Source organism: Podarcis cretensis (assembly GCF_951804945.1).
Source record: "Podarcis cretensis genome assembly, chromosome: 15".
NCBI lineage: Eukaryota > Metazoa > Chordata > Lepidosauria > Squamata > Lacertidae > Podarcis > Podarcis cretensis.
The window spans coordinates 38,641,661-38,713,218 of record NC_137185.1 but is presented as its reverse complement, the minus strand read 5'-3'; the positions used below and the strand labels follow the sequence as shown (position 1 = coordinate 38,713,218).

Sequence of the window (71,558 nt, the reverse complement as noted above, 5' to 3'; positions counted from 1 at the left end):
GGTTGGCAGGCGCTGGGACCGAGCAGCGGGAGCGCACCCCGCCGCAGGGATTCGAACCGCCGACCTTTCGATCGGCAAGCCCTAGGCGCTGAGGCTTTAACCCACAGCGCCACCTGTGTCCCGGTTTCCCAAGTAGACATGGGTAAAACATGTAAGGGGTTTTGCTGCTCACAGTGAGCATGCTGCATGAACCAGGGAGTGTACCTGAGATTACTGTTGCATTTGTCTCTGACCCTTCCTCTAAGTTGCTCAAGACATAGGACATAGAATTACCGAGTTAGAAGGGACCTTGGGGATCATTCATTGTGGCTGATGGTCTTATGAACTGTGTTGGCAGCATAGATTATGGTAGGATAGCAAGCTTTCGAGAATTCTTTGTCAGGAAGGGAGACCATGCTGCCCTACCTTTTTACAAAAATACATTTTTATTATTGTTATTGTTATTATTATTAGTTTATTTTATATGCCACTTAATTATTATCAGCATTATTTATTCAGTTTATTAGTGGCTTGACATATAAGGAGTCTCCAAGAAACTTACAAAATTTTAAGAGCAGAAAGCATACCTTAAAACCAGGGGAAAAAGAATGCTACAATAAAAGCCATGCAATAATCTATAAAACAGACCCAATAAATCAGTAATATATGCCAAAACAGGCTTCTAAGCAGTTTACAAAATATAAAAACCAGTTACATAAATGTTAAATTGTAAGCATCAATCCCATTGAGATTTAAAAACATGCATATATAAAATACAAAATTAAAACAATCCCATTTACAGTGGTACCTTGGGTTGCAGACGCTTCAGGTTACAGACTCCGCTAACCCAGAAATAGTACCTGGGTTAAGAACTTTGCTTCAGGAGGAGAACAGAAATCGTGCGGCGGCAGCGGGAGGCCCCATTAGCTGAAGTGGTGCCTCAGGTTAAGAACAGTTTCAGGTTAAGAATGGACCTCCAGAACGAATTAAGTTCTTAACCCGAGGTACCACTGTAAAAGAATTAAAACAGGCGACTCTGCAAGGGAAGCCAGACTGCTCTCCTGTAGGCAGGCTCCCTCTGGTTTGAGGTTGCAGCTGTTGGCCACTGATCTTAAGTATCCTTAACCATAAGGAACTATCCTCTCTCCCATTGGAGCTGGGGGGAGGGGCGTAGCTCAGTGGCAGAGCATCTGTTTTGCAGGTAGAAGATCCCTGGTTCAGAATTCAGGGGTTCCAGGTAGGAGTGGGAAAGACCCATGCCCCAAACCCTGGATAGTCACTGCCAGTCAGAGTAGACAGTACAGAACTAGATGGACCAATGAACTGACTCAGGATAAGGCAGTTTCATTCATATACAGTCATACCTCGGGTTACAGACCGCTGACACCCAGAAGTACTGGAATGGGTTACTTCCGGGTTTCGGCAGAAGCGCTAAATCGCTATACTCCAACTCCCATCCTCCCTGTCCTTTGGCTGTGCTTGGCTGAGGTTGATGGGAGTCCAATGATATCCTGAGGCTTTCGTAAGAGAAAGCAGCAGGAGGGATGTCAGTGTCTTTCCTCTCATCTCTTCCTTAGGTACTACACCACCGTGCACCTCCTTAAGAAGCGCATTTCCTTTACTACCTGCGTGTACATCATTGGTGGGATCTGGCTGCTCTCCGGTGCCTTGGTGGCCCCCGCTATTGCCCACACCTACCATGTGGAGTTCCGGAAGGAAGGCTTTGCCATCTGCGAGGAGTTCTGGATGGAAGAGGGGAAAGAGCGCCTGGTCTATGCCTACAGCACCTTGATCATCACCTACATCCTCCCCCTCTCGGCCGTCTCCCTCTCATACATCTGCATCACCATTAAGCTGAAGAACCGCGTTGTGCCTGGCCACCCGACGCAGAACCAGGCGGAGTTCGACCGCTTGCGGAAGAGGAAGATCTTCCGCCTGCTTGTGCTGGTGGTGGCTGCCTTTGCCATCTGCTGGCTCCCCATCCACGTCTTCAACGTCCTCCGTGACATTGACATCAACCTCATCAACAAGGACTACTTCCTTCTGATCCAGCTGCTCTGCCACTGGTTTGCCATGAGCTCTTCCTGCTGCAACCCCTTCCTCTATGCCTGGCTGCACGATCGTTTCCGAAGCGGATTGAAAGAGGTCTTCACCTTCAAGCAGAAGATCATGCCCACCAATAACTGTGTAGCGGTCAGTGTAATGCTCTGACATGTTGGACTTGGAGCAGGATCCATGGCAGTTAGTTGGTGGGGGGATTAGTTGTTCTCAGCTCATAAGATTTGCACTCTCTAGCCCACCAAAGCTCAGTCTTACGAACTGGAAGAGCGAAGCCTCTTGAGCAAAAAGTTCACCGCCTCTGTAGGAGAAAAGTTCTCCCAGAGAAAACCTTAAAAGCACCCAATTGTTTTTCCATCTCTCCCTCTTTCATACACGTGTGCATGCACACACACAAACATACACACAGACAGAATCTGCAATGAGATGTTGCAATATGGAGTGGTTCTGTTCAGGCTGCCAGCCAGCCAGGCATACCATTTTCCAGAATATTCCATTTCATCCCTGCTTCTTCATTTTTGAGCATGTTCAGTCCTCATTGGACTGTTGTGAAGGAGGGGGAGACCTTTTTTTGGGAGGAGATAATTATTTAGGTGCTGTTTTGAGTCCATTATTAGTATACACAATGATCTGTTAGTATATACACACATGATGGTGATGGCAGGTGGAACTCTGCAATGTGAAGTGCTCCCGTTTAGAGTCAGCCAGGCCCTCTTCCACCCAATTCCCTCTCCCCCATTTCCTTACCCTTCCCAAGCAGTCACACAGCATTCTGTGGCAACTGAGAATGCTGAATTCTCCTCAGGCTATTGGACTAGGTGACCCCTGGGGTCTCTTCCAACCCTACAAATCTGTGATTCTATTTTCTATAGGCCCTTGAAATAAAAAAAAAATAAAATAAATAAAAAATTATTTTTTATTAAAAAAATAAAAAAAAATTACTTCCAGTAGCACCTTAGAGACCAACTAAGTTTGTTATTGGTATGAGCTTTCATGTGCATGCACACTTTTTCAGATACCAATGCACACGAAAGCTCATACCAATAACAAACTTAGTTGGTCTCTAAGGTGCTACTGGAAGGAATTCTTTTTTTATTTTGTTTCAGACCAACACGGCTACCTACCTGTAACCTTATATTTCCAGTTCATTGCATGCTGTGCCGTTTGCACAAAAATGCTTTGGCTCATGTTTTAAGTAGAGTTTCTCTTGACAATTCCTAATATACTACCTGCTATAATTACAAAATAATCCCATCTTCCTTTAGGCTTCAGCAGCCGTGTGCCGCCTTTAATATTTCCAGCTCTTTCCCACATCCTGCAGATGCAACATAACTTGATTTTCTTCCTCTCTGGGAATGTGTGATTGCTCTTACTACATTCTAATCAGATTACAGCCAGCATAAACACCTCACTTCTGAAGCAGTCCAGCCGTAATGACGTATGTTCCACTGCTTTTGACTCATCCCTCCCTTTCTACTGAACACAATTTACAAAAGTGTTGATATCTTTGCTAGAGCAGGTATGGATGTCAGAAAGACAAAGGCATGAAAGGATGGCTCTCTTTCAGCCCTCCTACAGGGCAACCGTTAAAACATGCTGGATGAATTCTGATTGCTTCAGGGGCATTCACAGAAAAGATAATTGTATATGTTGCTGCTTAGATCCTTGCAAACGTTAAGTAGAGCCCTGCTGGGTCAGAGCAAAGAGCCATCTAGTGCAGTATCCTGTTCCCAAAGTGGCCAAACCACATGCCCATGAGCAAGACATAAGCATATTCTGCTCATGTTCCCCAGCCACTGGTTTTCAGAGGCATGCTGCGTCATATGCTGGAGATGGTAAACAAGAGGGGGTAGGTATTGAGAGCCTTATCCTTCATAAATTTGTCTAAGTGTTTCTTGTTGTTAAATTAGGGTAGAAACATGGAACTGCAGGAGAACCCATGAACTGGAAGACAAGAAGGGGCCTTACACCGAGCCAGACCACGGCTCGATCCAGCTCAGTACTGTTTACACCAGGAACAGGGAAGCTGTGACCCTCCAGATATGGCTGGAGTGCCACTCCTATGCTCCTTAATCAATGGGCATCCTGGCTGGAGCTGATGGGAGTTAGACTCCAATAACATCTGGAGGGGCACTACTAATTGGTAGTGGCTCTCCAGGCTTTCAGACAGGAAGTCTCTCCTAGCCCCTATCTCGAGATGCTGAAGACTGAACCATGGGTTCTACTATTGGGCTATCATAGGCACCAACTCGATGGAGCTAAGGATAGCTCAGCCGCCCCCAGTGGCGTAGCGTGGGGGGTGCAGGGGGGCCCGGCTGCACCGGGCGCAACATCTGGGGGTTAGGGTTAGGGGGCGCAAATCCACGGGTTAGGGGGCGCAAATCCATGGGTTAGGTGGCACAAATTACTTGCCTTGCCCCGGGTGCTGACAACCCACGCTACGCCACTGGCCGCCCCCACTCCCAGTATGCGGGGATAGGGCTGAGCCCCCCCAATTTTGAGGGGCTGGGCCCTGCTGGGTCTCCCTGCAGCAGCAGGGGGCCTTGTTGGGTCTCACAGGCTCATCCTGGCGTGTGTGATGTCACACGTCTGTGTCACACACGTGATGTCATGTGTATGCCCGGTGTGGTGGAGGAGCAGCCTGTGGGATTGGGTGGGTTCCTAGCCACTCTGAGCCAGAGGTGCGATTTTTTTACCTGCCTGGGCCTGTGATTCTTGGCAGGGGCCAAACCCCTAGGTACACTCCTGGTAACTAGAATCAAGCCAAGCATTGTTTTCTGTGCTTCTGTGTGCCAGCTAGAAGGTAGATTTATTAAATGAGGGAGTACAATAGTACACACCAATCATTTGATGCATCCCCAAAAAAATCTTGGGAAGTGTAGTTTGTTAAGAGTTCTGGGAACTGAAGTTCTGTAAGGAGTAAGCTGCCATTCCCAGGATTCTTGGGGAGGAATGTGCTTTAAATGTATGGTGTGTACACAGTGAAAGCTTTGACCTCTATGAGGTTAGCCCACCCAAATCTAAGATCTAATCCAGGAGGTATTTAGCTCTCTCTGCAGAGATACTATATAGGCTCTGAGCAATTTTAACAGAAAGGGGGTTAATAAAAACATAACCGTATTTATTTTTTAAAAGATATTTATTGGTCACCTTTCCAGGTAATGGGCATTGGAAGTGACTTACAGCATATATATTACCCTCAATAAAACAACTAAAAAGCTATCAGTTCCCTCCCAAAGCAGCTACCAAATTTCTGCTAACCAACTCATTCTTTCTGTGTCTCATTTGTGATCCACAGTTCTTTGCATATTCAATACATAAAGACTACGCAGAGAAGAGGTTCTTATATATTAACCAAAGGTCTATTTTAAGCTAGTTGAAAAGAACTGCCAGTAGGTCTGGATTTTGTCACTTCATATTGCTGCATGTGTTTCCGCTGTATGTCGCTAAGGTCTCCCACTCCAAGCAGCTTTCAGGCAGGGTCAGTGCATTATAAAGGAGCCACATGGAGGCTAATTGCTTTGCGGTTTCTGATGATAATGAGATGGATGCCCTGAGCATGAAGCAGAAGGCATAAACATAGAGGATCTGCTAATTGCTTTGTTTTTGCAGTGTTTTTTTTCTTTTAAGCACCTTGAGCAATCAAGCTACATTCTACTCTTGAGTATCCTGCTCCAAGCATCACAGGAACGGTGGCTTATATTTGCACATTTCAGAGATGAAAATGGAGACACTCTTATACACCTGTCTTCACAGCTTGAGGGCGCCTCTCTATTACATGTTGCTGAAGACTCTCTCTATTCTGCAAGAACCTGCCCTGTACTGGCTTCAGAAGAATTGTGGGTTAGCGGAGTGAACCGTACTTTAAGAATGTTTAATAGAACTTAATTTTTAACTGTTATCTGAATTTGGGTTGTTTGGCCAGAAAGTGAATGGCTCAGTCAGTAAGGTAAAGGTAAAGGTAAAGGTAAAGGTAAAGGTAAAGGTAAAGGTACCCCTGCCCGTACGGGCCAGTCTTGACAGACTCTGGGGTTGTGCGCCCATCTCACTCAAGAGGCCGGGGGCCAGCGCTGTCCGGAGATACTTCCGGGTCACGTGGCCAGCGTGACAAAGCTGCATCTGGTGAGCCAGAGCCGCACACGGAAACGCCGTTTACCTTCCCGCTGGTAAGCGGTCCCTATTTATCTACTTGCACCCGGAGGTGCTTTCGAACTGCTAGGTTGGCAGGCGCTGGGACCGAGCAGCGGGAGCGCACCCCGCCGCAGGGATTCAAACTGCCGAGCTTTCGATCAGCAAGCCCTAGGTGCTGAGGCTTTAACCCACAGCGCCACCTGCGTCCCTTATCATGAAATAACAAGGACGCAAATGGCATGAAATTTGCATGTGCTAATTTGTATCTATTGATGCTAATGCATATCTAATGATTTAGATCTACCGTATTTTTCACTCTATAAGATGCACCAGACCATAAGACACACCTAGTTTTTGGAGAAGGAAAACAAGAAAAAAAAAATATTCTGAATCCCAGAAGCCAGAACAACAAGAGGGATCGCTGTGCAGCGAAAGCAGCGATCCCTCTTGCTGTTCTGGCTTCTGGGATAGCTGCGCAGCCTGCATTCGCTCCATAAGACGCACACACATTTCCCCTTACTTTTTTAGGAGGGAAAAAGTAGTCTTACAGAGCAAAAAATACGGTATTTATGGTTCACAAATGATGACTGTAATTTAGAGAGAAATATAATGCATCTCATCATAGTGGGGAAGACTGACTAGGGTGGGCAGCTTTGAGGCCCCCATTCTCCCTTCTTGTGGTTTATCTCAAAACTGAGCTTAGACTGCACAGCTCATCAAATAGGTTTAGGGCAGCTTCCTATGTCCCTATAATGGGCATTTCACTGCATATACACAGTGAAACTTTTACTGAATCAGACAATTTGCCCACCTATCCCATTATTGCAGAATCCAGAGGTAGTCAATGGGGTGTTCTCCAGGTGTTGCCTCCTCAGCCCCAGCCAACAAGGCCAATGGTCAGGGATGATGAGAGTTGTAGTTGCACAAAATCTGGAAGGCACCAGATCTCAGGGACAGTGAGGTCCTTCCCAGTACTGTTTCCTGGGTTCTTCTTAAGTGGAAATGCCAGGAACCGAAGACCCCAGGGCTACCTGCACACAAAGCATGTACTCTACCACTGAGCTATAAACTGTAACTCGGACTTGTTCTCAATAAACCACTGGTTTCCTGGGTTAAAAGTCCAATTGAGATGGGTGTTAGGGAGGAGTGTTCTATTTTGACTGCTACATCACTTCCACAATGGAAGGCATCAAGGAGTATCATTACATGGCTTTTCAGAGATGAAACAGACAGAATGACTGAAGAAAAAATGAAGACTCCATATTGCAGCACTTAAAATCTGGAGAAAACCTTGCAAATATAACCAAGCCTTATTAAAGTTTCTGGCAAGTAAGGGAATTTGTCTGTGTTCATAGGAGAGGAAATGGAGGCAAGGAGAATAATGTGGATTTAAATGGCCTATGAGAAAAGCATGGTCTGTAGCACAAAGGATGAGATGTGTGTGTGTGGGGGGGGGGGGACATTCTGAGAAAGAAGGTCACCATTTCCTCTGAGTCATGAAATGATCTTGCCCAGTTCCCTTAACAATAGCATTTGATTACAAAAGATTAGTGTCCCTGAAAGCTTATTACCAGGCCCAGGATTTTTGGATGGTGGCTTTGAACACTGCATCTGGACATTGCAAGCTAAGGCAAGCCACCTGATTGCAAAAGGTGGTGATTGCTCAGTGAATTACAGTAGGATCAGGATGGGGGGGGGGAGATTTTGGGAAGAGTTTCATTTGGGGGCCAGTATCTCTGGTTTTCTCCAGATGTTGAATTCTGCGTGCTATTTCCATGATTCCCTTTCAACAGTGCAATATGTTGGTGGTGGTGTGTCAAAGATTTTCAGACATTGAAGTGAGATTAGGGACTGATGAGCTGCGTGACCTCAAACTCGGAGCCCCTTTTAGCCCCGTGATTCTTGGCTGTTAATGACTGTTAACAGTCTGCCAAACTGGATTAACTGGTAGAACTGCCAGAAACTATCCTAGTGGCTCTGGTTGGGCAGTCAGGTTTTTTTCCTTGCAATGGAGAATGCTGGCTGGCTGGTCTTTTCTGGAAGAAGACAGCATTTTAGAAAGCCTATGACTTTGTTGAACTGTATCGATTGTTTTGATGAATTTGGTGTTGTTGTTTGCTTTATATGCTATTGCATTTGGTATTACAGTCTTTGCAGTGTTTTGTTTTTTAATGCTATTGTGAGCAGCTCTGAGTGCATCATTTCTTGCTAAAAAAGTGGGATACAAATACATCATATAGATACATCATACAGATACATCATCTCAACTCATTTCCCTGCCCTGCCCCTACTGTGGAATTAATAAATTTGGTCTGTGTAAGGCAGGGGTGAGAAGGAATTTGGCCCCAAGGGTTGGTGATCAGGTACCATGTTCCAGCTGGTGGTGGGTGGGGCCTGGGCTCATTCAGACCCACACACTCCATCTGTTTTCTCTTGTGGATCAAGGTATGCTGGTGATGGCAAACACCACAGCATTTCCAGCAACTGTTGTTAAAATAAGGGCCACAATATGCGCCTTGAGTTTTTAAATGTATAATTTTTAACTTAGTTTGACAATTTCATCTGCTTTATTGTCTTACATATGTATGTACTTTGCACACAAATTGCAATGGCTTGTTGCTGGTGCAAATAAATATCTATCAGTGATCTCCCTCATCCTTTCCTCCACGGTTAGATCTGGCTAATAGTGCATGGTGCCCATTGTGGAAGGCAGGAAAGCCAACATTATGCAGAGGTAAAGACAACCAAGACTTATCACTTGCAAAGTGCTTTTCTCTCCTTGTAATTTTGCAAGAATGAATTTGGCAGCAGCGCTGGCATGGGCACTGCATGGACCACACTGAAGACCTGTAGGGAGGGCCATGTGAAGATCACCAGTAAGCTGCAGATGTGGTAAGTGTGAACAAAGAAAGCAGGTGGGCTGGTTGTAACTGGGGTAGATTGGGGCACAAAGGGCAAATCTACTTTCTCTAAAAAATCATGATAGGTCTGGTGGTTTCCCTAGAAATCTCTTGGGGAACAGTGAACTCATAAGGCATCTGTTGCAATGTTTAGTGCTGTGATGCTCCACCTATGCTCCCCCTGTATATATGTGCAAATAAACCTTATTATCATATAATACCAATATGTCTCACATGCTCTCATTTCCAAAGGAAACTTAGGTTCTCACCACCTGGAGAAAAGCAACATGAACAACAATATGTTACTGATGGGTCCCAAGCAAAAGACTAACCCACCCAGCCCTATATTCATTAAAAGGTAAAGGTAAAGGGACCCCTGACAATTAAGACCAGTCGCAAATGACTCAGGTTGCGGCACACATCTCGCTTTACAGGCTGAGGGAGCTGGCGTTTGTCTGCTCTGCAGACAGTTTTTTTTGGGTCATGTGGCCAGCATGACTAAGCCGCTTCTGGCACAACCGAACACTGAAACCAGAGCAGCGCATGGAAACGCTGTTTACCTTCCCGCCGGACCGGTACCTATTTATCCACTTGCACTTTTTGGGGTGCTTTCAAACTGCTAGGTTGGCAGGAGCTGGGACCGAGCAATGGGAGCTCATCCTGTCATGGGGATTCGAACCGCCCACCTCCTGATTGGCAAGCCCAAGAGGCTCAGTGGTTTAGACCACAGCACCACCCGTGTCCCCTTCATTACCATTCCTTACCATTCCTTAGTTCAGAGCTTTCCAAACTTTTCATGTTGGTGAAACACTTTTTAGACATGCATCATTTAGTGACACAGTAATCCAGTTTTACTAGCAAACCGGAGGTTATACTAACCCCTTTCCAGCCCTGGGAGGAGTGCAGGGAGTGTTCACGTGACATACCTACACACTGCAGCCGACACACTACTAATGTGTCCTGACACACAGTTTGGAAAGCTCTGCCTTAGTTACTTGCTCTGTCCTACTATGGCAAACAATTTTCCATTATTTTAAAGATATGATGATGATTTATATTTATTAATCACTTTACTCAAAGTGGTTTACATTACAGATTTGTTCAATCCATTGTCTGTATAAGGGAAGGCTGAATCAAACTTTGATGGTGCACAAAGAAAAACGAAGAATTGATCAAACCACTCTCAGTGCAGAAGTCAAGTCTGAGCACAATAGCCCCCAAAAGCTGAAAAAATAGATGAGAAGAATTTTTTGTCCCTTTTTTGTTGATGTGTTTGACATAGCAGAAATGTGCAGAACTGTGATTAGGTTTATCTGGAGTATTTCAGACAAATACTATTATCAAAGAGCTACTGGGCAAAACGTGTGATATGGCTGCTGCAAATGACAAGTGCATTTTAGGGTGCATTAACAAAACCACAGGCAATAGCTCTGCTTTCTCCTGAATTGGCCAGATCTCATCTGGAGTACTGCATTCAGCTCTGGGCAAATCTTGAACAAATCTGCTCAAGGATATGGACAAATTGTAATATGGAAGTCTCTACTGCATACTGGCACATCCAAACGCATGATCCATGCCCTCCATTTTCTTTGAGTATGGATTGCACATGCAGTGCATGCACTCATTAGCATGTGTACGTGCTGCCTCCTATAGTGGCAGGACCTCTGATTCATGGAAACTGGAAGCCATGACCTAGACATCTCCAACCCACTGCCCAACTTTACATTGTACCCTCTGTATCAGGACTTAAGATACTTGCATTCTTGAAACAAGTTCCCAAAACAGGTCAACAGTCAGAAATCAGGCAATCCATTCAAGTCTGTGAAAGATTTCCTTTGTTGACACTCAGCCATGCCATTTAGCACATGCTTAGGTAACAGGACACATCACACCAAAGGTAACACTACGTATCTCCAATGACCTATACCTACCTAAGGGGAACACAAGAACCTAAGAACCCTGCTGCATCCCGCCCAATATTCTGCTTCTCTCAGTGGCCAAGCAGGACATCAAGGCAATAGTTTTCCCCAGTGTGGTGTAGTGGTTAAGAGCAGTAGTCTCCTAATCTGGTGAACCGGGTTCGCTTCCCTGCTCCTCCACATGCAGCTGCTGGGTGACCTTGGACCAGTCACACTTCTTTGAAGTCTCTCAGCCTCACTCACCTCACAGAGTGCTTGTTGTGGGGGAGGAAGGGAAAGGAGAATGTTAGCCGCTTTGAGACTCCTTCGGGTAGTGATAAAGCGGGATATCAAATCCAAACTCCTCTTCTTCTTTTTCTGGCAAATGGTTATCAGAGGTATACTGCCTCTGATGCTGGGGGTGTCCTTACTTCTTACACCTGCTGAACACCTTTAATTGCTTTTGTTAAGTGAGGTGGATGCTGTGGCCCTTGGGTCCTGCTAATGGGTTTGCCCTGGGCATCTCACTGGCCTCTGTGAGAACAGGATGGCTAGATTAATTGGGCCTTTGGTCTGATCCATCAGGGCTCCCCTTATGCTAACATAGAGTGACTTCCCAAATCCTACACCCGGGGGCCATAAGTACCATAGTAGAGCCCTGTTGAATCAGACGAAAGACCTATATATATTTCTGCATTGTGTTCTCTTCATGACCAGTTAGGTGCCAGTAAGGAGCTCCCAAGCAAGATCTGAGTGCAACAGCAGAAGCCACCAGCAAGCTAACAGGATTACTTCTTCCTCCCTCCCCTTTATATTTTTTAAATAGCTTTGCACCATCGCCACACCTGCTGAGCATCAGACGCCTGACTTGTACACCCTGACAGGCTTTCTTCATGGTTCAGATGACTCTTTCTCGAAAGGCCACAGGCCCTCAAGGGAAGGCAAAATGACAAGGGACGCTTATTGATGTGGGCTGGGATTCTGAGTGATGCACAAGAGAAAATATGTGTAAGGGCAATGCCTCAGGTGTTCAGCTAAATGCAATGATCAAGATAAAATAAATGAAAGGTGAATGGAAATTGCCAAGTAGACACCATGAAGCGAGAATTTATTCATAAATTTATTATATTTACAGGCCACCTTTCCTGTAAGGAGTCCCAAGTGGGATGCATGGTTCTCACCCTCCCCATACTATCCTCACAAGAACCCTGTGTGGTGGAAGGAGAAAGAACTTGCCCATGTGAAGACCACCTGGTGGAAGCCCTTACACGTATGTTTCTCAATTGTAAATTATATGCTGATCTCCGCCAGCAATTTCTCGATCAACTCTGTATCCCTAAATGCAGTGGCGTAGCGTGGGGGGGTGCAGGGGGGGCCGGCCGCACCGAGCGCAACATCTGGGGGTTAGGGTTAGGGGGCGCAAATTACTTGCCTTGCCCCGGGTGCTGACAACCCACGCTACGCCACTGCCTAAATGGAAACCAGAGTCGGAGGTCATATATTTTCTATTACTGTGGAATGATCATGAGCTCACCAAGTTAGTGGCTAAATATCTCTATTTGGTTTTTTGTCGTCAAAATACACTGCAGACGTCTGATCTCCCTGGAGACCAAGAGATGTGATGATAGACTGCTCTGCCTCCTTTCTTTTAGCAAATGTTTTGTGCCACTGGGGAAGTGGCAATTCTGTACTGATTTGTTTTGGATGTTTGTATGTGATGCCAATAAAAGGTTTGATGATGAAGAACCCTGTGAGGTAGGTTAGGTAGATGTTGACTGGCCCCAAGGTCTTCAACCCATGAGAATTGTGGCTGAGAAGGGATTTGAACCATTTGCACCCCAGGTCCTAGACCCAACACTCTAATCACTAGACTACATACTGACTCAAACCATTGGTGCGTCTTGCCTTTGTTGGAGCCAAGTTAGCCACTCCATGGTGTGACGATGCCTCACCTTGCTGCTTTGCTGCCCAGTCCCTTGCAAGACCAGAACAGGACTGTGAGGAATTTATGCAGCAATCCGGTTCTCCTCCAAATGCTGCCACCCAACTCTATTGCAATATAGATCTATATAGTATGCTAAAAGGGACGCGGGTGGCGCTGTGGGTTAAAGCCTCAGCGCCTAGAGCTTGCCGATCAAAAGGTTGGCGGTTCGAATCCCCGTGGCGGGGTGCGCTCCCGCTGCTCAGTCCTAGCGCCTGCCAACCTAGCAGTTCGAAAGCACCTCCGGGTGCAAGTAGATAAATAGGGACCGCTTACCAGCGGGAAGGTAAACGGTGTTTCCGTGTGCGGCTCTGGCTCGCCAGAGCAGCGATGTCACGCTGGCCACGTGACCCGGAAGTGTCTCCGGACAGCGCTGGCCCCTGGCCTCTTAAGTGAGATGGGCGCACAACCCCAGAGTCTGTCAAGACTGGCCCGTACGGGCAGGGGTACCTTTACCTTTACCTTTACCTTAGTATGCTAAAGTGTACAGTGGTACCTCGGATTACATAAGCTTCAGGTTACAGACGCTTCAGGTTTCAGACTCCGCTAACCCAGAAATATTACCTCGGGTGAAGAACTTTGCTTCAGGATGAGAACAGAAATCATGCTCCGGCGGCACGGCGGCAGCAGGAGGCCCCATTAGCTAAAGTGGTGCTTCAGGTTAAGAACAGTTTCAGGTTAAGAACAGACCTCCAGAATGAATTAAGTACTTAACCCGAGGTAAGGTAAAGGTACCCCTGCCCGTACAGGCCAGTCTTGACAGACTCTAGGGTTGTGCGCTCATCTCACTCTAGAGGCCGGGAGCCAGCGCTGTCCGCAGACACGTCTGGGTCATGTGGCCAGCGTGACAAAGCTGCTCTGGCGAACCGGCACCAGAGCAGCACATGGAAACGCCGTTTACCTTCCCGCTATAAAGCGGTACCTATTTATCTACTTGCACTTAAGGGTGCTTTCGAACTGCTAGGTGGGCAGGAGCTGGGACCGCAGACGGGAGCTCACCCCGCCGCGGGGATTCGAACCGCCAACCATGCGATTGGCAAGTTCTAGGCGCTGAGGTTTTACCGTCCCAAGGTACCACTGTACATAAAAATGCATATATTAGTGAAATAGCAAACAGGAAGCAGTCAGCTTAGGTAGGAGGACTGGAAGGAGCAGAGGCTAAGCTCAGCACTTTCTTCGACAGACTTCAGCTCAGTCCTACCACCTTGGCTGCCATTCTAGTTCTATCATCAAATTGCTCTTACTGTCAATAAGTTTCTCCCTAGGCGGCACAAAGCAGCTTCCTATGTTTGTTGCCACTATTCCCCAGTGCTCAAGGCTCTGATCTGTTCTGTATTTATTTACCTGACTATCGCCTGGCCTGCACCAGCTTCCGAATCTGGGTGTGTTAGTAAAGTAAATAAACCCTAGCTGTTTGCTTTTCTTTTTTTAAGGCATGAAGAATGCTCAGAAGAATGTTTACTCCCACAGTAGATTTCTCTGTACTGATTCAACAATAGCTGAAGCAATTCAAAGGCATTCCATAACCTCTTGCCAGTCAAGTGGGTAGCTACTGAGGAGAAGGTATTCACGGAAGGAAGAGGAAGAGGAGGAGTTTGGATTGGATATCCCGCTTTATCACTACCCTAAAGAGTCTCAAAGTGGCTAACATTCTCCTTTCCCTTCCTCCCCCACAACAAACACTCTGTGAGGAGAGTGGGGCTGAGAGACTTCAGAGAAGTGTGACTAGCCCAAGGTCACCCAGCAGCTGCATGTGGAGGAGCAGAGATGCGAACCCAGTTCCCCAGATTACAAGTCTATCGCTCTTAACCACTACACCACACTGGCTCCCTGGCTTCCTCTCACAAGGAAAGCTTGTGCAAGTATGTATGTGTATGTGTATGTATACACACACACACACACACACACACACACACACACACACACACACACACACAGTATAGTTTATTATGGTATAGACTTCCGTGGACTAGAAAGTTTGTGCCAGGATTAGCCAATATGGTGCCCTTCAGATGTTGTTGAACTCCCAACTTCCACCATCCTTGACCACTGGCCATCCTGGCAGGGGCTGATGGGAGTTGGTATCCATCAACATCTGGAGGACACCATTGGCTATCCTTGGCTTTTGCCGTAATGCATCTGTTTGTCCTTCAAGTGCCACAAGACTCTCTGCATTATGATGATGATGGTGATGTGATGATGGTGATGATTAAAAAGGCATTTCCTGATGTTTCAGTTTTAAAATAATGATTAAGAAGATTTTGGAATATAGCAGAATGATAGGTTAACAGACTATGCTTGAGAGAGGACAGGCAGGTGAATAAAAATGTATGGTTGCCCCCTCATAATCCAGGTTGCCCTCTGGGTTTTCTCATAAGGCAAACACGTTTGGAGATTGGGGAGGGGGGGAGGCACTGCAGGTGAATATTGGCAGGTTGAAGAGTAACCTGTTCCTTCCCCCCACCTCTTGGTTCTCTCATAGAGTAGTTGCTTGTCCGGGGCATGGAATTTGTGGGCCTCCATATTTTGTTGCGTATAAACTCCCATTGCACCTGCCACACTACCCTGGGTAGGCATGGGTTCCGCAACCCTGCCCTATGTCACTTAAAAATGTTTTCTCTCAGGCTGAGCTATGAAACCGACATTTCCTCGAAGCGGGGGAGAGTTGGCAGGAGCAAGAAGAGTTAAGCGCTCCCTCTGGCAATTCTTCCCTTCAAGTTCAAATACAATGAGAGTTGGCAGGTGCCGTAGGGGTTAAGCACATGCAATTAAGCAAGTACAAATTACATCTGAGGTGTATTTCAAATGAGCCTGGGCAGGTAGAGGAGTGGTTCCAGCACTCTAGTTGATCCTTGCCTGCAAATACAAATTACAGCAGAGAGGCATTTTGCAGAGGAAAATTGGCAGGCACGGGAGGGCTAAAGGACTCCTCCCTCCTGCTGATTCTCCCTTACAGGTGCCACGTGTGGGAACACAGGTTTGTAGCACAGTATATGGGCTTCCTGAGATGACATGCAGTTGCATCCTGAGAGTCATTGTCCAGGAAGTGAATACACCAGCTTAAGTCCAGCAACCTGTCTGTAATACAGTGTACAGTACCTCATTGCCTCCAGGCTCTCCCTGTTCAGCACAAATCTAATGATTTGTATGCAAGGAACACAGGGCACAGAAGGCTTTCACTGGGCACCTGCCAGGAGGGATGTGAAACAGGTGAGATCACTGTTCACTAACCCATGTGCAAATGAGTAACTATCCTCATTCTTGAGTCAAGGAGCACCACACCCTTCGAAAGCGTATCAGAGCCATGAGCCAACAAACACCGAAACTCTGCGGCACACTTTCCACCTGCCTGCTCTTTTCCTGGTTTCTCTAGAAAGAACAGGACCGCCTGGTGCTAAATTATCAGCAACACAATTGGGGGGGGGGGAGAAGCTATTGATGCTCATTGTCCTTTACAACATATCCCGCCCATGTTCTCTGTTTTCCTTTGAACAAAACTTGGAAATCTGACAACACATACACCGCCCACTGGAGAGTAGAGATTGTTGTCGGCAACCGATCTTAGGACAAGGCTGGAAGTTAAGCAGCACGTGCTCCAATAAACAAGCGCTCCTCTACATCGTTCCCAACACTGATCAAAGAAAAAGTGTTTTAGCTCAATTGTTATTTTAAGCAAACCAACCCCCCCAAAATACTTGTGACACCTATGGTTGGGATGAGTGGATGAGTGATTTGGTGGATGAGTGATTTGGAGCAGTTTGCATTTTGATGTGAACCGACCTAATTCACACTTCCTGAAACAGTATGCAAACTAGCACACAGGTGTCCTTAGAAAGTTGCTCTTTACTGAATTTTGTCACGCACTTCTTTGTTTACAGAATTTCTGCCCTACCCTTTAGAAAGAAAAAAAAAAAGGCTCTCTGGGCAACTTACAAAATTGAATTCTAAGACGGTCCTTACCCTCGGACTCATAAGACATGACACACAAGGAAAATGAAATGAAAGGAAGGGGAGGAAAGCAAGCTCAAGCTCTTAAAGATGCAGTCCTTCAACCAAAAATATGTACTGTATATTAGGGGGAAGTGTGCATGAGAATCCATTTGTTAATGAAAATGACAATAAAATGCAGAGGGCTCTTCTAAGGCCATCACTACTTCCTGTGGAAATGCGTTCCATAGTTTAACTATGCACAGTGGGAAGACGCACTTTCTTTGGCCTGTCCTGAAACTCCCAGCATTCAGCTTCTTTGGGTGTCAACAAGTGCTATGGGAGAGGGAGAAAAACCTTTCTCTATCTGCTTTCTTCACATCATGCGTCTGTTAGTATATCTTCTCTTAACATGCTTTTTTCTCTAAACTGAAAAGCTCCAAAGGTTGCAGCCTTTCCTCATAAGCAAACTGCTGCATCCTCTTGATAAAAGCATACAGGATAAGGCTTTCACTGTCTATCAGCCACAATGGGCTATGCTTTGCCTACACTTTTTGGAAGCAATATGCCTTTGAATGGCAGTTGTTGGGAACCACAGAAAGGGAGGGCACTGTTGCGCTTGTGGGCTTCTCATAGGTACCCGGCTGGCCACTGTGAGAACAAGATACTGGAACAGATGGACCTTTTGCCTGATCCAGTAGGCCTCTTCTAATATCTTTCTGGAGGCTGCATGACATTAAAGCCACATGAAATCAGGATTGATACACTCAGGATTGCATGCATTCACAGGTGCCTTGCTTTAATGTTAAAGGTAAAGGGACCCCTGACCATTAGGTCTAGCTGTGACCGACTCTGGGGTTGTGGTGCTCATCTCGCTTTATTGGCCGAGGGAGCCGGCGTACAGCTTCTGGATCATGTGGCCAGCATGACTAAGTCGCTTCTGGCGAACCAGAGCAGCCCACGGAAATGCCGTTTACCTTCCCGCCAGAGCGGTACCTATTTATCTACTTGCACTTTGACATGCTTTCAAACTGCTAGGTTGGCAGGAGCAGGGATCGAGCAACGGGAGCTCACCCTGTCGCAGGGATTCAAACCGTCGACGTTCTGATCGGCAAGTCCTAGGCTCTGTGGTTTAACCCACAGCGCCACCCACGTCCCTGCTATAATGTTACTTTGTGAATAAATCACATCCAGGGAGACCTTCTTTCAAAACTCTACATCTCCATTTTAGCAATCCAGAGAAGGAAATTCCACTCAGCTGACGAATGTGCTGCGTTCAGCTTGGTGCTATGCTGTATCTGTCTTGCAACATAAGCAAGCAACAGAACAGTCCCATCTATAAATAACTAAGTATTCAACTGAAAAAGCTTCTCAGGCATGAAATATTGAGATAAGGTTTTCACATGTAATACATTTTTATATAGAAGTCGGGCAGAGTGATATTATAACAGGTCCAACGTTAGTTTCAACAAGTATGGTTTAATTAATCAATATACAGTGGTGCCCCACAAGACGAACGCCTCGCAAGACGGAAAACCCGCTAGACGAAAGGGTTTTCCGTTTTGGAGGCGCTTCGCAAAACAAATTTCCCTATGGAAATGTCTTGCGAGTTTTTCCGACTTTTTTTTTCCTCCCCCCCCCTTTTTCTAAGCCGCTAAGCTGCTTATCAGCTGATCCGCTAAGCCGCTAAGCCACTAAAAGCCGCTAAATGCTAAGCCGCTAATAGCGCTAATCCGCTAAGCCGTCAATGGGCTTGCTTCGCAAGACGAAAAAACCGCTAAACGAAGAGAATCGCGGAACGGATTCTTTTCGTCTTGCGAGGCACCACTGTAGAGTGTGATTCTGCACACATAGCCCCCCCCCCCGAAATCCTACTAAATCCCTTGGATGGCAAAAATGCCTGCATTTCTACTACATAAAAAAGGTGGGAACTTCTGGTTCCCAAACTGGATTCCATCACGTCAGCAAAATAAACATAGCTGCCAGGTAAGCTTTAGTCTAAGGTTTAAATTTAGTACACAGCAACAAACCATAACGATGAAACAAAGAATAAAAGCCTTGTCACCTGCTCAGTTGTGGAGCAGCCAAACAATATGACAGCAGGACCTGTTTATTTATTTTTAAAAGATTGTTCTGATGCGAAATAGAGTCTAATTTGTTTTTGGGGAAAAAACCAAACAGAAATTCAGTACATTCAGAATTGTCTAGAACTGGAAGCTACTGCCTTTTATCTAATCCCAATGTGGGGCTGGGCAAGTTAATTCACTGTAATGCATAGAATGAACTTGGAGCTAGCTCTTAATCTGCATGTGCTAGGAAATGATGTCACCCTTTCCCCTCTGACTTACCTGGAAAAGCACAGGCAGAAATTCAGCAGACACCATTTCCCGGCATCAAGGGGCAATCAGAACAGCTTCACCATCTGTATTTCAGATTGACACTTAGGCTAGTTAAAATAAATAAATAGCCCTGCTCCTATCAATCGCAGCCTGACACACCACAGTTAAGCAGGCAAATTGTTCCCCATTACTTTATGACATCTCCAGGAAAAAGCTTTATGCTTGATTTCTGTGGGCTGCTGTTAAAAGGAACTTCTTAAAATGAAGAAGTATGGATTTTCAGGCTTGGATGATATCATAATTCTTCAAGGGTTAACTGACAACAGTAATTCTCTCTTTCTCTCAAGTTTGTCTGTGTGTTAATAATACAAGGGTGTTCAGAAGGATGCCTTGCAATGGGGTTATCCCAGTCCTTAGGGCAGGGGTGAGGAGCTTTTCTAGCCTGAGGGCCTCATTCTGTCCTTTCTGGCAACCTTCCAAGGGTCCTATGGAACGAGCAGCAAATGTAAATTTTGCCTTAGCCCTGTAGGCTAATTTCTACACACACCTCTCCATCTTCCAGTCAGGCAACCAAGGACTTATCAATGTTCAAGGACACATTCCAGCCAGGCAAAAGCACTCAAGGCAAGTTCAAGGCAGGTCCAAGTGAGGAGTGTGACCTGGAGAGAGCCCTTAGGGCCAGACAGAAAGGCTTGGAGGGCCACATTCTCCTCCACCCCCCCTTGCCCTGAGTTGCCCGACTCCTGCTTTAGGGGTTCTGTATCTTGGGGGCATGAGTTTTGTTGTAGCAGTTGTTCCCCAGCTTTGAATTTGAGATCTATTTAGAACTCAAGTCCTAAGAAGAATCATTATTCTTTTGTAAACAGCTCCGAGGTTTTATTACTATCAAGTGAGATATAAATGGTGGGGCAGTGAAGTTTAAAAAGCAGAGAAAGAGATTAGGGCTTTTGCAGATTTAATAGTAAGAACCAGTGCTTTTTTCTAGAAAAATAGGTGCCCAGTACTCACCATGAAATTGTTACAGTAAGTGCGACACTTTTTAGCAACAACGAAAAGACGTGCTGGTACTGTGTACACTTGAGTACCCCCTGGGAAGCACCGGTAGGAACTACTTCTTTTATACGACAAGAGGTTAGGCATTCGATATATCGGATCCAACGTCTGAAGTGTATCGGTTCTCAAGAGGGTCCTTATCCCCTTTCAACCTGTTGCTTTTTAAAAAGATGCCTTTGTTGAAAACTAGCCTCTTTTCTTTCCATATGCGAAGGAGGAATACAACAATGATCTCCCATCAGCTGCTTCCGTTTGTCTGTGGAGAGGCTATATTCACCATTCATGCATTTTTAGGAATATGCTCGCAAAGACATTGCCTGCAGACCGCATATAACTAGACTCGCGCCCAGGTATTGTTTTTTTTTAAAAAATTAATTTTTATTCGTTTTTCAGACAAATAGTAAAAACACAACAGAACAAACAAAAGAAAAACAAAAAACAAACAAGACACACAAAACAATTAAACCCATGTAACTTCAAATTCGTCATTTCATACTCTTCTTTCTTTTGACTTCCCCATACCTCCCCATCCCTGCATCCTTGTTTAATGATTCTTTAGCAACCCTTAAGTCCATTGTCTTAATTCCCTTTCATAAAGTTTCCTTAAGTTTTTTAGTTACTGCTGCAATTCTTTATCTCTTACCCCCTGACATCTTAACATTCCTCAATTTTACAATTGTTTTTAAGATATATTTTAAATCGCGCCCAGGTATTGTTGCCCACGGTTTATAATTGTTTCGGAAAATATATATATATTTTTTTTGGGGGGGGAACAACAACAACCCTGAAATGGTACGGAAGGGGACTCACGAGTCCCCTTAACATGAAAATATAGAGATCACTGAGTTTAAGGGAAAACTGGACCTACAATTTACCTGCAAGATTCCAGCCCCTAGTGCGCCCGGACCCAAAGGATTATGGGAGCTGTAGTCCAAAGGTCCCCGAACGGGGGGAAAAAAAGAGGCGGGGCCGGGCGCCGAAGCTCTCGCGAGACTTGGGGTGGGGTTCCTCATCGCCTCACCCGAGGGAAGCCGCTCAGTCCCTCCCGGGCAGCGGCAGAGAGCGGTTGGTAGGCGGACGACGACGACGAAGCCATGTCGGCCCCCGGCTCGCCGTCGTCTTTGGGGCCCCGCTGGGCCCCGACCCACGTCCAGGTGACGGTGCTCCAGGCGCGGGGGCTTCGCTCCAAGGCCAAGGGCGGCGGCGGCGGCGGCGGCGGGAGCGACGCTTACGCGGTGATGGCGCTGGGCAAGGAGAAGTTCGCCACGTCGGTGGCCGAGCGCTGCCTGGGCTCTCCCGTGTGGCGGGAGGAGGCCACCTTCGAGCTGCCGCCGCCGCCCCGGAGGAGCCTGTCGGCGGGGGGGCCTCCGCTCTCGGCCGGGCCCACGGCCGTGCTGCAGCTCACCGTCCTCCACCGCGCCCTGCTCGGCCTCGACAAGTTCCTGGGCCGCGCCGAGATCAGCCTGGCCGAGCTGCACTCCGAGGGCGGCCGCCGAAGCACACGGTGAGGGGACGTGGGGCTCCCGCTGCCAGGAGCAGTCTACCTGCTGGGGCGCGGGGCGCATGCGCGGAGGGAGGGAGGGAGGGAGGGAGGGGGCTGGTGCCAGGCGCTGCCCAGATGTTGTTGTTTAGTCGTTTTAGTCCGACTCTTCGTGACCCCATGGACCAGAGAACGCCAGGCACTCCTGTCCTCCACTGCCCCCCGCAGCTTGGTCAGACTCATGCTGGTAACCTCGAAAACACTATCCAACCATCTCGTCCTCTGTCGCCCCCTTCTCCCTGTGCCCTCCATCTTTCCCAACATCAGGGTCTTCTCCAGGGAGTCTTCTCTTCTCATGAGGTGGCCAAAGTACTGGAGCCTCAGCTTCACAATCTGTCCTTCCAGTGAGCACTCAGGGCTGATTTCCTTCAGAATGGAGAGGTTTGATCTTCTTGCAGTCCATGGGACTCTCAAGAGTCTCCTCCAGCACCATAATTCAAAAGCATCAATTCTTCGGCGATCAGCCTTCTTTATGGTCCAGCTCTCACTTCCATACATCACTACTGGGAAAACCATAGCTTTAACTATACGGACCTTTGTTGGCAAGGTGATGTCTCTACTTCTCAAGATGCTGTCTAGGCCTGTCATTGCCCTTCTCCCAAGAAGCAGGCGTCTTTTAATTTCGTGGCTGCTGTCACCATCTGCAGTGATCATGGAGCCCAAGAAAGTAAAATCTCTCACTGCCTCCATTTCTTCCCCTTCTATTTGCCAGGAGGTGATGGGACCAGTAGCCATGATCTTCGTTTTTTTGAGCTGCCCAGATAGACCTCCTCAATTGCATCTGATTTTCGCTCCTCCTTTGTTTAGGGAGTCATAGCAGGACTTCTGAAGGAATGCGGATAAGGGTATGCTCTAACTTCAAAGCATGCGCCAGAGTGTTGTGGGCAGTGTAGGATTAGCCGGGTTGATTGGGCATCTTCTTGATATGCAGCCAAATTAGGTATTTCTGAAGGTGTCACACCCCTCCACGCACCCAACCCCCCCCCCCCGAAGTTTGCTTCTGTTCTTGGCCGCACACCTTCCCAGCTAAGATGGGCCAAAATCTAGTTTTGCCGCCTTTCGACTCTGGTCGATCGGTTTTGTAAAAGGTAATGTGATCAATAGGAACACAAACTAGGAGATAAAGACGCTTTGGCAGGTGAAATCCGACTTAAATATGACGATTTCAATTACTCGTCTGTTGTTCAGTGTTTTGTATATTAATGGATTTTAATTTTGGCAACATAAGTAGTATCACTATATTCACTCCTCTTGAAAAAATTAATTTCAGTTCTATGCTCCAGTTCTGGGTTGAAACTTGTTGGGCACAATAATATATTTTTTTTACCTGTTGTGCATCTGGTGGCTTCCTTTTCTGGTGCACTTGTTGTGTGTGCCAGATATGTGACTAAAGAATAGCATCAATTAGTATGATCATATATGTAGTACTTTGTCGAGTTCCAGTGGCTGCATTTTAAGGAGGAGAAAGACTGTGATGCAGAAGGTGGAGCAGATTTGTTCTATGTTACTCCAGATGACAGATGTAAATGCAATGACTGAAAACTTTTAAGTAAGATGGTTTTGACTTTACGTTAGGAGAAACTTCTTAAGTGAATGAGTAGTTCAAAGGCGGATCAGACTGCCTTGGGAAGTGGTGAGATCTCCTCCTATGAAGGTTTGTAAGCAATGGCTAGATGCCCATTTGCTTAGGAAGCTGTGTATTTGCAAGATTCCTGCACTGAATCCGTTGGGCATTGGACTAGATGACAGTTCTGTTTGAAGATGTTGACTTCCTGCTGACTAAATGGCATTTCCAGGTTCAGAGGCAATTTACCTATGTATGTCAGAGGCTCAAGGTCCACATGTCCAAACAGGTGTCAAACAGCATGCTGCATGAGAATTATTCATCTCAGCTGTTTATCTGACAGCAGCGAAAGCTAAGCTCTTAACAGGATGGCTCATGGATTAAAAATGCCACTTTTAGTAAAGATTCCACTATTGTCCATAGAGTTTACTGGGAGACCACGGGCGAGTCGCACTCAGTCTAATCAATCACAAGGGTTGTTGTGAGAATGAAATGGGATGGGGAAATGAGAACTATGTATGTCACTCATACATAGTTATTTGAAGTAAGGGTGGGGCAAAAATGCAATAAGCAAACATTGCAAGCAGAGGCGGGATCAAACTTTTAAAAACACTGTATTAAAACTTGAAATAAACAGCAGTATAATGTGCTACAGCATAATATAAAGAGTTGGTGTGGTGTAAAGGTTAGTGTCAGACTAGGACCTAGGAGACCAGGGTTCAAGTGACCGCTCAGCCATGAAGCTCACTGACTGACCTTGGCTCTCAGTCTAACATAGGGTTATGGGGATTAAATGAGGAGGGGTAGAATCACGTATGCCATCTTGAGCTCGTTGGAGAAGAAGGTGGGCTATTAAACAATCAAGCAAGCTTTGAAGAACTTGTAAAGTATCCTTTTGATACCTTTCCTGAGCAGAGTCCTGCTGGAACACAGTAGTTGGCATACTTAATTTTATTCCATTGTTGTAAACTTCCCTAACAACCTACTTTTAGCTAAAGGGAAGAATAAACAGCTATTAAATAAAATAATTTGTATCCTGCTCTAGATAGCGGTCAGCTGCATATTCCTGCATTGCGGGGGGTTGGACTAGATGATCCTCAGGGTCCCTTCCAACTCTACAGTTCTATGATTCTATCTCAATGCATCCAGGAAACATGCAAGCAGGGTGTGGAACCGCCAGTTCTTCCTCAGTTTGCTGCCTTGGCAACTGATATTCAGTGGTATTAATGCTTGTGAACATGGAAGTTCCATTAAGTTGTCAAGGCGAGTAGCTGATACAAATTTAGTTAATTCCTTTGGAAGATGGACCCTAGTTTAGGAGGCTCTATAATCGTGAATCCCCTAAATGTTGGCATCTTTGTCTTCTCCTTAAATCTTGGTTTGCAGCGGACTGAGCAGCGGGTGCTCTTTAGAGATGTTGGTTACCAGGATGCAGTGAAATAAAATAAAAAGCTGGTTAGAATTTAACACTTTTATATTTTGGAGGTTATTGGGTCTTGTTCTATAAAATATTAACTCAGTTTGATATGGAAAAAGGGATTGGCTGAATCAAGGCTAGAAACTAACTGTTAGCACCACAGCAGAATTTGATAAATTGGACTCTTTCTGATTACTCCTCCAGTCAAAATACTAACTGGATGGCAATTAATAGTGAGGAGGAAGTGAGAGAAAAGGGAAATGAACACTAAACAAACATCATGGGACAAGGTAGGAGTGGTGAGGTTACTAGGACTTGGCACTTCCCTATTGCAAAGAAATACTCTAAAGAACCGAGGCTTGATCCAAGAGGAATGAAACCCACACCACCCACTCAAAGGAGTATTGGCCAGGATATTCAGGGCACTTCCCTAGCACTGCTATACAACTTTTATAACATATTTTCCCATATATAGCTGGCCATTGTTTGTAGAAAACATCCCCTCCCCATACTTCTGTATTGAGATGTTGTATTGTACTTTTACAACAACAACAACAACAATAATAATAATATATCAATCAATCATCCCACTACAAAAAAGGTGCCTAGACATTCCTTTGTGGCAACTGTAACCAAGGTTTATTGTGCCATTTGGTGACTGGCTTATATATCTGAGTTTCTAACACTAGTTTAAAAAATAAAAAGGTAAAGGACCCCTGACAGTTAAGTCCAGTCACGGATGACTCTGGGGTTGCGGCGCTCATCTCGCTTTACAGGCCCAGGAAAGCGGCGTTTGTCCGCTGACAGTTTTTCCGGGTCATGTGGCCAGCATGACTAATAATAATAATAATAATAATAATAATAATAATAATAATAATATTTTATTTATACCCTGCCCTCCCAAGCGAAGACTGGGCTCAGGGTGGCTAACAACCAATAATAAAAACAAGTTGATTAAAATACAATTTAAAACATTAAGATATAACATTAAAACATTAGGATGCAGCTTCTTCACGGGAGGAGAAAGGAAAAAGAAAGAGGGGGAGGGAATCAAATGGATTCTAAGCCAAAGGCCAGGTGGAACAACTCTGTCTTAAAGGGCCTGCGGAAAGAAATCAGATCCCGCAGGGCCCTGGTCTCATTAGACCAGGGGTCTGCAACCTTTAAGACAAAAAGAGCCGCTTGGACACGTTTCCGAAGGGAAAAAAAAACTGGGAGCCACAAAACAAGCCAAATGTAAATAACCACACATTCTTCCCCTTCCCCCATTCTCTCTCTTTTCCCTGAGTCTATTTCAGATAGCAAAGAGGGTTATGGTACCTCTCATATCCATTTTTTGCAAAGCACCATGTGCATAGAGGGCATTATACAAATTAATACATAGAAAAGTGTCCGTCCCTCCCTGCAGTTCAACTCCCTCTCTTTTTACTAACAGCGCATATCCATTCCTTCTGCTGGTGCAACTTTCTCATCATTTCTACATAGCAGCATTTATAAACCAGTGCCAGAGAAACTGGGTGAAAGGAAGGTGAGAGGGAAGAGATATGAATATTTATGTGTGTATATGTATACATACATAAAGGTAAAGGTAAAGGTACCCCTGCCTGTATGGGCCAGTCTTGACAGACTCTGGGGTTGTGCGCCCATCTCACTTAAGAGGCCAGGGGCCAGCGCTGTCCGGAGACACTTCCGGGTCACGTGGCCAGCGTGACATCGCTGCTCTGGCAAGCCAGAGCCGCACACGGAAACGCCGTTTACCTTCCCGCTGGTAAGCGGTCCCTATTTATCTACTTGCACCCGGAGGTGCTTTCGAACTGCTAGGTTGGCAGGCGCTGGGACCGACCCCGCCGCAGGGTGCGCTAACTAACTAACTAACAGCGCATATCCATTCCTTCTGCTGGTGCAACTTTCTCATCATTTCTACATAGCAGCATTTATAAACCAGTGCCAGAGAAACTGGGTGAGAGGGAAGAGATATGAATATTTATGTGTGTATATGTATACATACATACACCTACACAATTACAGGTTTGAAGCCAACTTAAAATAAAAAGAGCTGGTAAGCAAAGGAATCTGTGGTGCTTTCCATGGGATCCGGGGACATGTCAGCTAATACTCTTCCGTTTCTTCTTCATTTGCTTGTCTCTGCAGCAAATCTCAAGGGAGAAGGGCAGGAATTGCATAGGCACGAGAGAACGGGGGGGGGGGGGGAATCCCGCATGCAGGATTTTGGTGCCTAACAGCCCCCCCCCCCTCTGCAATTGCTCTCGTGCTCCCCCGCCTCTCCTGCTGGCTACCTCTGGACCCCCTCCTTGTCACTGACATAGTTCACCCCTTCCTCCCTGACAGGGAGGGCGGGCCCATTTTGTGGTTCACCTCAGGTGCTCTCCCTCAACTCGGCGGCCACTCAAAAGCAAGGCATGGAAAAGGATCCCGAAGCACCACCGCCACCCCACACACACACACACACAAACCCCGCCCCGCCATTTCCCTCAAGCGTGCGCGCTCTCTCTCCCTCGCCTCAGGTGCCTCGCGCGCGGGGCTGAGGAGAGCGTGGCCTGGGTGGGCGGCTCTTGACGTCACGCGGTGCGCAGGGCCTGAGGGCGGGCGGGCTGCGGACAGTGAAAGGGAGCGTGCCTGCGTGTGGACGCGCCTGTGTGTGGCCGTCGGTGGCAGTGGCAGCCGCGTCCACCTGAGGGGAGAACCGCCGCTGCGCTCTGGCACGCCTTCCTGTCGCCGCCCTCCTCCTCCTCTTCCTCGCTCCCTGCACCATGAGGGAAGAGGCGCCCCGGAGCCGCGGGTTGCCGACCCCTGCATGAGACTGAGCATTCCACCAGGCCGGAGCCAGTGTTGAGAAGGCCCTGGCTCTGGTTGAGACTAATCTAACTTCCTTAGGGTGTTAGACTAAATTGACTAAAACTCATGATCAGTTAAGTTTTCTTTAATAGGTTGATAGCCCTTGGGATTTCACACCTACCCAGTTATGCTTCATATTGTGCCATTTTATGTTGCTTGCTTTTACTTAAAGAGCTGTATTCTCAGTGACTAAATCTTATAAGGTTTAAACCAGTGAGTAAGAATTAAAAAAAATCTGCTTAGCATTTTATATAGTTTAAATAGCCTCATATACACTTTCTTGTTGTTCTTTACAAACAAGCCTGTAATGCAGATTAGTATTATTCCCATCCTGACTTGTGTAATATAACCACTTTGTGAGTTCATTACAAAAGCAATATTCAATCCAGGTTCCTAGGTAGCTTTTTAGCCACATTGTGCTATTCAAGCAATTTATCTAGTACTGTCAGGTGAGCTGTTGTGGACATAGCTCTATTGGCCAGCAATGATATTAGAGTTTCACATCTGAAGAGCAATAGATTCAAATATAAATACTGATAAAATAAATAATGTGGTATAGTAATTTTCCACTGATGCCTGCTTCCATAGCTATTGTAGAACAAACCCTGCCCTTAAAATGTGTATGTGCACCTTGATTCTTGGCTATCTGTGTTAAGAGTACAAAAAGCAACATTTCGTAAGAATGCATAATACCCTTCTGTTTGGCAAACATATTTTTAGACTGAGCTAAACATCCTAGTTTTTAAAACTGTAAGTCACAGTGTATTACAAAAACAGTGTTTGTAAAGAACTCTTTTAAAAGTGTCTTACTGTGAATAATGGCAGTTCTCATACTCAAATATTTAACGTAACAAGTCCAGCAGGCTTACCAAGTTTACTTTGGCAGTCTTGACTGCTTTATACAGCCATGATAAGTATTCAAAGTATGTTAGAAACAAATGTCTTGTTCATAACACTTTATTGTTAGAATAAACAGCACAAGCCAGAGTTGAAACACTTTATTAGTTTTACAGATGAAAATTGGGGCTTCAAGGTTTATGTCGGAATCTATCAATTAAGAGGTAGCTCACTAATCAACACCGCACCCTTAACATGTGGACAGACAATGCAAAGACGCAATTCAGACCAGTTAATATTTTTTCGTCTGAAGGCAGGGAGATCTGAAATTTGGATGAAACTGTTGCCAGATCTCAAGACTGGATGCTTATTCGTAAAACAGAAACACGTCACTGTGCTGAAAGAATTAGATGTCAATGAGATTATTTCTGACAGGCCTTTTCCCTGATGTGGTAGTACTGTATGTGCTTTTTTGTTTTGTTTTTTTAAGGGTAATCTTTTAGCCATGCAATAACTTCCTGTAGTTTGCCTAGAAATAGTTTCACCATGCTATCCGCTGTTTTAGGAAATTGGGCCAAATGATGAGCTTTTAAAATGTGAATATAGAAAATCACTCACTTGTGTTCTAGTGCTTTCCCTCCTCTAGTTCTTCTCTTTTGTTTCCTTTCCTGTTTTGATATGTATGCTTTTAAGGCATGCAATTTCCTGAAAATATTGTCAGAAAATTCCATATTTTGGGAGAAATTGCATGCTTTTGTACGTTAGCTGCTGTTTCTGTTCTAAAACTTTCCTGGTAATGACTTTCTCATTTTCTCTCTTTCTAGCTCTGTATCCTCTCCTGTATCCAGCTCCGTTCAAGACTGTTCTGCAGAATTTGTCTTGGTTCATGTTGTGCCTTTCAGGGAGTAAAAAGGTTAGACAATCTAAGATGGCGTGCATCTTGGGTTTTAGTGCAGAAACAGAGTTCCTCTGACTGTTGGTACCTTTTATGTGGATGTCTTCATGGCATAACCTTAAATGGACAAGGTCATGCTGTGTTATACCATAACTCATGAACTAGTAAGGCTTGCTGATGTTGCATGATACCAGAGCATAACAGCACAGGTTAGGTGGAGCTGTTAAGCCATCATGGGACTCGGCTTAGTAGCAGAGCCTTTCTTGTGTCTTGCAGCAAAATTATATGAATATTTGGAGGAACCCATTGCCCTAAACAGTAAAAAATCAACTCTTTCCTGGCATGGTTCTCATTGATCATCTGGGTGAGGCCCCAGAAAGCAATTCTGGAGAAACACTTGTTTTGTGAGGGTGCTTATAATTATTACATGATTGTAATCCCCTTTATTGAACCACACTTCCAAGGACTTAACTGAGAACCATGAAGCTCTAGACAAAGTCTGTAAATATGTGACACCATGACACATTTAATCTAGCTTTGAAGTCCTGGGACAGAAAATGTGAAATTGAAATATAGGTAACTCACAATGCTTATTTTACCTACGTGATTGCTGATTTGGGCCAGGGGGTGGAGCAGAACAAACAAATAAATGGAGAGTGGAGGAAACATTACAGAGTAGCATCCTAGAGCCCTCATGCTGCCTGCCGAGAACCAGGTAAGCGAGACACCTGGTTCTGAGGGTTTCTGGCTTTACGTGATTTTGCTTTTATGTGCAATGGCCAGGAATGTAACCACTACATAAGATGCAAGTTAGCTGTAATTATATCTTCTGTTAGTACAGGCATAGGCAAATGGCTCTCCAGATGTTTTGGGATGACAGCTCCCATCATTCCTAGCTAACAGGACCAGTAGTCAGGGATGATGGGAGTTGTAGTCCCAAAACATCTGGAGGGCTGAGTTTGCCTATGCCTGTGTTAGTATGTCTGTGAATATTCACTTGGATGAGAAAACAAACTTTTTCTAGACATCTTGGGAAAATGCCCAACATACTGGTAGCATGCCGGCTACCAGTTTCTTATCACAGATCTGTAAAGACCCTCTGTTCCAGGAGTGACGTCCTTAGCATTTTAGAAATCTTTGCATGATGCTTCCAGAGTAACTATTTCTGAGACTCATGTGGTAATATGGATAAATTATTTCATAACAGCATGTTCTTCTTTTAAAATAGGCTATTTGTTCTCTTCCTCTTCCCCTTTACTTTTTGTTTTCTTTTTCGAAAATGGACTTTGCTGGCTAAATGCCACTAATATTAGTCTACAGACCTATTTGGCATTTTGCTTACATGGAGAACCTGACTCTGTTTAGCTTGAACTGAAAATTAACTATTTTATACATAACGCACCCTGAGACCTTGTGGGGAAAGGGTGGGTAGGAAATATTTAAGCCCCTGATGCTGAACCTTTGCTGTTCTTTATTTATACAGATGGTACAAGCTTCACTCCAAACCAGGAAAGAAGGAAAAAGAGAGAGGTGAGATTGAGGTGGATATCCAATTCATGAGGAGCAACATGACAGCCAGCATGTTTGATCTGTCCATGAAAGATAAGTCACGGACACCATTTGGCAAGCTGAAAGACAAGCTAAAGGGGAAACGAGGCAATGGATTGCCAGACACAGCTTCAGCTATTGTTCCTAGCATTAGTCACTCCCCGGCTGACAGTGAGGAAGAGTCAAATGAGAAAGAAAAGAAAAAATCAAAGTTCAAGACCTTATTCTCCAAACCTGGTTTACAGAAAAGCAACCTCTCTCAGTCCATGTCTGTGTTACCTTCTCTCCAACCGGTTACAGAGAGAGTTCGACTTAATCCCAGTGACTTTTCATCGCGGTGGAGTGATAGTGATGATGACACTTTAACTCCTGTTTCAGAGAGTAAGTATTGTCTATTGAAAAGCGAATAAATTTCTCATATGTTTTAACTCTACAAACTTTACAAAACGTGCTAAGTAGTAAAATGTGCCATTTTCTACAACTTTTTCTTTATAATGGTTAAAGCTGGTCTTCTTGTATTATTTAAAGGCAGTGCTTGGAAGCTGTGAAGAAACAGAAGTGTTTTCATGATTGTGCCTATTAGTTGTAAATGAGTAGGATGCAGGTGGAACTCAGTGGTCCCCAACCTCAGTGTACTGCTGTTGTTAAGAGCCATCAGTTGATCTAGGGCTGGATTAGGTATTAGTATTTTCAGTAGTATTGGGACTTGTGCTTTCACTATTCTGATGCTGATTTCTTTCTTTTCAGAACCCTCCACAAATGAAGATAACCTGCTTTATCCACCTTCCACCAAGTCTCATAAGAGAACAGGTAGTGCAGATAACAAGCAACTAAACCAAATCTCCTCCAGTAACACCAAGAAGGATGTACATTCTTTATTTGGTGGATTGAAGTCCAAAAGTGACCCCACTTCCCGGTCCAATGTGTGTATCAATGGCAGTCACGTTTACATGGAGGAGCGTGACCCCAAAAGTGATACTCTTCCAAAAGACAGCATTCTATCTTCCCCTCAGATATCCCAGCGAAAACGGCTCTTTTTGTCCCAGGAGAACTTGTCTTCTGAGCCCAGTAAGGAACCTGAAATAACAGGAAGACTACCTTCTGACAAAGGACCACCAGGGTCTTCTTCACTGGAGTCCTTTAAAGCCATGACTCTACCATCATACAAGTTGCTGAGTGCTGGGGATATGCCAGAAAGCAACACTCCAGTTATTTCAGACACTCCAAAAGAAACCAAAGAGAACAAAAAACAGGAGAACAAGAAATCTGGCTTGCTGTCTCTTATGACAGGAAAAAAAGAAGCTAAAGTTAGTGAGGAAGTAGAGAGCAATGCAGACACCACTCCAAAGGTAAAGGAAGTAAAACGTAATGAAAAAGAGTTGGTTAAGAAAGAAGCAAATCCTTTTGAAGTCCCTGTGGATAACAGAAGAGGTCATAGCTCAGATAAGAGCAGCACTGCAGATCTTCGAATCACAAAGGCATCCTTGAACCCTTTTGATGAAAACATCTCAGCAGAAGAGAAGCCAGAAAAAAACTCAGCTTCTGTGAAACCATCTCAGACCAAACCCGTCAAGCCCAGGTTAGTCTTGAGAAATGAATTTTGAGATCTTGAGATGCTTTAAAGCTATTGCCACCCAGTGGTTTTCATTGTATGTCATAGAAAATATTTACTTTACAGGCTGAGTAAGAATTTTCCTCCTGATAGGGCAGGCATGCCCTTTGTAGGTTTCAGTTGACTAGTAACTCTGCAGGTAATTTGTAGGGTTTCTGTCTCTAGCCTTCTTGAAAGGAGGGAAATGGCAATGCATGCTGCCTTCAGAACAAAGATGATCCACTTTCTTGCAAGGGGAGGGCAAAGAGAGCAAGTCAGTCCCTCTTCTGCCTCCAGGATGGAATGCTGTCTAGCAGAGAATGTATCCCAGCTGGCTGAACTTGATCCTTTCTATCTTTTCTCCCCACTGCCCAACTTACAGGGAGAGGAATCAAAAGAAAGGCAGGCACTAGCTTTGTTGTGTTTGCCCAGCTGGTCAAATGCAGCTGAGCTAGTTTTCACTCATCTTTTTATGTCTTGTCATTTTTTGCTGAGGAGAGGAAAAGACGGTGGCTTGTCTGACCCAGAAAACTGGTGTAACTAGCTAGCTGCTGCTCTTTGTGGCAAGGAGGAATTTTAAAACACAATTATGGGTTAAAGTCTTTGTATCAATGTCATGTAGGTGGGCCAAGGCCTGAAGTTCTTTAGCCCTCCCAAACTTAAAGCATTAGTTCTAAATCAGGAAGGAGAAAGAGAACAGCTGTCTTTCGTGAAGAAACAGCCAGTGCTACTGGCAGTTGTCCTTCGTGGTTCCTTCTTGCTTGAGTTGGGGAGGAGTGTGATATTATCTCTCTTCTGTCATCTGAAAGTAGAGGTGGGAGGAATACTGAGATGGAGCAGGAAAGACTCAGAAAAGTTGATATTTAAATATTCAGACATGTATATAAGTGCTGTGAACACCATTAGTGACTTGGCTTTGTTTTTATGTTATTGACACTGGTGCATGTGGGAGAATTGCTCCCTGTTGCTCTAACTTTAAACTTATATCTCTTTCTTTACAGTTGTAACTAGTGAAATAACATTCTTTTAACATTGTTGGGTGACCTTGTTTCTGTTCAGCTCCTGCAAAATGATTAAAATTTGCACCTTTCAGCAATCTAAAATGCAATTTTTATGGCTTGGTGGAATGCAACTTTTGGATAAGACGTTGTTTCCTGCCTTACTCCCGTATGCTTGGTGCTTTGTATATTTCACTATACTACTAATACTGTACTATGATAATGCTATAATGTAATTGGGATTAAAAAGGTGTTCCATTGAAAAGAGATGTTACTGATAGACTTTTTAAAATGTACAAAACACTTTCATTCAGGCAACGTGTTGTTTTCTTTTATAAGCATTTGCTGCTGTTAAAAGGTAAATTATAATATGAAGGGGGTGGTTTGCTAAAGCCCTACACCTTTCCTATTCGCTTAACATGCAGCAGCCTTGTTAAACTTGTCTTCAAAATGTTTCTGCCTGTCTTACGTTGCATCTGCAACTGACATGCAGGTTTTATTTTGTCCCTTTTTACAGACTGGGCGTGTCTTCAGAGGATGAAACCAAAGCCACTTCTGCTATTTCTGTACCTCCTTCTGCTTCTCTCTTCTCTCCTTCCTATCACTCTAATAAAAACAACCCTTTTATCTCTAAATTTGATCCAGAAGAGCAACCTCGGGACACTGATAGGTTTGCTAGTGACAACAATCCGTTCACTATAAAATGGGGACAGAAATCCAAGCAAGATACTGAATGCTTTATAGCTACTTCTTCTGCTTCTGGAAATGAAAATAAACCATTTGCTCCTAAAAGGGAACAGGAATCCCAGATAGAGGATTCTTCAAACTCTGCTAAGTCTCCCCTGCCTGTTCCTGCAACTTCTGTTCTTGAGTTGGATCCTTCTGCTTTTCAGCTTTCTGATATTGATAATCCTCCAGTGTCTAAAGTGGGAGAGGACTCTGAAAGTTTTAACAGTCCTCCAGCATCTTTCTCTACTTCCTCCTTAGCAGGAAACCTTGATGATTCCAAGCATGTTCATGTTGTGCCTTCAGAGAAGCCCCAAAAGGAAGGTTTAACTAATCAGATAGATCCTGTATCCACTTTTCCTGGATCTCTAGCTGGCAGTCACTCTTCACGGTTTTATGATAGGGTTGGACTCATCCTGAAGTCTCAGGGCGATGACAAAGTGCACATAGTGCCACCATTTAAGGAAAACCGAGGGAGCATAAAGAAGTCAGTAACCTTTGCCCTTGAGGATGAAAATGTGGGGAGTAGTGGCGACGATGCTTCAGATGGTGAAGATTCAGTTGAGAGCTGGCATGATGAAAACAAGATTTCAATAGATGCCACTGAAAGGAATGAGAGGCGAAGACCTGAACTATATGTAGAACATTGTGCCACACCTGAGCCCTGTAACGGAAATGTACAATCTCTTCATAACAGTGAGGGTCCTTTGGAAAGACAGGCTGAAGCCGGCTTCTCAGTTAAAGTAGAGCCACCGGTCCCAACTCCGAGAATTCTCGCACCTTTGCCTAACATGCCGAGGACTGTGTCGGGTAGCAGTTCTCTCTCTGAGCCCCCAAAGCCAGCACCAAGAAGTGCCCTGAAACAAAAAAAGAGTGTATCTGTTTCTTTGATCGATGAATCAGAAACAGAAAATGGGTCAAGCTCTGCATCTACATATAAAGAATTTTCTACAGAAAATTCTTTCATCTCTAGTGAAAAACTAACAAGCGATAGCTCATTAGCAACTTCAGTATCCAATATACTTAGTTCTGGAAGAGATGGTGGAACCATGGATTCCTCTCAAAGTATTAGTACCAATCTCCCTCACTATGCAACAAGCACACAGCCTGGCAATTTGATCCCTGGAGATCTGAATGTAAAACCCACCACCCTTTCTGTTATTCCAGAAGTGGGATCGGATGATGAGCAGCTGAGTGATTATTCCCAAGGTACTGAAAAGATTGCAGTTTCTGGAGATTTGTCCAGGAGTGGAGATGGTTCCTCAGAGTTACGGTCCTCCATTGAGGGGGGAGAGCTGACAGCAAATAAAAAGGAGACTGGTGAGAGGCAGACTGTATCGCTTCTCATGAAGACAAGTGCTCCTGATGATGGATTTGAACTAAACAAACCATTGGTTGCACCTTCAGCACTAGCCCTTGAAAATGCAAGCCATGATGTAAAGGGATTGGAGCAGAAGAATACTGACAGCGCAAAAGAAAATAGACAGGGTGATAGTCCTGAGTTCTCTGTTAAGCCTGTTCATCTTTCCCCTCTGCCCAGTTCTTCTCACTCTATTAGTTCTTTCCAATCTGATGCTTTTGGCAGTAATAGAGCAGAACCTACGAAAAAAGCTACAGCAGAGGGCTTGGGTACCAAAGTGGATCCCTCTGGCAAGAAGAAGCTGCTCCAGGCATGGGTTTCACCCTCTGAAACACATCCCAATCAGAATCTGCAGAGTGACGGAACTTATCCTGCTAAGCTCAGGTGAGAGGAATTGGGGGGGGGGGGGGCAAAGATAAAGGCTCAAGTGCTATACTGTGCATGGCTTTGATTCTTCCCTCCCCTTTTTAATGCAGTAAGGGATTTTGTGTCCTATGGACAGGTGAAAATCTTTCCCTGTTGGTCTGTATCTATTTCTTGTAGCAATGTCAATGAAGGAATAAAACTGAGCAAAGGTTTGTTTTGCTTAGGCAGTAATCAGACTCTATTTTCACACTGTTGTGACATGACAATAAAGGTATCATAAACAGGAACCAGCACTTCATATTTTACCTCTAATTTTACTTTATTTTTAAAATCCACTGTCCTGTTAAAATACTAAATATAGTTTTCATGTTCTGCCAAAATAAGTGAAAGCAGCAGTTGGATAAATGCTTAACTTTTTTTAAAAGCAGTGTTAGTTGTGATCATAAGTGCAGTGCAACTTACTGCGGCACAGGTTTTGTGTTACCTAGATTTCTGAAGTGTTCCACGGGTGTAATTTAACTAAAAAAGAAATCAAGGCAAACTTTTGCAATAAACTTTGTTGAAAACTCTATTTTTCAGAATTGCTAAACATCTGGGTAACTACACAAATATCCAAGGAACCAACCATATTTTATTTGGGGGAGGGGAGGAGGAACAGATGTTTAGAACCATCAAGAGTGTCAGACTAGGATTCCACTCAGTGATGGGCCAGTCTCTTATCTCTATGTCTAACCTCCTTCACAGGGTGGTAGTGAGGAAAATTGGGGGTGGGTGGGCATGTATTCAAGGTCCTTAAAGGGATATAAATAAATAGGTAAGTAAAACTTTTTATTTGAGAGCTTCTAAATAAGTCTTGAAGTGTAGAGAGGAGGGCAGAATAAATCTTCTGTTTTAACAGTAAATATAAAATCTAAACTTGCACTAATAGAGGTACGTAGAAGAGGAAAATTCTTTTTAGAAGCCAAAGCAGGAACATGTGTGCATGCAGCAAGACCAAAGGTAAAGGGACCCCTGACCATTAGGTCCAGTTGTGGCCGACTCTGGGGTTGCGGCGCTCATCTCACTTATTGGCCAAGGGAGCCGGCGTACAGCTTCCAGGTCATGTGGCCAGCATGACTAAGCCGCTTCTGGCGAAACCAGAGCAGCGCACGGAAATGCCATTTACCTTCCCGCCAGAAGGGTACCTATTTATCTACTTGCACTTTGACGTGCTTTCGAACTGCTAGGTTGGCAGGAGCAGGGAGCGAGCACCGGGAGCTCACCCTGTCGCGGGGATTTGAACCACCAGCCTTCTGATCGGCAAGTCCTAGGCTCTGTGGTTTAACCCTTCAGACCAAAAGGAGAACTGCACAAAATTGTTCAGGTACAAAGTACTATAGGATTGCCTGACCTAATTGTGTGTGCTTCTTTCAGACTTCATCCTGTGAAACCAATGCATACTACAACAAGCAAATCATCTGCCAAAAACCAGAGCATAACATCAAAGATCTTGGATAACCAAAATGAAGCCGATATAAAGGTAATTTAAGACATACTATATTTTAAAACCTAATTGGGTGGTCTGTGCCCTGAGTTAGGAAGCTTGTAAATTTTTTGGCCGGATTAGACAAACTGCAAAGGGGTATAGTCATTTGGAGACAGAAATGTGTTCAAGTTTTCTAGGTGTACGATTCCCCCTGCCCCTGCTATCCTACCGATCTCGGCAATTTTCTGAGCCTTTTACTGGCACAAGTTTAGATCTGTGAGTGGGTATGAATTCCCCAGGCTCAAAACTTGCTATCTTCACCAAAGGACTTTGGCCTGAAAGGGATTTTTGCTTTCAGATAAGCAAGGTTTAGTGATTTAGTGCCTCCACTAATATTGCAAATGATCTGTTTGGTGTTTGAGCACAGAACCTGAATTATTATCACTTAACTGAAACAACCACTACTGCTGCTGCTTTGTATTTATTTAGTACTTTTCGCATGTTATGAGGAGGGTCTTATCTTCACTTTTCCATGTTTATTACTGGGAAGAAATAGTTGTGTACAGAAACCTTGTATGCACATTTGTCTGCATGCCATAAAAGTACTTACTGGCAAATCCTGAAATTCTAGTTTTTTGTGAATCTTCAGTAGCTTTTAAGATGCTTTGACAGATGACCTCTTTGCTCTGACATCATTCCTGGGATTCCCCAGTAATCCCTGAAACAAAAGGTTTCTATACCTTCCTTCTGATCCTTTGACGCCACCCTTACAACAGTGCTCGATATCAAAATGACTTTAACCTGTTCATTCTTCCTTCCTAAAGAAATATGATCCTTCAGATCCCGCCTACGCTTATGGTCAGCTGACACACAGCGAGCTGATCCAGCTGGTCTTGAAGCAGAAAGATGTGATTGCAAAGCGAGATCAGCAGGTGCGGGAGCTGGAAGACTACATTGATAACTTGCTTGTCAGAGTTATGGAGGAAACCCCTAACATTCTTCGAGCTCAAGCTCATGTGAATAAGAAAGCTGGAAAGATGTGAAGGAACCAGTTTAACCTAATCAGTGGCTTTCTTACTCAAACTTTGGAAGTAGTGAATGTGGAAAAGCTGCTTGTACCGAAACAGATTATTATTTACTTGTCTTAGGATAGAGTTGACTTACCTTGGAGACTGCCTTATATAATCTACAAAGTCAATAGTGTTAAAAAAACACCTTTTACCTTTTAGCACACTGTACATGTTTTGCTGCTTCGCAGGTGAAAGGCCTGAAATTATGGGACTGTGGAAGGAGTTGTGAGCCAGATTTTACCTGTGAATAAGCTCCAAGGGGCACATTTTTAAGGGTTTAGTCAAAAAATGAACACTTCTCTGTAGTTTTTCAACTCCTGATTTCTTGACTGTTTTAGGATATTAAGTTTTAGTGCAATATAAGCAATCATATTTACATTAGATATACTGGATGAATAAATATTTATGAAGTACCTTGTTTGGATTTGAGATCCTGGGAAATAAGCACTTCCACCTGAAAGCTGGTTGCCTCTCTGCCATTAGGAATTTCTGTTGTTCTAGCTCCACTGAATCAGTAATTATTAAGAAAACAGCTCATTCATTTGGGTGGGGCTTAAGCTGTGCAGGTTTCTTGCCCATTGCGCAAAATTGCCTGCATTTTTTCAGAAGTTTTTATTATTATTATTATTATTATGAAAGGGTTGAAATGCATATAAAAACACATTTCTACTGTCTGCTAAAGTAGGTAGCTTCCATCAGCTTTCCCAGGTTTTTTGTAATTTCCACATATTTTCTGTTTCAGAAGTTCTTGATTAGAGAACGTTGATCTTACCTTGTTTATGCCCAGTTTCTTTATGTTTCATACTTTTGCAGTTCCAAATGTCTCTGCTCTACCTTTGAGCAGCTTTTGAATGTATTGCCTTGTAGCTCAAACCAACTAGGAGGAATAAGTAGGGCAGGCATAGGGAATCTGGCCCTCCCAGTGTGCTTGGACTCGACTCCCATCCTCCTCACGGATGGCCATTGGGAGCCCAAAGGTATCTGGATGACCACATGTTTCTCAACCCTATAAGAGAGGCTTAGCACAAAGCTGTATGTGTGCAATGTCTCGCTGTGCCTGTTTTGGTTCCAGTTTCTCTATCTGTATGAACAGTTTCTGAAGTCGGACGACACTTATCTCAGTTACAAAAGATTCTGCTTATGCTGCTGCATAAATTGCTGGAAGAATGTGAATAGTCAGAATTACTGCAGTATGATTTCTGCTGCAGACTAAAACAACTGGAGACTTTTTCTGATTTTATTTTTTATGGATCTTAGTCCTGGGTTGAAGATTGAATTCTTAATTTCAGTATCTCCATCTGCCCCTTAATTTTTAAAGGGTAACTTTACATCGTGGTCCCTTACTCGGGATGGGGCACTAGCCCAGTATATGAGTTTAAAGTTTCCAAAGGATTAACATTTGGAGGTTTCCTAATAAAACAATGCATCCACCATCACTAGGCATTTGGGGTGAAATCCATATTGACCATTGTATGGGAAATTGAACTATTTGAAGATAGCAACTATAAGGTAGAGCATGGCTTTTTGCAAGCTGAAGCTTGTATATGCACTTTTGGCTTCCAGTCAGATCAACTGTGATTAATTTTTTTGTTGTTGTTGAAAATCTGAGCTACAAATGCAGGCAGCCAAACAGCAATCAAAGTGATGTCTGAAGACGTGGACGGATTAATTTTCATGCTTTTGATTGTAGCCATTCTTCATTTTCTGCCTATGTACAATATCTCTTCAGCCCTCCCTTTGTATTCAGTCACAACACTGGATTATAAGCTTCTCAGGTAATCAAAGAGGGGTTGATTCTAAGCAAGTCATACTTGGGAGTAGACTGTTCTAATCAATGACTAAGGACTCTTGATTGTTGTGGGCCTGCTCTTAGTATGACATGATCCGATATCACCCATAGATCTTGACGTTTCCTCAATGGTGCACTGTTAATTGCTCTTGATACTGTACAATCTCATTTGCAAACACCAAAGAACAGGAACACTAAGTGGTTCCTCTAGTTTATTCCTCATTTGACATGGCAATATTTATGCAATGAGAGCCCTAAGTACATAGTTTGGAGGTTGGTAGAAAAATTAATACTGTAATGTTTGAATATAAGACTTGGACTGTGGGCTTGGACTCCATGTTCCTGTTGCCCTACAGGGAGTGTGGTGCTTGTTGAATAGATTTGTCTATCTTCTTGCATAGTGCTAATTTTCTTGATAAAATCCTCTGGCTGATGCTGTTACCTTGCCTCAACTAGGTCAATGATTTCAGGTGATTGAAAGGGGAGGAACTGTTGTCTACCATATCTAAAATCTTCAGGGCCTGTGGTGTTTTCACATATCTGTGGCTCCATAATAGCTGGAGCATAAAGTGTGCAAAAGCAAACTTCTTGTGTGTAAAACCAGCATTTAGATGCTTGGGCATCTTTTTAAAGCTAGTATATCTCATTTAAATGAACCAAATTGCTTTTAAAAAACTTTATTTTAAGAGACTTCATGTCTCTTTGCTCCTGCTGGAGCCATAAGCACACAGGCACATGCTTTTGGGAACAAGTATTTTATTGAAATATAGTTTTACTATGTAGTGGAAATGTTTATTCCTGATGGTTATATGGCCCCAAAGTACAGTGGACATTTGTGTTTAATACATGTTCAATAGGACTGGATCTAGTAACAAATAGTGTTGACCGTTTTAATAGAGATAGTACAGGACCAGCTTCCAGCAGATTGTGAAAATCTTCTAGTTTATAACCTGACGTAAAATTTCCCGGGACCACAGGGCTGTAGCTGGCAGCACAGTGTGCCACATGCAAGAGGGAGTATTGTCACTGGGCCCAAATCAGTTGACCATTCTTCATATAAAGATCTGCTCAGTTGTATACATTTTGATGAGATTTGGGCAATACACAGCAAGGATACCTTGCAATCTGTGCCTTCTAATGAGTATCTGTGACTTATGCAATCCTGACATCGAAATGCTGAATTTTGTGAAAAGTGTGGTACACTGTGAGGGATATTTCCCCTTGTGCAAACATTTGCTCAGTGCTTAATGTTGAAGGATCTGAATGTATATTTATATTCTGCCTTGTTACTCTTGGTACTTAATCCCATTGGGTTTTTGTTTTTTTTACAAAGACCTTCATCCTTGTGAAATGTTAAAAATAAAGTTATTTAAACTTATGAGAACACTTGTGTTTCTTTGCGTATCTTCACAAACTTTAAGTGAAGAATGCTGTATATATAATTCACATTATTGCACACTATATCAGAATGGTTCCTAGGTCCATACTGATAGAAACGATTCTCTGCTGTACAAGGACTGGATTTCATCATGGTAATTCCAAAGTGTGAAAGAAAAAGGGCTTCATATGCAACTGAAACTTCTATTGTGAGAGCTGTTTGTACATGAAGCCTTATGGGTTTTAAGAAGCAGACATTCCTCAATGATCTTAGAATTGGTAGGCTTAGGAAGAACCTGAAAAGAACCTTAGATTACTCCAACACTCTTACAGTCTCTGTATGCTATCACCTTTTCTACAAGCCCCTGAAAAAGGTAAGAAACTAAGGAAAGTGTCAGTGTTTTCTTCTCTGTGCCCAGTTATAGGAATATAGTTGCCAGCAAGTGGAAGTGCTAGGCAAAGACAGCAGGCAGGTCAAAATATCAAAAGATTTAAAACTGGCTCACCAGATTAATTTAGGTTTGGGTTTAGATAGTGTAGTTTTAATTACCACTTAAGATTGTGCAAGTTTATAGAGAAGAGAGGCTTGCAGCAAAGATTTTGGCTGGTAACTTCCAGTATTACTGTGTTCCTATCCTACTTGTGGGTTTCCCATAGGCATCTGGTAGGCCGCTCTGAGAACAGAATGCTGGATTAAATGGGCCTTTAGTCTGATCCAGGACTACTTCTTATGTTCTTACATAGAAGCTTCCTCTCCCTTCTGCCTCCTAGCTACCCAGTCGGTGAGCACTGGGAGAATCTTTGCAAGTGCTCCCTTAGCAAAATAGAAAGCTGCCTTAAACAGGTCATTGATCCATCCAGCTTAGAATTGTCTATGCCAACTGGGAGAAGCTCTGCAGGGGTTCAAGAAAGGGGCATTCACAGCCTTCTTTGTACCTTCTGCAGGCAAAACGTGTTCAACCATTGAACAGTAGCTCTTTGCCTTCTCTCGTGTCTTCCACTCTGCAGTCTCTTCCTACCATCTCACCATCTGTCTCTCTGGCATGCCTTTCTTCTGTTAAATTTCTGTACCACCTTTTTGATAACTACTGCCTTTTCCCTTCCCCTGACCCACCCCAGTGCCCCTGTTGTTTGATGACAAGGCTTCACATCCAAAGTGTACAGCGTGCAGCTGTTGTGGAAATTAAATAGGATTAGGAGAAAATGTGAACCCTATTAGGGTGCCCTTGTAAATGTTTTGAGTGAAGACTCAAAAGGCGGTCATTTAAATCTAGAGAGCAAATTTAAAATCATTTTTGAAGCCCACTCCAGAATATGGAGCAGGGGCTAAGGTCAGGCTCCCTCTTCCTGCAAGGAAGTAATGGAACACAAAAATACCAGTAATAATCCAGCAAGATGTGTTTTTGTTTTGTTTCTTTGAGGGGGGCGGGGCGATGGCTGTTTGCAGAAGAAATCTTTTCAACTACTCAAATTCCACAATTTGAGGCAGCTTTGGCTCCTAAATGCTTCCACGAAACCTAGATCAGGTTGATAAACGTAGCTCATTGCAGCTTAAGAAGCACATAGTTTGTGAAGTCCTGTGACAGTTGAGCTTTGGCACCACTCACTTCCCTGTGAAGCAGGAATGTGCCGGAACCAATTTGGATCATGACTGTGATTCAGACTTAATAGATCAGGAAAAGACTGAATCACCTGATGCAGCAGCACTGAGATGGAAAGGCAGGGGAAGCATGGTATGTTAAATGCTTCAAATGAGATCTCAGCTATGATCCGAATGCCCAAATTGCTCGTTTCCAAGGGCCAATAGAGGCATCTGTGGCTCAAACCTGTGTCTATTAGAATATTGCCAGTCGGCTACGCAGCATCTAGATTGGGGTGGGGGACCTTCCGAATGTTGTTGGTATGTTTACGCCCATCCGCCACCATGGTGAATGGTCAGGGATGGTGGGAGTCCTACTGCAACACATGGAGGGCCATCTCTGGTCTAGAACCCACACTAGTTTCATGTTTTGAAGGAAATACATTCATACCCTAAAAGGAAGTCACGACGTCAATGATCACATGGTGGCTTCATTCCAATTATTTTCCAGCCTGTCATCTACTATACTTGCGGGAATACCAGGTTTAGGACATCTCTTTAATGATTCAGAAACCAAGTGCTTTGCGCTGACGACATAATTATATAATAACTGTCAACATGGTCTCCACCCCTGTCAAAATAGCATGCTTTGAACCAGCTCACCCTTCACTGAGCTATAACTACAAGCTATTATGTCTGAGAGTCTCATTAATATCTCTTGGGCACAGCCCTGCAACAGCAGCTATTGCTTTCTTAAGCATGCTGTAGGCTTGCCTGCTATGGTTCAATCTGAACTAAAATACGCACTCCAGCAGAAGCCCGCTAGAGACTGGACGTGGAAAATAACACAAACTATTTTATTTTACTTATTAGGGCAATTGCCCGATCAGCCCTCCACTGCCGCTGCGCCTGAGCAGCTCAAACCAGAGCCAGAGCTGCCCATGCACTTCTTGTTTTAAACCCAAATTCCAGGACTTTGGGTTTAAAATGTAAAATCCCACCCCGCAATGGATGGCCATGTAGGACCCCCAAAAGAGGACATATGTCAATCCTAGCATAGATCCCTTGTTCCTTAGGACCTGATGTGATCGAATGTTTCGCCAGTAAAGACCTAAACTTCCAATTGCTTGTCCTTATTGGTGCTAGGTGCACTCAAGGTGCAGCATGATTCAAAAATGGTCCACTATGTTAAACATCTATCTAACAGCAGCATAATGTTTACCTTCCATTGCCTGGTGAGGTGAGTAGGAATTGAACTGAAGAGACCTTTGCCCTGCTGTGGGGCATTCCATAATTGTGGCATCAAAACTAAACAGGCTAGGGTAGCCCTGTGTGCTGCATTAGAGAGGACAATCCTCTATTTGAAGGTTGTAGGTTCCAAGCATGGATTAAAGATAATGAACCACAAGGGAGTGCAGAGGCCTTGAATTTGCCCAGCACCAGTTAATACTTGGACAGCAGCTACACAACTCACCTGATCTGTCCTCCTCACTATAGGAAGATGCAGAGGAGTTTTTTTAGCCAGAACTTACAGGAACTCAGTTCCGGCACGTCTCAGGTGAGCACCATTGCATTATAAGAGAACAAGGGAGGAGTTCATGGTGAGTTCCAGCACCTCATTTTCTAGAAAAACAGCACTGGGAATCATAGCTGTCAACCTTCCCTTATTTGGCAGGAAACTCCCTTATTCCAGCGCCGTTTCCCGCTGCTGTCCTGAATTGTTGATATCCTGTAAATTTCCCGGGTTTCAAAGGAAGCAGCTCCTCTCCCTCCCTGCCGGCCAGGGAGGCTCCTCAACTACGTTGCTCACCAGTAAGGAGTCTGAGAACGACTGGCAGGTGGAGCTTGCATGCCTTGTGCCGATCAAATTGGCCGTGTTGCCTGGGGACTCACCTTTACTTCAGCGCTTCCCAGCAGAGAGGTGACAGTGTGGTTTTCCTTGCTGCCGTATCCCTTTGCTGGGTTGCTGCGCTGTGCGAACCACCGCTTGAGGCTTCGTTTGGCTGCTGGCTAGGCTTTCTGCCTTTGGGCCTTTGGCTCGGAGGGGCTGTACTCTGTGTGCGTAGAGAGAGAGAGAGTGAATGTGTCACTTAAGCTGATAGTAGGAATGCTGTAGCTTCACACACTTACCTTCACACAATGTGTAATTAACTTAGGGAATTTTTTTACGCAGGATGTCAGATTTACAAGGGGACCTGAGAGATGAATGGGAGATACGGTTTGTCAGTATTAATGGGACAGCTAAATAGAAACTTAACCCCAAAAGTTAGGACCAAGATTCAAATACTGACTGGATAACTTTGCTCACTAGCAACATTGAGCCATGAGGACGAGATGGTTGGACAGTGTTCTCAAAGCTACCAGCATGCGTTTGACCAAACTGTGGGAAGCAGTGGAAGACAGGAGTGCCTGGGAGAGGTGAGGCTGTTGATCCCTTATTTTGGCCTCTGATCCCTTATTTTCAAGGCTGCTGATCCCTTATTTTCAAATCTGAAAGTTGACAGCTATGCTGGGAATGCTCGCATAATTGTGTTTCTGTTTATCAGAAGAGGCTGGGACTGGTGCAAAACTGCCTCTCCACCTATAACCTCAAAAAATCTTGTCCCTTGTCCCCCTGCCCTCCAAGATTTAAAGCATTGCTTACATGAGAACGTTTTTGAATTTGTTGTATTCTGAATGCCCATCACTGCTGCACTCTCATAGATGCTGTGTGTAGCAGCATCTTAGAGCTTCAGCTGTATTTTGGAGTTTTGGGGTCCCCTGCTGCAACAAAAATCAGATTTAAGCCGGTTAACACCTTTGTCCAATGGACAAATGTATAGAAATGTGATGTAACAATTTTTAGGGAGAGCACCAAGTGTAAAGTAAGGGCGCCATCTGCTGGTTTGAGTTTTGCTCATTCATAATTTGTTCATAATAACGTAGCATTAAATTCCCTTGTGTGCAGTGCATGGCTCATAAATGTATATGGTGTGTGCATATGTAAGTTTCCATAGTCCTCCATTCCTTCCTATGAGGGTTGCTGAAGGTTGAGGGCTTGTGCAAGTTAGGCTAGGAATGGAAGAGAATGTCTTGTAATACTTCTCTTGGAGGTGTCACAGCTCCCATAGCACAGATGTGCAATTCCATCCCCACAGTAAAACTTTCAGGTTCCACTTGCTGTTGCAAGAATTGTTGTTTACCCATGTTTTAGGTTTACCAAATGGTTTAGGTTTTAGCTCTTTGACTGTTAATAAACATCAGTTCCCCCAAAGTGGAAGCATTATGCTGCTAGGATTATTTTATCAGGTCTGGGAAATGTGGTGCCAGTTTCACAACCACAGCATGTGCAACTGCACAGCACTGAAGCTATTATCAAAGTGCTAAATGATTGGTCTGATTATTCTATCCAGAATATGACAGTATTTTGACATAGCACTCTTGAAAGACCCTTAAAGAATAGGGCAGAAACTTGCTCTCTCCTGCCCTAGAGGGCAGGACTAGATTTAAGTCACAGAAAGGTAGATTTTGGTTGAATCCAGATTAAGGCTACAACCTGAGTCAACATGGCTATAGCTGAAGAGTATGTCTCCAGTCCTAAGTGTTGATATTAATATTTCCCCCTATTACATAAGGAGCTGGTGTCTTCCCCACTAAAAAATCTACAAGTATTCCAAGGGGAACTTATGTTAAATGAAAAATGCAAAGAAAAGATCAGGAAAGATGGGGTGAAAATGAGGCAAAGGGAGGCTGCTAATAGATGATTTACTACAAAGATGGAAAAGGAAGTCTTCAGCTTTCCTGGTGTTGTTGTTTTATTTTTTATTTTTATTAAATTCCAAGAATAAACTCCGAGAAAAGGAGCTTAAAAGGCTGGAACTTCAGCTCATTCCCGTTGATCTGACAACCCCTCAGTCCAGACCCAAATGCTCCAGCCTTTGCGAAAAGGCTGGCTCGCCGCATCTCTAACGCCCTCGAGCTGAGGCGGCTCCCTCGGAACCTTTGTCCTGCGCTCCCTTGTTTCTTTCCGGAGGCCGCTTAGCGGTGGAGCGCGTCTGGGCCCGATTGCCCCGTTGCCATGGGGATTGCCCGGAAGGAGCGTGTGCCCTCTTGTAAAAGCTCCCCCGGCTTTTTCCGGTGTTGCGAAAGCGGCGGCGAGAAGGCAAGGCAGCCCGCGTAAAGGGGGAAAGAGGCTCCTGGGAGGCTGTCTAGGAGCCAGGCCGGGTTTTTGGGAGGGATATGGGATTTTTTTTTTGGGGGGGGCATGCAACCCGCGAGTGGCGTGGGCAGAAACCCCCTTCACCTGCCGCTGATTCTGTGAGCACCGCCAGCAATCCTCCTCCTCCTCCTCTCCATTGTTATAAGAATTCTAAGGTCTCAAATATAGACTAAATGTTCATAAATGCACACATATGTATATATTTAAACCATGTGCCTGAAATAGTACGGGAGAGCAATCCTGAGGCCATTTTGACTCTCAATGACCTCAAATACTCCTCTGCAGTGAGGGAGGCAAAAGGGGAAAGCCTCCCCATTGCCTTTTCGCTTGCAAATCCTGTCTTAAGGGTCTATTTGTGTATGAATAGGGTGAGCCTGGGACGCAGGTGGCGCTGTGGGTTAAAGCCTCAGCGCCTAGGGCTTGCCGATCAAAAGGTCGGCGGTTCGAATCCCTGCGGCGGGGTGCGCTCCCGCTGCTCGGTCCCAGCGCCTGCCAACCTAGCAGTTCGAAAGCACCTCCGGGTGCAAGTAGATAAATAGGGACCGCTTACCAGCGGGAAGGTAAACGGTGTTTCCGTGTGCGGCTCTGGCTCTGGCTCTGGCTCTGGCCAGAGCAGCGATGTCACGCTGGCCACGTGACCCGGAAGTGTCTCCGGACAGCGCTGGCCCCTGGCCTCTTAAGTGAGATGGGCGCACAACCCCAGAGTCTGTCAAGACTGGCCCGTACGGGCAGGGGTACCTTTACCTTTAGGGTGAGCCTGTGACCTGGCTTCAGGAACTAAAGTAGTAACCATCACGAAAGAATGACCAGGCTGCCCAGGTAATGCAGTCGGCGACCATTATCAGGTATCCTGGTAGGCAGGGTTTCTGCTGTAGACCACCTCCTATAATCTATGTATGACGATTTTGGGGTGGTCTTTGGCTAAGGGGGTTGGGCAATGTCAAGGTTCCTGCACACTTTTGTTGATGGTCTCTCCCTCCTTGGAAGGAGGGGACTCTGTTGCAACAGAAAAATAAATATCTGCCTTGCTTTCCACTGGATTCTGCCTCCATCCATTCTTCTCTGGCCAATCATGAATTTAGGGGACTCAGAGTCCCATGGGGGTGTTGGGAAGCAAAAGCCAAACCCCAATTTTTACATTACCATTATCGAAATCACACAAGTCAGTTTCTCCCTCTTTTTTCTGTGTCCCCTAACCAGCCAGCAGTTCACATCTCTTCCCCTTTCCCGCACTCCAGGTTGCCCTGGCGTTATTCACTTGCCTTTAGGAGCCTCTGGAGAAATAAAGGAGGAGCTTTCCACAACAACTTTGTCTCCATGCCCTTTTTTAAAATTAAGAAGCACTTGTTTAGTGAATGGCTGTGGGGCAAGTCTTGCCAGGCCACCAGAAAAGTGTTTGTGGTGTTAGGTGTTTTCTTAGCACCAAGCTCTAATGGAAATGCTGGTGATGCTTCAAATGCGAGAGGAAAAACCGCAAGCCCCACATCCTGGCTCCCTCCAGTTTTGGACAAACTGTGACACCCCACCCCCACCAACAGTCTTTTAATACAGTAGTTTCCAATGACAATGTAATTTGAGCTGAGTACTTTGAGAGCGTTTCCTTCCCCTCCTAATCAAAGCTGCATTCTGCATATCAGAACTGAAGACAGAGCCCCCGCAAATCTCTGGTAGTCTTTGTAGCTCTTTTCAGAAATGTAATGTTGTATTGTAGAATCCTCAGACTGATTTTATGATGATACTTTTCAAATGTGAGAGTATGGTAGGCCTTCAAGCTAGGAGACACCTTGATTTTGAGGGAAATAAAAAGACTTCATTTTTCTGTCTTCTCCATACTTTTTGCCCTATTATGTCTTCTAACATCCCGGCAGTGACTGTGGTTTTCGAATAGAATTTGATATACTTTAATACTTAGTAAGTGATAAAAAAAATCAACAATTCTGTGGGTAATTCCAACTGGTTAGGTTGATACTATTCTTTGAACCGCCCTGAAAGCCCTGGGTATAGGATGGTATATAAACTCTATTAATAGTAGTAGTAGTAGTAGTAAAGGTAAAGGGACCCCTGACCATTAGGTCCAGTTGTGACCGACTCTGGGGTTGCGGTGCTCATCTCGCTTTATTGGCCGAGGGAGCCGGTGTACAGCTTCCCGGTCATGTGACCAGAGCAGTTCACAGAAACGCCGTTTACCTTGCTGCCGGAGCGGTACCTATTTATCTACTTGCACTTTGACGTGCTTTCGAACTGCTAGGTGGGCAGGAGCAGGGACCCAGCAACGGGAGTTCACCCCGTCATGGGGATTCGAACAGCCGACCTTCTGATCGGCAAGTCCTAGGCTATGTGGTTTAACTCACAGCCCCATCCACGTCCCAGTAGTAGTAATACAACCAACTAATTTCACAGAGTTGTTGTGAGAATAAAAATTGGGTGGCGAGAGAACCATTATACCACCTTGAGCTCTTCAAAGGACAGGTGGGATATACGGTAAATGTAATACATGGAGAGCCAGTGTGGTGTAGTGGTTAAGAGCGGTAGTCTCGTAATCTGGGGAACCGGGTTCACGTCTCCGCTCCTCCACATGCAGCTGCAGGGTGACCTTGGGCCAGTCACACTTCTTTGAAGTCTCTCAGCCCCACTCACCTCACAGAGTGTTTGTTGTGGTAGAGGAAGAGAAAGGAGAATGTTCGCCGCTTTGAGACTCCTTAAAGGGAGTGAAAGGCGGGATATCAAATCCAAACTCTTCTTCTTCTTCTTCTTCTTCTTCTTCTTCTTCTTAAATAATACCAAAATATCAGTGACCAATTGTGGACCTGATTTATGCTTTCAGGCTGCTAAGATGTCGAGCCAAAAGAAGTGTCCAGACTGTGGCTCCTTGGAAATTGTAGAGGACTCTCATTATGCTCAGAACCAGCTGGTGTGCGCAGACTGTGGCTTCATTCTGACTGAAGGGCTTCTCACAACTACATATGCTGATGAAGAACATTTACAAGGTGAGGCTAAGAATAGCAAAATAGCTGAAAACTCTTTGTATCTTACAAAGACATAGGATTTGAGATACGACTTGCAAGCAGTTCTCAAATATAGACAGGCCCTACACCATTCAACTGTTTAAAAACGGGTTCATGTTTGAGAGCTTGGACCAAAGTTTGGCTGATATCTGTGTTTTTATCTCATAGAAGTCACATATTCACGGAGTACTGGTCAGAATGAGCAAACGAGCCGTTGTGTACAGCGAAGTACGTATTCTGCACTACTCTTTTGATGCTTTGTGGAAATTAATGTGCCTGTCATCCACAAGAGCTGCATTGTTCCACTTTCTAAAAGCAAAGAGAAATTTGCATTTTTAAAACAGTCTTACCTATTTGCTGTGGGACCAACATCAAAACAACCTATTTTAGAGTTTTAGAGGTGCATAGAGTCCACAGTTCAGTTTGATTGCCTTATCAAATCCCAGCTGAATCACTGACAGACTGGTTAACCCTGGACCAGTCTGTTTCTGTTACCATTAAATGGCTATTATAATTGTGTGTGCAGCTGCAAAAAATAAAAATCGATACATAACTAAAAGCCAAATTAAAATCAAAGATGGAGTTGAAACAGCAATACTAACAGCCATTCTCAATTAGAGCCCCCAAAGACTTTCATTTAAAAAAGTTCTCCGTAATATCAAAAAAAAAAAAAAAAAAGCCAAAGTAGGCTTGGTTTGGACACTCCAGTTACACTACCACAATTGAAAATATGTTATCCATGATTGCCACCCATCTAACCTCTGAAAGTGGGAGCATGTGAAACAGAGCCTCCACAGATTATCTTAGTATATGGGCAGCTTCATACAGGCAAAGACCTACCCTGCGGTTAGGTTTGTCACTGATAAATGTGTATGTGGAAACATTTCTTAAGTACTGCTGTGGTATTTTCCCCCACAGGAGTCAAACGTGTTCGGGATCTCTGCAAAGTTCTGCGGCTTCCTTCTCTGTTTGAAGATACAGCCGTGTCCTATTACCAGCAGGCAATCAAACGTCCCTGCTTCAGTTTAGTCAGCTTGGAGAAGAAGGAGATGCTTGTGGGCTGTTGCGTCTTTGTGACCTGCCGCCAGCACAACTGGCCCCTGACCATGGGCACAGTCTGCCTGCTGCTCTATGGAGACAAGGAGTTGTTTGCAAAGACCTATCTACGTTTCCTGAAGGAACTGGCACTGGATGTGCCTACTCTCAGCTTGATGGATATGGTGAAAACCCACCTCAACAGGTATGTTGAAGTTCTTGTGCCCTTTCCTTGACAATACTTCTCAAAGTTGGTGTGCAATTTCCATATTTCAGAGACAGAATTTACAAGTATCATACGGACTGTGTGGTATATTGATTGGAAGGCCGATGAAATAGCAAGCTTCTTAAAGTTCAGCAGGGATGGATGTGGTCAGTGCTTGGATGTAGGAACCCTGTGTGTGCTGTGTGCTTCCATCATGGAAGAAATGGGTGTTTTCATATGTGCATGTATACTCCAACTCCCTGATTTCTGAGATTTCATCTGAGGCACTTCAGGCAGTTCCAGGCTTTACTCTTTAGCCACAGGGGCAGCAAACTTCCTTTTTTAAACAAATAATTCTCAGAATTGTGAATTCTGCTCCTGCTACCAATCCCGTAATTGCTTGGAAATCCTTCCTATTATTATTAAGGGCAAGAAGCCAACAAACAGAATTTTGTTGAGCACAAGTTAGGAATAGTGTAAATTCGGCCCTGTCCATATAGTGCTGGTTAATGGAAGATGCTTGCCTTTTTGATTCAAGCTGCTCAGCTTGCCTTTTTGGTATCCTTGGAAAATGCAGGTCCTTCTGCCCTTTGCCCTTTCACAGAATGCTTTATTTTGCTCATGTCCCTCTTTCATCTATTTGTCTTCTCCATCCTGCCACATCTCCCAACCCAAGGCAGTCTATCTAAATGGCTTGTTTGATTTTCATCTTTCCAGCTTCAAGATTTTCCAGAATTCACCCAGCATCCCGACTAAGTTTGTGGAAGAAAAGGAGCAGCTGGTGGCAAGGACTATCCAGATGGTGGAACTTGCCAGCGACACGTGGCTGGTGACCGGCCGGCACCCCATCCCCATAGTGACAGCAGCAGCCTTCCTGGCTTGGCAGTCTCTCCGGCCTGTCGATCGCCTCACTTGCACCCTTTCTCAGTTCTGTAAGCTTGCTGGTATGGAGGCTCCCCGGCCAGCCCACCAGAGACTGAAGGAGCAGCATAACATCCTTCTGCAAATGGCTTCTCAGCTGGGCTGGTTGCGAGTGCTGAAAGTGGACCGTCGGAGCGTGGCAAAGTACATCGGTGACCTTCTGCGGCACCGCCGTGTGCTTCTACAGGCTGCCTTCCGCATCGTGGATACTACGGAAGACCGTGACCTAGAAAACTCAGCAGCTGCGCCACTGCAGCTAACAGATGAGAGCGCTGCAACAGTAGAAGAGGCCTCCCTTTCAGGAGAGAAGCAGAAGTTCAGCAAGCGCAAACCTTTGCTCCCACCCTGCGTCTTGAACCCTGCAAAGAGGCTACGAACTCCTGAGCTAAGCCTTGAAGATTCTGCTATCACTGGGGATGAGCCCATTTTAGACAGTGAGATAGAGCAGTATATCCGGACTCCAGAAGAAAAGGAGATGTTTAGCAAGGCTCAAGCGTGCCTGTGACCTCGAAGCTGCAAGTGATTCAGACAGGCTTGCAAGCAATAGCCTTCTGATACAAATGATCTCTAGGAGGCTTAGTTTGGTAAGAATAGAGTATACACTTCCAAAGTTAATGCTAAATACATTACTTCTGGTAAATGAGCCATCATAACCACTAGAGGATTGTGAAAATTTGTGTCCTGGGCTTTTTAGACTTGTCTACCTATGTACTGTCTGAAGCAAAGGGATTCATTGGTTGCCAGATGTGATTCCCGCCCCCCCCCAGCTCTCCTGTCCCACTAAGAATCTCCCGCATCCTTCAGGCATGGCTCCTTCCACCCTACTGTGGTAATAATTGAAGACAGGTTTGGGTGGCCTGGATAACTTTGGTTACTGGTGGGGACCACTAGTAACTAGTTGGCGAGGTTGTGTGATTATTTTCCTTCAACTCTGAGAAAAGGTATAGGAAGTGGCCACATTGCAGTGGTTTGCATGCTGTTTAGGACAACTTTTGGTGTAAAGATTGGCGTATCTCTGGGTGAGAAGTAGTATCCACTCTTGAAGGGTTGGGTGGAGGCAGTCAGCCAGCCTGAGCAACAAATACCTCTTTGAGTTGGTGTTTGACTTGAATTAATGTTTGTCTGGTCTACTTATGGTCCTCATAGTTAGGCATGGGAGAGTGGAAGAGAAGTGTGAAAATCTAATTGGAAGTTGTTTCAGACATGCATGCTTTAAACCTAGATCCAGAAGAAAAAGTTGTGGCTTTGCAAGCATCTCTTTATAGAACATGGTATGGTGGACCCTGAACATCAGACCCGTGTCACAAGATAGGTGGTGAGTCAGTCGCTCTGATTAATGGAGCTGCTTAGTTAATTTTTGTCCCTACATGCACACGGTGAGGGGAGAGCGAGCGGACGAGCGAGGGGCCTCGGTGGAGCTCCTGCTGCCAGGGGCAGTCTACATGCGCGGAGGGAGGGGGCTGGTGCCAGGCGCTGCCCAGAGAGGCCTCCTAAATATGACCTGTTGCATCTGATTTTCGCTCCTTCTTTATTTAGGGAGTTATAGCAGGACTTCTGAAGGAATGAGGATAAGGGTATGCTTTAACTTCAAAGGGAGAGAGGAAATGCGCCAGAGTGTTGTGCTCAGTGTAGGATTAGTCGGGTTCAGTACTTTGTCCAGTTCCAGTTGCTGCATTTTAAGGAGGAGATAGACAAACTAGAGCAGGAATCTTTCTTGCTGTGGGGGGCCAAAAACTTTGACGTGTGGGTGGGGCAACCAGCATGTAAATCACATTCTGCCATTGTGACATCAAAATGTTGGCAAGTGGGTTGTCTTGACTACCTGCCAACATAAATTGTGTAGGGTTCCAGGTTGGGGTTGCAGAGTGCAAGGGGCTTTGGCAGTGTTATGCCTTGTAAGCCTCCCTGCATTGCTTCTATCCTTCTCTTATGTCAGAGATCCAAAGGAGCTTCACAGAATTGCTTTCAAAGCCCTTTGTAAGCCTTCAATGAGCTGCAGCTTGGACAGTAGGAGCCATGGTTGAATGGGAGCCTACTTTAATGGCATCCCTTATTGGGCAGGTGAGTGTGGCTTCTCCAGAATGGCCTCATGGGCAAATGGGACTGGTGGGTCACGTTTGGTCTGTGAGCTGGAGGTTCTGCACCCCTGCACTACAGCATATTCCAAAGATGGTGAGGAGTCTGGAAACCAAGTCCTATGAGGAACAGTTGAAAAAGCTGGGCATGGTTATCTTCGAGAAGGAAAGGGTTTACAAACAAGCCTTTAATGCAGATTAGTATTATTCCTATCCTGATTTGTGTAATATAACCACTTTGTAAGTTCATTGCAAAAGCAATATTCAATCCAGGTTCCTAGGTAGCTTTTTAGCCACATTGTGCTGTTCAAGCAATTTATCTAGTACTGTCAGGTGAGCTGTTGTGGACATAGCTCTATTGGCCAGCAATGATATTTGAGTTTCACATCTGAAGAGCAATAGATTCAAATATAAATACTGATAAAATAAATAATGTGGTATAGTAATTTTCCACTGGTGCCTGCTTCCATAGCTATTGTAGAACAAACCCTGCCATTAAAACGTTCTCATTTTCTCTCTTTCTAGCTCTGTATCCTCTCCTGTATCCAGCTCCGTTCAAGACTGTTCTGCAGAATTTGTCTTGGTTCATGTGGTGCCTTTCAGGGAGTAAGAAGGTTAGACACACTAAGATGTCGTGCATCTTGGGTTTTAGTGCAGAAACAGAGTTCCTCTGACTGTTGATACCTTTTATGCAGATGCCTTCATGGCATAACCTTAAATGGACAAGGTCATGCTGTGTTATACCATAACTCATGAACTAGTAAGGCCTGCTGATGTTGCATGATACCAGAGCATAACAGCACAGGTTAGGTGGAGCTGTTAAGCGATCATGGGACTCCGCTTAGTAGCAGAGACTTTCCTGTGTCTTGCTGCAAAATTATATGAATATTTGGAGGAACCCATTGCCCTGAACAATGGATAAATTTACAGAACAAAATCAACCCTTTCCTGGCATGGTTCTCATTGATCCTCTGGGTGAGGCCCCAGAAAGCAATTCTGGAGAAACACTTGTTTTGTGAGGGTGCTTATAATTATTACATGATTGTAATCCCCTTTATTGAACCACACTTCCAAGGACTTAACTGAGAACCATGAAGCTATAGACAAAGTCTGTAAATATGTGACACACGACACATTTTATCTGGCTTTGAGGTCCTGTGACAGAAAAGGTGAAATTGGAATTGCTGGCTAAATGCCACTAATATCAGTCTACAGACCTATCTGGCATTTTGCTTACACAGAGAACCTGACTCTGTTTAGCTTGAACTGAAAATTAACTACAGTGGTGCCCCGCAAGAGGAATGCCTCGCCAAACAAAAAACGTGCAAGATGAAAGGGTTTTTCGGTTTTTGCGTCGCTTCGCTAGACGAATTTCCCTATGGGCTTGCTTTGCAAGACGAAACGTCTTGCGAGTTCTTGCGAGTTTTTTTCCTTTTTCTTAAAGCCGGTAAGCCGCTAATAGCCGTGCTTCGCAAGACGAAAAAACCGCAAGACAAAGAGACTCGCGGAACGGATTAATTTCGTCTTGCGAGGCACCCCTGAGACCTTGTGAGAAAAGGGTGGGTAGGAAATATTTAAGCCCCGATGCTGAACCTTTGCTGTTCTTTATTTGTACAGATGGTACAAGCTTCACTCCAAACCAGGAAAGAAGGAAAAAGAGAGAGGTGAGATTGAGGTGGATATCCAATTCATGAGGAGCAACATGACAGCCAGCATGTTTGATCTGTCCATGAAAGATAAGTCACGGACACCATTTGGCAAGCTGAAAGACAAGCTAAAGGGGAAACGAGGCAATGGATTGCCAGACACAGCTTCAGCTATTGTTCCTAGCATTAGTCACTCCCTGGCTGACAGTGAGGAAGAGTCAAATGAGAAAGAAAAGAAAAAATCAAAGTTCAAGACCTTATTCTCCAAACCTGGTTTACAGAAAAGCAACCTCTCTCAGTCCATGTCTGTGTTACCTTCTCTCCAACTGGTTACAGAGAGAGTTCGACTTAATCCCAGTGACTTTTCATCGCGGTGGAGTGATAGTGATGATGACACTTTAACTCCTGTTTCAGAGAGTAAGTATTGTCTATTGAAAAGCGAATAAATTTCTCATATGTTTTAACTTTACAAACTTTACAAAATGTGCTAAGTAGTAAAATGTGCCATTTTTTACAACTTTTTCTTTATAATGGTTAAAGCTGGTCTTCTTGTATTATTTAAAGGCAGTGCTTGGAAGCTGTGAAGAAACAGAAGTGTTTTCATGATTGTGCCTATTAGTTGTAAATGAGTAGGATGCAGGTGGAACTCAGTGGTCCCCAACCTCAGTGTACTGCTGTTGTTAAGAGCCATCAGTTGATCTAGGGCTGGATTAGGTATTAGTATTTTCAGTAGTATTGGGACTTGTGCTTTCACTATTCTGATGCTGATTTCTTTCTTTTCAGAACCCTCCACAAATGAGGGTCACAGAAGAGGTCATAGCTCAGATAAGAGCAGCACTGCGGACCTCCGAATCACAGAGGCATCCTTGAACCCTTTTGATGAAAACATCTCAGCAGAAGAGAAGCCAGCAAAAAACTCAGCTTCTGTGAAACCATCTCAGACCAAACCCGTCAAGCCCAGGTTAGTCTTGAGAAATGAATTTTGAGATCTTGAGATTCTTTAAGGCTATTGCCACCCAGTGGTTTTCATTGTATGTCATAGAAAATATTTACTTTACAGGCTGAGTAAGAATTTTCCTCCTGATAGGGCAGGCATGCCCTGTGTAGGTTTCAGTTGATTAGTAACTCTGCAGGTTATTTGTAGGGTTTCTGTCTCTAGTCTTCTTGAAAGGAGAGAAATGGCAATGCATGTTGCCTTCAGAACAAAGATGATCCACTTTCTTGCAAGGGGAGCGCAAAGAGAGCGAGTCAGTCCCTCTTCTGCCTCCAGGATGGAATGATGTCTAGCAGAGAATGTAATCCCCTTTATTGAACCACACTTCCAAGGACTTAACTGAGAACCATGAAGCTCTAGACAAAGTCTGTAAATATGTGACACATGACACACTTAATCTAGCTTTGAAGTCCTGTGACAGAAAAGGTGAAATTGAAATATAGGTAACTCACAATGCTTATTTTGCCTACGTGATTGCTGATCTGGGCCGGGGGGTGGAGCAGAACAAACAAACAAACAAACAAACAAATAAATGGAGAGTGGAGGAAACATTACAGAGTAGCATCCTAGAGCCCTCATGCTGCCTGCCGAGAACCAGATAAGCGAGACACCTGGTTCTGAGGGTTCCTGGCATTACACGATTTTGCTTTTATGTGCAGTGGCCAGGAATGTAACTACTACATAAGATGCGAGTTAGCTGTAATTATATCTTCTGTTAGTACAGAAATAGGCAAACGGCCCTCCAGATGTTTTGGGATGACAGCTCCCATCATCCCTAGCTAACAGGACTAGTAGTCAGGGATGATGGGAGTTGTAGTCCCAAAACATCTGGAGGTCTGAGTTTGCCTATGCCTGTGTTAGTATGTCTGTGTATATTCACTTGGATGAGAAAACAAACTTTTTCTAGACATCTTGGGAAAATGCCCAACATACTGGTAGCATGCCAGCTACCAGTTTCTGATCACAGATCTGTAGAGATCTTCTGTTCCAGGAGTGACGTCCTTAGCATTTTAGAAATCTTTGCATGATGCTTCCAAAGTAACTATTTCTGAAAATCATGTGGTAATATGGATAAATTATTTCATAACAGCATGTTCTTCTTTTAAAATAGGCTATTTGTTCTCTTCTCTTCCTCTTCCCCTTTACTTTTTCTTTTCTTTTTTGAAAATGGACTTTGCTGGCAAAATGCCACTAATATCAGTCTACAGACCTAACTGGCATTTTGCTTACACGGAGAACCTGACTCTGTTTAGCTGGAACTGAAAATTAACTATTTTATACGTAACACACCCTGAGACCTTGTGGGAAAAGGGTGGGTAGGAAATATTTAAGCCCCTGATGCTGAACCTTTGCTGTTCTTTATTTATACAGATGTTACAAGCTTCGCTTCAAACCCAGCACCCTTTCTGTTATTCCAGAAGTGGGATCGGATGATGAGCAGCTGAGTGATTATCCCCAGGGTACTGAAAAGTTTGCAGTTTCTGGAGATTTGTCCAGGAGTGGAGATTGCAAATCATCTGCAAAAAAACAGAGCATAACATCAAAGATCTTGGATAACCAAAATGAAGCCGATATAAAGGTATTTTAAGACTTACTATATTTTAAAACCTAATTGGGTGGTCTGTGCCCTGAGTTAGGAAGCTTGTAAATTTATTGGCGGGATTAGACAAACTGCAAAGGGGTATGGTCGTTTGGAGACAGAAATGTGTTCAAGTTTTCTAGGTGTACGATTCCCCCTGCCCCTGCTATCCTACCCATCTGGGCAGTTTTCTGAGCCTTTTACTGACACAAGTTTAGATCTGTGAGTGGGTATGAATTCCCCAGGCTCAAAATTTGCTATCTTCACCAAAGGACTTTGGCCTGAAAGGGATTTTTGCTTTCAGATAAGCAAGGTTTAGTGATTTAGTGCCTCCACTAATATTGCAAATGATCTGTTTGGTGTTTGAGCACAGAACCTGAATTATTATCACTTAACTGAAACAACCACTACTGCTGCTGCTTTGTATTTATTTAGTACTTTTCGCATGTTATGAGGAGGGTCTTATCTTCACTTTTCCATGTTTATTACTGGGAAGAAATAGTTGAAGGCAGGTGTACAGAAACCTTGTATGCACATTTGTCTGCATACCATAAAAGTACTTACTGGCAAGTTTTTTTGTGAATCTTCAGTAGCTTTTAAGATGCTTTGACAGATGACCTCTTTGCTCTGACATCATTCCTGGGATTCCCCAGTAATCCCTGAAACCAAAGGTTTCTATACCTTTCTTCTGATCCTTTGATGCCACCCTTGCAACAGTGCTCGATATCAAAATGACTTTAACCTGTTCATTCTTCCATCCTAAAGAAATATGATCCTTCAGATCCCGCCTACGCTTATGGTCAGCTGACACACAGCGAGCTGATCCAGCTGGTCTTGAAACAGAAAGATGTGATTGCAAAGCGAGATCAGCAGGTGCGGGAGCTGGAAGACTACATTGATAACTTGCTTGTCAGAGTTATGGAGGAAACCCCTAACATTCTTCGAGCTCAAGCTCGTGAATAAGAAAGCTGGAAAGATGTGAAGGAACCAGTTTAACCGAATCGGTGGCTTTCTTGAGCAGCTTTTGAATGTATTGCCTTGTAGCTCAAACCAACTAGGAGGAATAAGTAGGGCAGGCAAAGGGAATCTGGCCCTCCCAGTGTGCTTGGACTCGACTCCCATCCTCCTCACGGATGGCCATTGGGAGCCCAAAGGTATCTGGATGACCACATGTTTCTCAACCCTATAAGAGAGGCTTAGCACAAAGCTGTATGTGTGCAATGTCTCGCTGTGCCTGTTTTGATTCCAGTTTCTCTATCTATATGAACAGTTTCTGAAGTCAGACGACACTTTCCTCGGTCACAAAAGATTCTGCTTATGCTGCTGCATAAATTGCTGGAAGATGTGAATAGTCAGAATTACTGCAATATGATTTCTGCTGCAGACTAAAACAACTGGAGACTTGATTGAAAGGGGAGGAAATGTTGTCTACCATATCTAAAATCTTCAGGGCCTGTGGTGTTTTCACATATCTGAGGCTCCATAATAGCTGGAGCATAAAGTCTGTAAAGGCAAACTTCTTGCGTGTAAAACCAGCATTTAGATACTTGGGCATCCTTTTTAAGCTTGTATATCTCATTTAAATGAACCAAATTGCTTTTTAAAAACTTTATTTTAAGAGGCTTCATGTCTCTTTGCTCCTGCTGGAGCCATAGGCACACAGGCACATGCTTTTGGGAACAAGTATTTTATTGAAATATAGTTTTACTATGTACTAGAAAATGTTTATTCCTGATGGTTATATGGTCCCAAAGTACAGTGGACATTTGTGTTTAATTCATATTCAGTAGGAATGGATCTAGTAACAAATAGTGTTGAGCGTTTTAATAGAGATAGTACAGGACCAGCTTCTAGCAGATTGTGACAATCTTCTAGTTTATAACCTGACCTAAAATTTCCAGGGACCACAGGGCTGTAGCTGGCAGCACAGTGTGCCACATGCAAGAGGGAGTATTGTCACTGGGCCCAAATCAGCTGACCATTCTTCATATAGAGGTCTGCTCAGTTGTATACATTTTGATGAGATTTGGGCAATACACAGCAAGGATACCTTGCAATCTGTGCCTTCTAATGAGTATCTGTGACTTACGCAATCCTGACATCGAAATGCTGAATTTTGTGAAAAGTGTGGTACATTGTGAGGGATGTTTCCCCTTGTGCAAACATTTGCTCAGTGCTTAATGTTGAAGGATCTGAATGTATATATTCTACCTTGTTACTCTTGTTACTTAATCCCATTGGGTATTTTTGTTTTTTTTACGAAGACCTTCATCCTTGTGTAATGTTAAAAATAAAGTTATTTAAACTTGTGAGAACACTTGTGTTTCTTTGCGTATCTTCAAGTATCTTTAAGTGAAGAATGCTGTATGTATAATTCACATTATTGCACACTATATCAGAATGGTTCCTAGGTCCATACTGATAGAAACGATTCTCTGCTGTACAAGGACTGGATTTCATCATGGTGATTCCAAAGTGTGAAAGAAAAAGGGCTTCATATGCAACTGGAACTTCTATTGTGAGAGCTGTTTGTACATGAAGCCTTATGGGTTTTAAGAAGCAGGCATTCCTCACACCAGAGTCAGAGCTGCCCATGCTCTTCTTTTTTTAAACCCAAAACCCAGGACTTTTGGTTTAAAATGTAAAATCCCACCCTGCCCTAGATGGCGATGTAGGACCCCTAAAAGAGGACATATGTCAATCCTAGCATAGATCCCTTGTTCCTTAGGACCTGAGGTGATCGAATGTTTCGCCAGTAAAGACCTAAACTTCCAATTGCTTGTCCTCATTGGTGCTAGGTGCGCTCAAGGTGCAGCATGATTCAAAAATGGTCCACTACATTCAACATCTATCTTACAGCAGCATAATGTTTACCTTTCCCTGAATGGCTTGGCAGATACTTCCATTGCCTGGTGAGGTGAGTAGGAATTGAACTGAAAAGACCTTTGCCCTGCTGTGGGGCATTCCATAATTGTGGCATCAAAACTAAACAGGCTAGGGTAGCCCTGTGTGCTGCATTAGAGAGGACAATCCTCTATTTGTTCCAAGCATGGATTAAAGATAATGAACCACAAGGGAGAGCAGAGGCCTTGAATTTGCCCGGCACCTGTTAATACTTGGACAGCAGCTACACAACTCACCTGATCTGTCCTCGTCTCTATAGGAAGATGCAGAGGAGTTTTTTTAGCCAGAACTCACAGGAACTCAGATCCGGCACCTCTCAGGTGAGCACCATTGCATTATAAGAGAACAAGGGAGGAGTCCATGGTGAGTTCCAGCACCTCATTTTCTAGAAAAACAGCACTGGGAATCATAGCTGTCAACCTTCCCTTATTTGGCAGGAAACTCCCTTATTCCAGCGCTATTTCCCGCTGCTGTCCCAGATTGTTGATATCCTGAGAGAGAGTGAATGTGTCACTGAAGCTGATAGTAGGAATGCTGTAGCTTCACACACTTACCTTCACACAATGTGTAATTAACTTAGGGAATTTTTTTACCGCAGGATGTCAGTACTTTAGATTTACAAAGGGATCTGAGAGATGAATGGGATATACGGTTTGTCAGTATTAATGGGACAGCTAAATAGAAACTTAACCCCAAAAGTTAGGACCAAGATTCAAATCCTGACTGGGTAGCTTTGCTCACTAGTAACATTGAACAATGAGGACGAGATGGTTGGATAGTGTTCTCGAAGCTACCAGCATGAGTTTGACCAAACTGGGGGAAGCAGTGGAAGACAGGAGTGCCTGGGACAGGTGAGGCTGCTGATCCCTTATTTTCAAATCTGAAAGTTGACAGCTATGCTGGGAATATGTTATATTGATTCGTTTCAATGGGCCTACTCTCAGTAGGTCTAATGTTGGATACAACACATTGCTTTTTTGTTGTTGCTCGCATAACTGTGTTTCTGTTTTATCAGAAGAGGCCAGGACTGGTGCAAAACTGCCTCTCCACCTATAACCTCAAAAAATCTTGTCCCTTGTCCCCCTGCCCTCCAAGATTTCAAGCATTGCTTAAATGAGAACGTTTTTGAATTTGTTGTATTGCGTGGACAGGCGGAGTCCCCAGATCCTGCGCGGTCCCCCCGTCATGTGGAATAACGACTCAAGACAACGTGCTATGGGATTAAATTGGCCACAACTTTATTAAATTTCAAATGTGGGTAGACCTTGGCTCAGGCATTGGGCGTTCTCCCTCCCCAGTCCCCAGACGGGGACCTAGGGAGCATCAGGGTTATCCAGTGTGTGTGGGGGGGGGATGGGCCAGCTCTGGAGAACATATGTTCAAGCAGAGATAGCCGCCCCCGTTACGCCGCTGCAGGGGAGAGCAATGACGACCTTCCGGCGTACGGTCAAAGCCTCCCTTCAGAAAACCCCTTTAACGGGGAACCCTGGTATCGCCGCCGCAAAGAGGAAGATGGACTAAAGGATTCCGCCCAAGGCCTGATACCGCCAAAGTTGTGACGTTTTGCTACGGGAAAGGCGAAACCTGCCAATGCAGGGAAATTCCTTTCCGGCCCTTTAACAGCGACCTTAACGTAGAAGTGACCGCATACCTGTGAAGAAAAGTTAACCTGCAAAACCTGTGAGGAAAATTAACCTGCAACATAAGACATTGACTGAGGGTGGGTAGGGTGGGAGAAGCTCTAGAGCCAAGTGAGAATTCCCAGGTAAGATCCTCCCTCCTTTGTGTGGGCAGGTAATCCCTCCCCTACCTGGCCTGGTCTCCTTGGCAACTCTTCCCCCAGGTGGGATTGGACAACTGACTGAGGTAGGCGGAGACCTCCAGGTATCCCACCTGAGGGAAGGCAAAGCCTAGCCTATGCTGTTGGAGCCGCTCCAGATCTAGGGGCTGCACGCGTCCACGCAAAGGGCGCCCCCTGTTTTAAGCGGGGAGCGGTCATTCTGAATGCCCATCACTGCTGCATTTTGGGGTCCCCTGCTGCAACAAAAATTAGATTTAAGCTGGTTAGCACCTTTGTCCAATGGACAAATCTATAGAAATGTGATGTAGCAACTTTTAGGGAGAGCACCAAGTGTAAAGTAAGGGCGCCATCTGCTGGTTTGAGTTTTGCTCATCCATATTTTGTTCAGAATAACGTAGCATTAAATTCCCTTGTGTGCAGTGCATGGCTCATAACTGTATATGGTGTGTGCATATGTAAGTTTCTATAGTCCTCCATTCCTTCCTATGAGGGTTGCTGAAGGTTGAGGGCTTGTGCAAGTTAGGCTAGGAATGGAAGAGAGTGTCTTGTAAAACATCTCTTGGAGATGTCACAGGTCCCATATAGCACAGTTGTGCAATTGCAACCACACAGCAAAACTTTCAGGTTCCACTTGCTGTTGCAAGAATTGTTGTTTACCCATGCTTTAGGTTTGCCAAATGGTTTTGGTTTTAGCTGTTTGACTGTTAATAAACATCAGTTCCCCCAAAGTGGAAGCATTATGCTGCTAGGATTATTTTATCAGGTCTGGGAAATGTGGTGCCAGTTTCACAACCACAGCATGCGGAACTGCATAGCACTGAAGTGCTAAATGATTGGTCTGATTGTTCTATCCAGAATATGACAGTATTTTGACATAGCACTCTTGAAATACCCTTAAAGAATAGGGCAGAAACTTGCTCTCTGCTTCCCTAGAGGGCAGGACTAGATTTAAGTCACAGAAAGGTAGATTTTGGTTGAATCCAAATTAAGGGGGAAAGGACCCAGACCCTAAAAGAGCAAATTTTAAAAATGCAGTGGGTTGCTTCCAAATAAGTTTTACTCAGAGTAAGTAATTACAGTTAATGGGCCTTAGTAATGTCTTACTGTTTTCAGTGGGACTGTTCCAGGCTGGGTGATCACTAGACATTCAAAGCGCCTATGAAGTTCAAAGAATCGCAGGCACTGCTGTTCACCACTCACAGAGTTACAAATCACAGCAGCAGTGCATACATTTAAAGCATGTTGCTTTCTCAAAAGAATCCTGGGAACTAGTTTGTTAAGGATTCTGGGACTTGTACCTGTGTGAGGGGTAAACTACAGTGCCCAAGATTCTTTGAGGGGGAAGCCATGCGCTTTGAGTGTATGATGTAGGTGCAACTGAACATTGGATATACAATCCAATATCCTCCACTGTGCCATCTTTTGAGGCATAAGTCCCACTGACTTGCTTCCAGGGTAGTGAATACAGTGAGACTGGGGTACGTGTGGATCTTCAGATGTTGTTGGGCTGCAACTCCACAAATACCTGCCAATTGGCTGTGCTGCTGTGTCTGATGGGAATTGGAATTCTAAGCATGTTTGTTCCCCATCTCCCAAACGCAGGACTGTACCCAAAAGCACTGAGTGATGATAATGGGAGTGAGGATAGAGTCACTTGAGGGGTTACCCCATGGAAGGTGTATCTAGCCCAAGGACCTCCAAAACCTGGAATTGACCCTGGTACATAGCCACAAAGTTTACTGGATGGGTTCAGGCGAATGACTATATTTCAGGATCCAGCTTAGTAAGTACCATGACCTGTTAAAAATGCACCGCTTTCCTTCCCACATGTCTGCACCAGAATAAGGTCACTGTGGACACATTATGCTCAAGAACTTTGTTGTCATATATACTGGGCAAGGTTCATGTGAACAAGCTGGAGCCATTGCCTGCTTATTTGCTCTGGAGCAAAGTATGTGTGAGCAGAGCTTTCCTCATGGAACAGTGACTCCCTTGGTCCATTTAAATCAGGCATGTCCAAAATCCATTTCGGGGGCTTAATCTGGACCCTGTGGCAGGCTATCTCCTGGGGGTAAAATTCTAAAAAAAGCTCACAACTTCAATCCTAAAAAAAGGTCAACAGCTTTGGTCGGCCCTGACGCATGTCCACTTCATCAAATCCGGCCCTCTTTGAAAAAAGTTTGGGCATCCCTGATTTAAATGTATAGAAATAGGATTTCAGCTCTCTTGTGTACAATTTCAGGGCATAACTTTTTGGCCAAAGTCTGGAGCTCCATTAAGCAGAATGGACAGGAGCCCCACTACTACACAGCTGGTGGCGCTGTGGTCTAAACCACCGAGCCTCTAGGGCTTGCTAATTGGGAGGTTAACGGTTTGAATCCACACGATGTGGTGAGCTCCCTTTTCTTTGTCCCAGCTCCTGCCAATCTAGCCATTTTAAAGCATACCTACTCAAGTAGATAAATAGGTACTGCTGTGATGGAAAGGTAAACGGCGTTTCCACGTGCTCTGGCACTCATCATGGTGTCCCGTTGTGCCAGAAGCAGTTTAGTCATGCTAGCCACATGACCCAGAAAAGTTGTCTGTGGACAATCCCTTGGTCTGAAAGCGAGATGAGCGCCGCAACTCCACAGTCGCCTTTGACTGGACTTAACTATCCAGGGGTCCTTTACCTTTACCATAACATTGTGAAGTAAATAAAATAACGCACCTTATCATCTAAGCCTACCTCCACCCCCATTAAGTGAGAGTCTATGGCTGTGTACACACTCTACATTTAAAGCACATTCAAAGCACATTCTTTGAAGGAAACAACTTGTTTTGGATGTGATTTGGGTACACAACCCAAAATTACTGACTTGCACCACTATGTACAAAAATGTACTGTGCTGTTTACCAACCAGTCACAGATTCCAGGGCCATGTTAATTTGGTGTAGCAGAAACAAGAACATGTCTTGTGGCACCTTAGCGACTAAGGCTAGGTACATGCTATGCCTTTAAGCCGTATTTGAAACATGTTTCCATTGGTGCCTCCCTGACTCTGCTGTTACTGCTTCTTACCTGGACGAGGCAGCAAGAAAGAGCTTCCTGGGTGTACCAGTGGGGCAACCAGATTAATGGGGACCCTGCTGATGCTTTTGTGTTGCTCTGAGCTCCCTGCCTCCAGTGTGTCTGGATAAGCAGTGGTGACACGGTTATAAGGAGTGCTGGTCTGTGGCTCCACCTCAAAACATGCCCTGCTACTGCAACAGCAATAAACCGGTGATAACTCAGTCATCTTATAATTGAACATCTTAATAAGCTGCAATTCAGCAGTGTCATGCTGGAGTTTCCCTTCAAAATCCCTTTCTAAATCACAATTTACTCGGAAGTTCCGTTCCGTTCATCCAATTCTGAATACAGACAATGGTTTCTTATCCCACTACCAATGTTTATTTATGCAGCTTTGCTCAGATGATTGTGCTATCATAACTTACTGCTGTTGTGCTTATTTTGCCTTCATATTTTAAGCCTTTTCTGCTTTGCTGGTGGAATTCCTAGAAGCATCTGGCTGGTCACTGTTGGAGATGGTATGATGCACTAGATCCGGAATGGGAAACTGTGGTTCCCAGATGTTGGGCTCCAACTCCCATCATCCCTGACTGCTGGCCATACTGGCTGGGGCTAAAGCGAGTCAGTCCAACAACATCTGGAGGGTCTTCATACCAGATTGAACAAAGGATGCCACAAGCGAAAAGGGGGGGGGGTTATTGGTTTGTTTTTAATTCTTGTTTTTATTCTGTATTTTGTGTTTTATACCTTGTATTTTTACGTGGTGAACTGCCTTGAACTCTATGGATGAAGGGCAGTGTAGAAACTGATGATGATGATGATAACAACAACAACAACAACAGTAATAATTTATATTCCGCCCTCCCCAGCTGAAGCTGGGCTCAGAGCGGCCAACAACAATAAAAGCAACACAGTTCACATAAAATCACAATCAATCAATTGAAATGTATTCTAAAATCAATTCATTCTAAAATCAATTCAAAATCAAATTAATGGCAACCATTGGGCTAGAGTTCTGTGAGGATTACTGAAGGAGGGGGTCAGACTGTGGAGGAAAGGCCTGGTGGAACAGCTCTGTCTTGGATAATAATGATAATAATAATGATGATAATGACAACAACAATAACAACAACAATAATAATACTGTAGCTCTGGTGTTTTGCCCCAAATACTTACCCAGATGCCGTCACTGCACAAGGCTGAGTATGGAACTCCCAATTCTTTCACACCACCTTGTCAAAATTTTGTCTTTTGAACAGCTTTGTTCCACTAGAGGGAGTCTGAGAACAAGCAGCTCACAAAGAACTATGGTTTGACACTTGCTCTGAGGACTAGGCAAATTTTCATTTGAACGCTACGTAATCTCTGAGGTTCTGTAAAGTCCTGCGCTGATACTGGTACGATGAGGAGCCCCTGACCTTGATGTTCACTTGGTGCAACACGAATTCCTACACACAGGATAAAAACAACAACATGCGAACTTCAATTCACTGCCATCTGTTATAACGAGTCACCTACAGCTTCTTCATCCTTCTCCAGCTGAAAATATAACTCCTTGAATGAATTTCTAACACCGTGGTAGCCAATGTGGGCCATCCCAATGAACTCTCATCATTTCTACTTGTTGACTATGCTGGTGAATAGAATTTGAAGGGGTCCTTTGCAGCTCTACAGCTCTGTTAGGATATTTCCGTTCAACCTTAAAAGGGAGCAGGCTTTGTGAGTCAAAGAGTCTGCGTATTTCCTGTTCACAGGATGTTTATGTTTTCTATTGCTTTCGTTTCACTCTCTCTGTGCCTGAGCATACCAAAGCAGGCAGTCATGTTTTTCTTTGTTCTGTCCAACGCTGAATAAACTTCTAAATGATACTCTCCTGCGTGCAACTTTCGCTGTGTGAATTCTGCTGATAGAGCGTGCATCAGTTCTGGAATGTGGCAAGCTATTTTCTGGAGCTCGTGTCGCTAATTGCTGATACTGTATCGATGGACGTCCGGAGACGACGTGGGGGCCATGATGGTCCATATCTCCCTGGCAGTATCCCAACAATTCGAAGGGGTTCTTTCCAGCTCTACAGCTCTGTGATTGAAGTCCAGCAACATCTGAAGGAAATCACATTGACTGTTCCTGTTCTGGCACTACAATGCTATGATCAGTGAGGCTTGCTAGTTGAGGCTTATTAGTTTATTAGTTAAGGGTAACTAGATTGGGATTGCCGGCTTAAATACTTTGTTCTTCAGGCTAGATCCTTAGGAATCTTCTGAATATACTGCAACCCCAGTCCATAGTTTCTGGTTACCCAAAAGCATTCTCATTTTGTCAATGCTTGGATTCCATCACGAGCTCCCCTCCCTCTTTGAAATATGAAGCATGAACCACAGATTTTAACATATGGAAGCGTGGGCCACAGAAAGTAGTTGTTCTTATTCTGGGATGCTCCAACATCCTTTTAGGATATTTGCAAGACTTTGGGGGATAAAAGCTTCTGGAGAACCCCACAGATGACACTGAGGACAATCCCTAAGGCAGAAGGCAGTGAACGATCCCAGAAAACCGCCACATCTGGTATAGTTATGAGGCTGAAATAACTTGTCATCCAAGTATACCTGTCATGTTTTGGCAAAGTTTCCTTCTTCCATCCCTCCTTTAGCTGAATCATTATGGGATGGGCCACTTACCTGTCATCAATCACTGCTGGAAGTAGAGTTATGCAAGAGTCATGCAAGTACGTCCAGGAAGATATCCTTACCAATGAGAAGTGGAATTCCCCCTAAAAGTCTGGGAAGACTCTTAATTAAACAGCAGGTATAACTAGTCATTTCTATACCTGAGTCTTCAGTGTTTCAATCAGGCCTGGCGTCATCATCCAGCACTTTAAGGTAACTGCCAGGGCTTGTCCGGTATAAGTGCCTTCCCTGGGTTCCTTGTGCTATATGTCAGGTCTGGAAACTACCACTGTAGTTGTCTGCAATGCTCTGGAGCAGGGGTCAGCAAACTTTTTCAGCAGGGGGCCGGTCCACTGTCCCTCAGACCTTGTGGGGGTGGGAGTGGACTATATTTTGGAGAAAGAAAAAAACAAAAGAATTCCTATGCCCCACAAATAACCCAGAGATGCATTTTAAATAAAACTACACATTCTACTCATGTAAAAACACCAAGCAGGCCACACAAATAACCCAGAGATGCATTTTAAATAAAACTACACATTCTACTCATGTAAAAACACCAAGCAGGCCACACAAATAACCCAGGGATGCATTTTACTGTATTTTTTGCTCTATAAGACTCACTTTTTCCCTCCTAAAAAGTAAGGGGAAATGTGTGTGCATCTTATGGAGCGAATGCAGGCTGCACAGCTATCCCAGAAGCTAGAACAGCAAGAGGGATTGCTCCTTTCACTGCGCAGCGATCCCTCTTGCTGTTCTGGCTTCTGAGATTCAAAATATTTTTTTGTCTGTTACCTCTATGGCATTTTGAACTGGAGATCTTTTGCATGCAAGACTGTACCACTGATCTATGGCTCTTGCCCCACAACCACTAACCATTGAGCTAAAATCACTTTCTTTCCCCCACATTCTGTTTATCCATCTGCTACAGAAGCACTGATCAGGAAACTAAAAGAAACCACCTTGCCCCTCTTCATCAATTTATTTATTTACTTATTATCCATTTGGGTGTTACCCTGTTGTTCAGGAAAGCACCCCTGTCCCCAGAGGCGATCCTCTCCACTTTCTCAAAGTTGTTGACCTTACATTAAACTCTCTGTATTTAACACTGCCTCCCTGTGATCTACCACTGATTGCTTTGGTGCACTTAGATGCCTGATAGAGAGATATGATCTCTCCCAGCGGTTTCCCCCGATTGCCTGGTTACTGCTGCAGGCTGCAATGCTCTGGGGAGTTCTCATGACATGCAGCCAAAGCACAGCAGCCAGATACTCAAGAATACTTGTGGTGGTGCTAAACCAGATTACAGCAGGGCTCATAAAACCCCCAAACCCAAAACTAGCTGCAGGGCAGTCAGGCAACACCAGGAACAATGTAGAAAGTGAACCACATGATTAAACATCCACCTATGTACCCATAAACACCCACACCTCAAGGTGATCTTGTTGAGAAATCTTGTGTGTGCATGTGTCTCCACTCCACTAGCAATTTAGCTCTTATGTGGAAACTCTGCTTGCCATAGAAACAGAGAGTTTGTAGGGACATCAAAAGGCCTTCTTCAACCTTGGATACCCCAATGTTATTGGACTACAGTTCCCATCATCCCTAACCATTGGCTAAGCTGGCTGGGGATGATGGGAGTTGTAGTCCCACAAAAACACTTGGGGAGTCAAGGCCTAGTCCAACATTGGTAATGAAGGAGGAAAGGTGGTCATCCAGTTTCTTCTTAAACACACCTAAGGAAGAGGAGCCATGCACATTCACTATGCGCATGTGTGTCTCGCACGTGTGTCTCGCATTCACTATCAGAGGACCCGATCCATTGTTACCATCTTTGTTTAGAATGATCTCAACGCTCTTGGGTTCTGCTTGCCAGGAATGGCAGCCCATGACAGTGGTGCATAAAATCCCACACAGCATGGGGAAAATGGGGAGAGGAAAGTTTTTCTTATTCTTGTAGCACTAGAACCCAGGGACATCCAGTGAAACTGAATGTTGGAAGATTCAGGGTGGACAAAAGAAAGTCCTTCTTCACACGGTGCATAAGTTAGACTATGGAAAATAATAATAATAATAATAATAATAATAATAATAATAATAATAATTTTATTATTAATACCCCACCCATCTGGCCAGGCCTCCCCAGCCACTCTGGGAGGCTCCAAACAGAATATTAAAACACAATAAAACATCAAACATTAAAAACTTCCTTAAACAGGGCTACCTTCAGATGTCT

General features: G+C 44.4%; 2 protein-coding genes across 13 annotated transcripts in view; both read left to right on the top strand.

Annotated features, from left to right (window-relative positions):
- Positions 1–2,912, top strand: part of LOC307203923 (prolactin-releasing peptide receptor-like) — a 13,084-nt gene extending 10,172 nt beyond the window's left edge. For both annotated transcript variants that reach the window (XM_079955210.1, XM_079955211.1), the window contains one exon: positions 1,557–2,912. In XM_079955210.1, the coding sequence (XP_079811336.1) occupies positions 1,557–2,190 (634 nt within the window). In that variant the 3' untranslated portion in view covers positions 2,191–2,912. The remainder of the gene's footprint in view (positions 1–1,556) is intronic.
- Positions 2,913–21,261: 18,349 nt separating this feature from the next.
- On the top strand, positions 21,262–61,217 carry RAB11FIP1 (RAB11 family interacting protein 1). 11 transcript variants are annotated; one of them, XM_079954927.1, is made up of 8 exons: positions 21,262–21,770; positions 30,859–31,304; positions 31,671–32,502; positions 56,301–56,746; positions 57,113–57,290; positions 58,695–58,902; positions 59,668–59,857; positions 59,924–61,217. In XM_079954927.1, exons 1-8 carry the CDS (start codon positions 21,361–21,363, stop codon positions 59,944–59,946), a joined length of 2,733 nt encoding a protein of 910 aa, XP_079811053.1. In that variant the 5' UTR covers positions 21,262–21,360; the 3' UTR covers positions 59,947–61,217. The 11 variants fall into 11 exon arrangements, 6 of the variants coding, with proteins under 6 accessions (XP_079811053.1, XP_079811050.1, XP_079811049.1 ...); XM_079954924.1 differs by lacking the exons at positions 56,301–56,746; positions 57,113–57,290; positions 58,695–58,902; positions 59,668–59,857; positions 59,924–61,217 and adding exons at positions 34,030–35,726; positions 35,835–35,982; positions 37,378–37,483; positions 38,254–41,672 and having other exon boundaries at positions 21,264–21,770; XM_079954926.1 differs by lacking the exons at positions 21,262–21,770; positions 56,301–56,746; positions 57,113–57,290; ... (1 more) ...; positions 59,668–59,857; positions 59,924–61,217 and adding exons at positions 22,607–22,651; positions 29,305–29,393; positions 34,030–35,982; positions 37,378–37,483; positions 38,254–41,672.
- Positions 61,218–71,558: the final 10,341 nt, after the last annotated feature.

Excerpts from the sequence above, each read along its gene's own strand:
- RAB11FIP1 (XM_079954923.1), top strand. The coding sequence starts at position 21,361 with ATGTCGGCCCCCGGCTCGCCGTCGTCTTTGGGGCCCCGCTGGGCCCCG. Across the intron at positions 35,983-37,377 it reads ACTTATCCTGCTAAGCTCAG|ACTTCATCCTGTGAAACCAA; the intron begins GTGAGAGGAATT and ends TGCTTCTTTCAG. Across the intron at positions 37,484-38,253 it reads AAAATGAAGCCGATATAAAG|AAATATGATCCTTCAGATCC; the intron begins GTAATTTAAGAC and ends TCCTTCCTAAAG.